Raw genomic sequence first — 69,390 nt, 5'->3', positions numbered from 1 at the left:
AATTTCTCAGCCTAATATATTCTGCAACCCCAACAATTACCAACGATTTTATGAAATCTCTGCAAATAGACAATTTTGTTGAAAATCCTCCCAAATGGTCGTAGTTAAATAAACCGATTTCTGAAGTACCTTCACAAATAGTGGTAGTTATAAACAAAATCATCGAAAATGTTTATCGACAGTAATTTTTCCTGCGGTTTTGTCAACTGCAAAAAAATTATTTATCAGGAGTTAAAATTACCAGAAATATAGAAAAAAAAATTCTAATAAAATCATTTATTTTTTGTAGTCATAGTTATACGGTTTTTATGACAATTATTTTAAAAGTCAACCTAGTAAACATGATATTTTATGATTGAATAAACTATAATGAAAGAAAAATCACATTGTTAAAATTCATACAGTTGAAATCTAATGATTAAACGAGAGTTTAAGGCTAAAAGAGAATAGAGTAAAAGAGACCCACTTTGTCTCCACTGGACATATCCAGCTGGTTGCACTCTAACTTCACATGCAAATGCAACATAGTTTCCATGATATGGTGGTACCCATCTCTTTTAATATATATTATGTTCGTTGCCCTTTAAATTGTACACTTTAGTTTTTTTAATTACTTTTTATAACATGTTTTAATGACTTTTATGCAAAAACCTTTTATATTTACACTCTATAATCATATATATGTAGTTAAAGTTGAATAGTTTTCACTTGAAGGAGGTCAATTCATTTCTCGAAATTTTACTATATTTAAGTTAATTTCACAAGTTTGTAGCAATATATTTATCATCTCTATTTTGGGAGATAGTTTTTAACCACATTTGGACAATTAGAGCTATCTGTTTGTTTAATATCTCACCTCGAATACTAGTAATAGGGTTTTCATGAAATTAAATTAGGATGTGAATTTTATTTTACAACTTATTTTACATGGATTAGTGATAAGTGACGAGCAAATATTACTTTACATACCGTGAAAAATATCAATATACTTGTTCATGCAAGTTATGGGAAAATTTCTGAATTGAATGATTTAAGTGAATTGTCCAAATTAACTTTTTTTTTTGGTTTTAAATTGTGAAATTCAAAAATACACTTTGGATGATTTAATCTGAAATATTTTTTTAACTGTGCAGCCCATAAATACATTATTCAATATTGTATAATTTTAAATTATGTTTTTTTTTTCAAATTAATCGATCTAAAACTAACTTTTTTATTTCCTTTTTAAATTATTAAATTTGGAAATCTATTTTTTTTTTGGGTAATGATGAAGGGTGAAAAAAAAATGAATGTATGCTATATTTGTTAACAAGTTAACATCTTTAATACCTCTACCACCACTTCACCATACATAGGAAAAATGAGAATTAAAACAAAAATTAGGGTGTGTAAGAGAAAAATATGGAATTGCATGATAGATAATATGATTTTTGGTTTTAGAAAAACATAATAGAAACCCTTTCAGGAAATAAAAGAAATAAGAACTTATATTCAACTCATAATTTGCCAAAACATGTGTTTTGAGGAAGAGAAATAAAAACTCGGATATGTTTGAAAAACTTTTTTATAACCATTTTTTTAGAGAGGAAAATAAGAAAAAAAAGGTTTTTTATAGGAATTTGAAAAACTTTGTATATTTATAGGAATTATTTCATTTATTTTATTTTTTATTGTACATAAAATAATTTTTAGTTTATATAAACTTTAGTTTATGTTCTTTTTTAGAATTTTTTATGAACAGGTTCAAACAAAATTACAAAATCTAAATACTGTTATGTAATGGGACAGTATAATGTAAATATGTGGGGTTCTTTTTTATCTTTCTTTATCTTGTTCATTAAATGAAGTTGAAAAGTTAAAAAATAGTTTTGTTTTGTACGATAAAATAACTTTATCATATTTTCTAAATTTTCCATTTGAGTATCATTATTAATTTGTTTTCAAAAAGGATTTTGAAAAATATTATAGAAAAGATAATCAACCTTGTGCATACTAGTATCCAATAATTTAGTGTGATATAATAATATTTGTTTTATGCATACATAAAACATGATTTCAAATTCCAATTTATGAGATCATGTTTTTCTTGTTATTATATGGCATTTAAGATGCTTTCATTTGGTATATTGAGTAATTTTATTATTATTTTATGCTTAAAACAATAATAAAAGAAACAAATATTTATAATATACGTGAAAATGTCAACGTTTTTAATTTAGAAATGCATACGTCAACCTTATACAACTATCCTAATAATTAGTATAAGTAGGAATATAATCTTATTTAGTGTAACTACTTCAACGTTCTTCCAAGTAACAATATATTTCACTATCTTATATAGTTAAGTGTTCAAGAAAATCAAAACTAAAAAAAAAGTTTGATATTAAATATATAAGACACTTTTAAAATTTTTTACTGGAGATCATGTTGATTAGTGATAAGATTTATGGGTGTATTTCATTTTACAAATCGATTTTATAGAGTTGAATTAATCTTAAAATTTATTTCTCAATATGATATTACAATCGAGAGTAAAAACCTATCATAACCAAATTTATTGTTGATTAGACTTATTATTATTTCATTTGCTATCACAAAATTTGTAGTTTATTAGATTATCTATTAACGTTTAGTCTTACGTTTAAAATATACATACGTAAAGATGTGTTGGAGATAAATTTGGATTTTCTCCTCAAAGTTTTTGTAGGTTGTTCCACTGTTTTGCTTCAAAATACACTGATAGCACTAATTTTGATTTTGATGTTTCAAAATATATTAGAAAATATTTTTTTAAAGTACCAACATTAGTAACATGAGTGTATATGTAGTGTTCAATAGAGTACAATACCAAAAAACTGAGTCGAGATTTTCTATTGGTTTTTTTAATACTGTCATCTACTAAACATTAAAATACACTGATATTGGTACTTTAAAAGTATTTTTAATATATTTTAATACATTAAAATCAGTATTAATAAGTGTAGCTTGAAGGCACAAAAAAAATGAATAGAAAAACTCTAAAAAAATCCAAATTCCAAAAAATCCAACAAAGAATCTGGGCACGATGGAGATCTTATTTAACTCAATAACATTAATAAAATCCAAAACACAAAATTTCGTAATCTTTACACACCTAATGCTATGTCAACCTCGTCATGCAATAACACCAAGGACTTGGTACTCAGGATACGAATTTCGAAGTTATTATTAACAAGAAATAACATTTTTAAGTACAAACAAGTATTTGGTAATTTTTCATAAATATTATTTTTATCAAGGTACAAATTCTAAAGTAAAATTTGTGTATTTTAAGAAAATAAAATATCAAAATCAATTTTATGGGTGAGGGGATATTCTAATTTCGAACAATTATTCTAATACTGGATTCCCGATGAGAGGAGATAATACAAAGGACTCTATCGATCAAATTTAGAAAGATTATAAAGATAGTAATAAATATGGTTTGAAATTCTATATTAAATATATTTATAATCCTAAAACTTCAAATTAAAATTTTTTATTATTTCAAACGTCTATATATTTCATTTCAAAACTTAAAAAAAAATTATTTCATATATTAAACGATATTCAGACTGATATTTAAGTTGTAAAGTATAAACTTAATAAATAATTTAAATATTAATATGAAATGTTATTCAAAATATTAATATGAAATATTATTCAATATGCTAAAAAATTAACGAAGTTAAATTAGGAGAACAATATATATTATAAAATAAGTTTATAACATCTTTCAATGTTAGTTCAGAAAAGAGTTAACATTAAAAATAACTAATGATTTTTTTGTAAATTAAATGAAGGGTTTGATGTAAGACACGAAGGAGGGTTAACCTCGAATCACATTTACACGTTTGTTTGGATAGATGCCAAAGTCATATGACTTTTAAACATTTACAAAAATCAGCTGGATGTGAATGTTCTCAAAGAGTTTCACGTTTTAGACATTAGATTATTGGAGAGTTTATGTCTAATGATGTTTAAAACATTAAAAAAAACTATTTAACCATATATATATATATATATATATATATATATATATATATATATATAATTAAATTTTGTGTTTTATAAACATATTTAAATATAAAAGTATTTAATTAATATCTTTAACTAAATAAATATATTTTTACATATTCTATAACTAAAATTATTAATAAAATTCTAAATAATTATATTACTATATATTTGTCTATTTCAAATTTCACAATAAAATGATTTTAATTTTACTATTTTACATTTATAATATGTTCATGTAAAAGGGTGAGCGTATGAGCTACATAAGAAAATTTCGATAGATTGAAAATACTACCTCGACGTGTTAAAATAATGATGAAGATTCACCCAATTTGATATTATGATCTGAAAATATTGTATAATGATGTGATAACGTAATATATATTTTTTAATTAATTATAATATTTACCTTGTTTTCTTAAATATCTTATTTATCTTTTAATATTTGAAAAAAAAGTGAATTATTTTTTCATTAACATTAGTTAAGGTTTTTTATATCAAATGCTATTATTATTTTTTATTGACATTGGTTTGAGTATATGATAAAAGCTAGGATTCTTTTGGTATACATAAATTATATTAATTCATATGGTATATTTCTTTTTAATGTTTCTAGCAATTATTTTTTTATAATATTATTTTGTGTTCGTAGTTTATTAGTTTTGTTTTTATTTTAATTGAAAAATCTTTTGTCTAATATTAACTAAGATTGTTATTTTATCAAATTAACTTTAATCGATGTCAATTTAAATACATATAGTCAATATCAACTGAAAATAATTTTAATCACTAATTAAAAAAGATTTTTTTTAACAAATAACACAATTTGAAATTAAACTATTTTAAATTAAAATGTATTTAAATGACTTGTAAAATTTAAAATTCTTTATCTAAAAATTAGGTAAATTTAAACCTTCATCTATATTAAATATATTAAATGTTTCTGTTTTATCATTAATGCTTTTGTAATTTCTGTTCATAAAACAATAATCTAGTTTTAGGGTTCTTGTTTTAGGAGTTTTTAGTTTTCTGTTAAGATTTCTTCTTGTGTAATAAATACTCACCGGAACCCTATATAATAGGGATTCCAGTGCTTCTTTTCAATAATGAAACACACAGAACAATCACTATTTTTTACTCAATAAAGCAGAATAATCCGATTATCTCTTACCTCTGTTATCACGCTTCACCATCTTGGCATCTATCTTGCCTTTTCTTCATTCCAGCGCCACCACCGTAAGCTTTGCCGGAGCACCATAAAGATCGCCCTTTTTCCTTTCTCTCTCGCACGAAGACTAGCGCGTCTCACCTAACTTCTAACTTACAGAAGCTTCGAGTGAGGACTTTGTCTCACGCTGCTGGGCCACAAAATTTGGGCCTCGGTCTTTCCGACACTGGGCCTATGTTTTTCATTATGGTACCAGAGTAGGTCCTGGACCTGTTCTAACTCTATTTTCCGCTGCACATACTTCTTCTTCTTGCCCTTATCTTGGTGTTAATCTTTTCTTTAATCCTTTCTTGTTGCCATGGAGAATATGGATCAATCCAACAATCCTTCCACTCCTTTGTATCTTCACCCAGGAGAAAACCTAGGCACCTCTCTTATTTCTCAGGTTCTCAATGAATTTAACTACACTTCTTGGAGCAGAAATATTAGGAGAACCCTTCTTTCCAAGAACAAATTAAATTCATAGATGGAGGGATCAAGAAGCCTCAGAGAGATGATCCCCTTTTCGATTCTTGGGAAAGAAGCAATATGTGGTGTTGTCTTGGAATATCAAGACTCTTTCACCCCAAATAGCAAAAAGTGTGATATATGTGGAGGATGCTTAAGAATTGTGGGAAGAATTGAAAGAAATGTTTTTCAAAGGAGACTACTTTAAATTTTCAGACTTACTCCAAGAAATTCATTCTATTAAGCAGGGAGAAAGAAGCATAAACCAATATTTTACTGATCTGAAGATCCTATGGGAGGAATTGGAGTTTCTCATACCCATTCCATGCTGCAGCTGCAAAGTTCCTTGCAGTTGTGATTTATCCAGAGTTTCTCATAAATACAGGGAGATGGAGCATGTTATTTGCTTTCTAAAGGGGTTGAACGAATGTTATAACACTGTTAAGACACAGATATTGCTTATGGAACCTTTACCCAACATTAATCGTGTATTTTCTTTCATTATACAGCAAGAAAGACTGGAGAAACATGATTCTGGCCTCACCAATCAAAATGACATTAAAGTTCTTGCCAACACCACTGAAAAAAAGAATCAGTGGAAGAGTGACCATAGTTGAAGGACTCATGGACGTGGAAATCCCTCTAGGAGTCAAGGAAGAGGGAGAGGAAGAAATCCCAATTATGGGAAACAATGTTCCTACTGCCATAAAATGAACCACACCGTGGATGAGTGTTATTCTAAACATGGATATCCACCATGGTACAAGAAGAACGACAATAATGCTCAAAATGATATGGGACAGAATGAATGGGGTTCAGCCAACACTTGTTCTACTTCTACTACATCACAGGCCAACCAACAGAGTGTTGTTTAGAACTCTTTCACTCATGAACAGATGTAGAAAATATTACAAATGCTGGAAAAGACTGATAGCTCTTCTCACAGCATCAATCAAATACAGAAAGACAATGCAGAGGACACACAAGGTATGTTCTCATGGATTGTAGATACAGGGGTCACTGATCATGTGACCCATGACAAGAATCAATTCACAACTTTCAATAAAATCAAGCCTATATCTGTTAAACTACCTAACAATTATGTTGTTACTGCCCACTATGCAGGGACCATACAGTTTTCTCAAGATTTTATAATTTTTAATGTCTTATACATACCTGAATTTACCTTTAACCTCATATCTGTTCAGAGTTTAACTAGAGATATAAATTGTACTCTAACCTTTTCCTCTAAGATGTGTGAAATTCAGGACAGCTCTACATTGAAGATGATTGGATATGCTAGTGTATGGAAAGGGCTTTACTACCTACAACCTTTTGGAAGGAATTTGGCTCCTAGTTTTGGTTTTCTCTTATGAACATAACAATGTAAATCTGTGGCACTGTAGGTTAGGCCATCCTGGACATAAAATTGTTGAAAAAATATATAAAATTTTTCCTTATGTTCAAACTACTTATGATAATGCTTGTGGCATTTTCCTAAGCAACACAAATTACCTTTTCCTAAGAGTAATTCTTTATCTGCTAAGCAACACAAATTACCTTTTCCTAAGAGTAATTCTTTATCTGCTAATTGTTTTGATATAATTCATTGTGATATTTGGGGTCCTATCTCCACCCATCCGTACATGGGCATAAATATTTTCTCACTGTTGTTGATGATTGCAGTAGACATACTTGGGCTTTTCTCATGTATAATAAGGGTCAGACTAGGGAACTCCTACAAGCTTTTATCATGAGAATTAAGACTCAATTCAATAAGATTGTCAATATTATTAGGACAGACAATGGTCATGAGTTTAATTGTTCTAACATTTATGATTCTTACGGGATTGAACATCAAAGGAGTTGTGTTGAAACCCCACAACAAAATTCAATTGTGGAGCGTAAGCATCAACGCATATTGAATGTTACTCGTAGTTTAATCTTTCAATCTAATATTCCTCATGCCTATTGGTCCTATGCCCTATCCCATGCTATATATTTGATTAATAGGTTGCCTCCTCCTGTCATTAAAGATAAAACCCCTTTTGATATTCTGCATAATAATCTGCCCACCTATCTGGATCTTAAAGTTTTTGGTTGTTTGTGTTTTGCCTTTACTTTGGAAAGCAACAGAAATAAGCTTGATCCTAGAGCTATAAAGGGTATATTTTTAGGATATAAAAATGGGGTAAAATGATATATTGTGCTCGACATTAATAATAGAGAAATATTCATTAGTAGAAATGTCATTTTCTATGAGGACATCTTTCCATACAAGAACAAACAGGGAAGTAGAGTAATTATGATAACAGTAAGGACAACATATTCTTTCTTGATGATGTTCCCTGTAGTTATAAGAATGACTCTGTTGAGGATAGAAGAGGAAGTCAGGGTCCTGCTGAGAGCATTAATACTGGTACTGAAGACACAAATCTGGAACAGGGAAATAATCAAAGGAAATCTAACAGAGTTAGAAGAACTCCTGAATACTTGAAGGACTATACATACAACAAAGTGATCAGTCTCCATCTGCCTATTTGTGTGCCAAGAATGGTTTGAAAACTCCTTATCCTATAACAAATACTTTATCTTATAAATCTTTGTCTGACAAACATTTAAGGTACACTCTAGCTATAACTGCTAGCAAGGAACCCAACTCCTATGATGAGGCTAAGAACAGCCCTGAATGGGCCGAAGCTATGCAAAAGGAAATTCGGGCTCTACAAGACAATGGGACCTGGATTTTGACTCAACTTCCTCCTGGAAAAAGATCCATTGGGTGCAGGTGGCTCTACAAAGTAAAACACAAGGCTGATGGCACTATTGAAAGATATAAGGCTCGGTTGGTAGCCAAAGGCTACACCCAACAAGAGGGAATAGATTTTTTAGATACTTTTTCCCCTGTTGCTAAGCTGACTTTTGTTAGGTTATTACTTGCCCTTGCTGCCTCAAAGAATTGGTTCCTACATCAATTTGATGTAGACAATGCTTTCCTACATGGAGACTTAAATGAAGAAGTTTACATGGATCCTCCTCCTGGTTTAAATACTAACATCAAGGGACATGTTTGTAAGCTCACTAAATCCCTATATGGCTTGAAACAAGACAGCAGACAATGGTTTGACAAACTCTCAACCTTTCTTATTTCCTCTGATTGTGTTCAATCCAAATCTGATCACTCCCTTTTTGTTAAGAAAACTCCTACAGATTTTACAGCTTTACTTGTGTATGTTGATGATATTGTTTTAGCAGGGAATTCCATGGATGAGATCAGACACATAAAGACCCTTTTGCATAACCAGTTCCAGATTAAAGATTTAGGAGAACTCAAGTATTTTCTAGGATTTGAGCTTGCTAGATCTAAGAAAAGGATACATCTTTGTCAAAGGAAGTATGCCCTTGATATTCTTGAAGAAACAGGAATGTTAGGAAGCAAACCCTGTCCTACTCCTCTTCTAAGTAACACCAACTCCTTATACAAGACAGAAAATTATATGGACAATCCTAGTGATTATCAAAGATTAATAGGGAAGCTCTTTTATCTTACTAATACTAGACCTGATTTATGTTTTACAGTTAATCTTTTAAGTCAATTCATACAGGAACCTACCAACTATCATTATCAAGCCTTGCAGCATGTTCTTAGATATGTCAAATCCAGTCCTTCTGAAGGACTCTTCTTTGCTGCTGATTCTGATGTACAAATAAAAGGGTTTAGTGATTCAGATTGGGCCACTGTCCTAATACGAGAAGGTCTACTACTGATTATTGTGTTTTCTAGGCAATTCTCTTGTTTCATGGAGGTCAAAGAAACAAAGCATGGTCTAAAGATCCTCTATAGAAGCAGAGTATCGTGCTCTTGCTGCTACTGTTTGTGAGATGCAATGGCTACACTACCTTCTCCAAGATCTCCAAATTCAACCCGTCGCCACTACTGTCCTCTACTTTGACAACAACTCTGTCAGGCACATTGCTCATAACCAAAGTTTTCATGAGCGAACCAAGCACATAGAGTTGGATTGTCACATTTTACATGAGAAGATACAAGCTAAATTTTTGCATCTTCTTCCCATTTGATCAGAAGAGCAGCTTGAAAATGTCTTCACCAAATTTCATCACCGCACTCGTTTCAGATCCATCATTCCCAAGCTTGGATTGGTGAATATCCACCATCCAGCTTGAAGGGAGGCTATTAAATGTTTCTGTTTTATCATTAATGCTTTCTGTTTAGTAATTACTGTTCATAAGAACAGTAATCTAGTTTTAGGGTTCTTGTTTTAGGGGATTTAGTTTTATGTTAAGATTTCTTCTTGTGTAATAAATACTCACCGGAACCCTATATAATAGGGATTCCAGTGCTTCTTTTCAATAATGAAACACACAGAACAATCACTATTTTTTACTCAATAAAGCAGAATAATTCGATTATCTCTTACCTTTGTTATCACGCTTCATCATCTTGGCATCTATCTTGCCTTTTCTTCATTCCAGCGCCACCACCGTAAGCTTTGCTGGAGCACCATAAAGATCGCCCTTTTTTCTTTCTCTCTGGCACAAAGACTCACGCGTCTCACCTAACTTCTGACTTACAGAAGCTTCGAGTGAGGACTTTGTCTCACGCTACTGGGCCACAAAATTTGGGCCTCAGTCTTTCCGACACTAGACCTATGTTTTTCATTAAATCCATGAGTTTTTCTGCAACAACTTGTGTAAATATTCGTAAACCCTTGAAATCATGAATGAGAAAGCAAATAATCTCAATCCCTTATCTTATCTTATCTTGACAAGAGATTTTGTTATTCTCAACATGTCAGCTTCTCGACCTATTTTTTAAAACTAAAATAAAATAATAATTTAAAGATTGAAATTTTTATACTATATTTTCAAAACAATACAAATATGAAGTAATACTATAATTTTAATATTTATATAATTACCATTTATAAATTAAATTTAAGTTATTGAATGAAATTTAAGTTATTCAACATATATAAATAACAATAATCTAAATTTATCCCATTAAATAGCAATAAATATAATTTTACAAGTGAATGAGAATGAATAAATTTAAAATTATTTTTTAGTACCACGCATATAAATTCAACTGTTCAGACCTAATAGATCAAAGTGCATCTTATATGATTTCGGAAACTTTACTGTTTCTTCCACTAAGGTAGTTTTTGTTGTGTATGTTGGTTGCATTAAACTAAGTTCCAATGAAAACAATTTATTTTGTTGGTTGATACAAATGGTCCCTCTGAAAGTACAGAGTTATGGGAAATAAAATCATGTACTCAGCATTCATATGAAAAAGGCAACCTCAGTGTTAGTATTTAATGTATAGTACATTGGATTACACATCGACATACATGTACCAACAATCACACATCTATCAAGAAACTTGATTTCGGATGTGTCGTAATAGAAATTTCACAGAGGACGACTTCAACGAATTTGAGAGGATGAATTTTAGATGTCTTTTTAAAAAATTTAAAGATACAACTTTTGAGAATAAAATCATATTTAAAAAGGTTCTTTTTCCTTAAAAACATATTATTATCTTGTTAATCAAAATAATAAAATTTATTTTTGGAAATAAAAAAATATAACTAAAGTGATTTTCGTGTTTCCTATAACAAATGTAAAATAACTAGTGTAAGAATATTTAGGGCTGGTTTGATGATATACACGGGATTGACATAAAAATAAAACAACAACATATAGTGGCACGATATAATATAAAATAGGTTTAAATGAATTTTCGACAATTACATATAATGTCTGAAAGTTAAATTTTAATTAATATTTTTTTACAAATTATGAAAAAATGAATTTTAACTAAGTTATGAAAAATATATTATATTTATATAAATACTTTTGATATAAAATAATTATATAATATTTTAAAATTAGATTTATTATTTAAGTTTAATATCTAAATAAATAAAGTTGAATAAATTTATGTGTCACGATAATTGTAAATACAAATACACATAATACAATATGCTAAGTAAAAAATGTTAATATGAAATATTATATAAATTAATACTAAAAACTTATATTTTGTTTATATAATTAATTATATTACAAAGATATTATATAATTTTTGTAAATTTAGTATTCAAGTATTTTTTTTTTAAATATTTGAATAATGAAAATTTGATTAAATTAAATAAAAAGACTAACATTATATATGCAAATATTTTATCTTAATTGAATTTAACTCAGCTTCTTACTATTATTAAAACGAATTAAATACACAAGAAGATATAATAAAGGGTTAAATATGTTTTTAGTCCCTAAACTATTGGTCGTTTCTGGTTTTCGTCCCTCTTTCAAAGTAAGGTACAATTTTGGTCCTCATTCTTTTCGAAACGTTCGTTTTAGTCAGCAACAAATGAAGACTAAAACCAAAATTCTGAGGACTAAAACGAACGTTTCGAAAAGAATGAGGACCAAATTGTACCTTACTTTGAAATATGGACGAAAACCAGAAACGACAAATAGTTAAGGGACTAAAAACATATTTAACCCATAATAAATGACGAAATAATTAACATCATATCATCTTCACATTGACAATATACTATATGGTGATTATTTTGTCCATGGAGGAACTTTAAAATCTCATTATGTACTAATTAAGAACACTTTAGTTTTAATTTGAAATAATTATTATTATAAATTTAATTTTCTTTTATATTTTACATTGACAAATTATATGTTTCCTTTTGTTTCATTAACTTTTTCTTATGTATGATAGTGTTAACTACTCAAAATTTTAAATTTATAATATCTCTACCATTAAGATTTGTCACATTCAAAGTATATACATACATACATACATATATATATATATATATATATATATATATATATATATATATAAAATTTCAAAATATTATATATAGTACTCAACAATCACATTATAATTTCACCATATGCAACTATATATAGTACTGTTCGTTACTTTTAATGATGTATAATTTCACTCTCATGATCATGGGTATCTACTTTTTTTCAAAGTCAAATACTTACTTTCAATTATCATTTTTATTGAAGAGTGAACTGTTAATTTGGAAAATATGAACAGAAAAAGAAAGGGAAAAATATAAGTGTTATAGATATCTTTATTTTCTAATTGTTCATTGGTTGGCTTGATTTGATTATGGAAAAGAGAATACTATTCAATTTATGTTCTTTGATGGAAATACATGATAAAAAAAAAAGGTTATTATATAAATTACCGATAAAAAAATGCTTTAAATAACTACAAAATATTGTTTTTTTTTCCAACATTTGTACTCTTTCATTTCTATTGTGCAAATAAAATTATACATATATTCACGTCCTTCTCCATTTTTTTTCTAATATTTCTTTAGACCTACGCATTCTTGTTTTGAGTTTTTTTTTTGTATCACTATTAGTATAAAAAAAAATTTACATGCTTTCTTTCTGCCGACTGCACGTGTCTAGAGAGAATGTAAAATGTGAAAAACAATTTTCCTCAGCAATTCCTGCAATGAATTTTCATTTTCATCCTCATCTTTTCATCTTTTATTCAGAATCTACTTTATTGTTCATTAATATAATAAACAATCTTATAACATAAAACATTTTACTTTGCGAAAGAAAAAATAAATTTAAAATTCACTACATTATACCTAATGTTTATAATTGGTTTGGTGACTATTAGAAGTGTATATTAATAAAAGACAAAACTATTTAAAGAATACAAGTGGAGATAAATTATAAATGCAGATATTCTTTTTTACTGAATCTTTTGTATTGGTATTGTGTTGTATATTTTGATATATTAAACTTAATATATGTTAAAATATCAAGAACAATACTTAGAGTTTGCAAAAATCTAAATTCATAAAATTTACTCTATAATTGAATTTTGTAGGAATGTATCAGGTTTAAATTTATTTTATAGACTTAATAGCATCTTTTTGTACTATATCTATAGAAATAATTTAATGTTTTTCTTTCATTTATTTTTACTTAACGTGACTTATATATATATATATATATATATATATATATATATATATATATATATATATATATATATATATATATATATATATATATATATATATATATATATATATATATTTCAAAAGATCCTCGTTAACGTCGTTTTAGAGAATAATGAATTTATATATACTAATATAATCACACATTCTTTCTATATAGCTATGGTTTATCCTTGAAACAAAATCGAAGTAATGATGTTAATACAGAAAAAAAATACACTAGTTTTTAAAAAATAAAAGATTTCATGTTGAGTAATAAATATAAAAGACTAAATTAATTTTATAAAAATAGAGATATTGAAAATCTACCAAAAGATAAGTTGAATTCAGAATATATAAGTTAATGTAAATTTTGTTTTACAATATGATTTTATAAAATTGAATTAAACTTAAAATTTAATAATTAGTGCTATTTTATAACATGATAAACTGTATAAGTTGTAATATTATTTTAGAAATAAATTAAAATATAAATTAAAGTCCATTATATTTTGATCCAGAAAAGGCCAAGACGAAAATCTGCATATTTCCTAGGCTGTCTCCATAAAAGAAGAGTGAAGATATCTAAATGTGCATTATTATTGAGATTGGAGCTATGGAGGCAGTGGAGTTAAGAGGTTCTGGAAAACCGTTCGAAGTAGTTGCAGAGGGGCCACCATATGGGAAGATAGTGGTGACTTGTGACTGCAATTTGATGGAATGTGTTGACAACTACACACTCTAAAATCTCAGTGTTCAAGGTCCAAAACTCCATGTGCTACCTATCAGAGTCATCAACCTATAGCTATACTCTCTCATATCTATACACTCACGTATTTACCAAACCATGAACATACATCACTGCTATTTCTCTGCTTGCTTGCATTTCAATGAAAAAAAACAAATTCTAGCTTGGTAATGATTACCAACATTTTTCTATTATTTTCCTGTTACGTTCAAAATAGAAAACGACCCATCCTCTCTCTTTGGCTTTCTTTCATCTTTTTTTTTATTACATGTGGTGAACCCTAAGTAAAGCAAAGTTGCAGTAAAAACCATTTCTTTTTCTGCACACACTGTTGTAAAGTTTTTGCTCCATAGAGTAAAAAACTCTTACATTTTTTTAGAGTTTAGACATGAGAAATAAATCGTAATTATTGCATCATAAATCCTTAAAAACCAGACTTTTCTTAGTGTTTTTAGTGATATTTCTACTTGACATTACTTGTCTATGGTCCTCCTTTAGTGAGAAGGAAGAAGAGATAAGTGTAGAAAATGGTGGGTACACTATACAAGAACCTAACCTCCTCAGCTTTTCTTTTCGAACCTAACTTCTCATTCATTGGATTTTTTGTCACTCCAACGTTAGTTAGCTCAGATGCAAACAAAGCAACCACAAAGTGGACCCTACACATATCTCAAAGGGCTTATCTCTCAACTTTCTCAGCCAACATGTTAACGGATTGTGATGTATGGTTAACAGATAATCTTATTCTTTAAATATGTGATCATCAGAACTTCAATTATTGATCCACGTTATTATTATATCAAAAGTTCTAGTTTTCTAAAAAACTAAAAAGAAAACGTCATTGTTTTGTTTTGTTAAGCACCAAAGACATTAAGCAGTTAACATCATATCGTATGAAGTTTATTATAATACTATTATAAGAATTACTATATAAATACTTAAACATTATATAAATAAGTATAAAACTTTATAATTTTATTGTTTTAAAATTTTAAATTAAAAATAATATTGATTTATTTAAGTTTATATTTCATTAATATTTTATATTTTCAACAATTTTGAATAATTGTATTCATCTAAACCTAATCTGAGTCTGATATTATTTGTTGAATCTATTAAGAAAGAAGTTTATTGGAAAGATATGACATCAATGACACTTAAATTCAATCACGTAAGAAATTGGTATTTTTTTCTATCTAAACTCTTAACACAAATGAATTAATACATTTTCTCATTTTTATCTAATATAAAATTTATACTCACATTTTAATTCTCGTAAGTTTAAGAATTGAAAAATCACCTTCATCCAACAAATATTTTACCCTGATCAACCTAACCAAACAGCAAACCAAATGACACTCTCACGCCTCGTGGCTTTGTGGGGGAAGTGAGTTTAGTTATGTACCATCTTGATGGGTGTTTGAGGTTGTATTGTGACATGTCATTATTAATGACAACCTTTTCACTGTTTCCTCATACTTAACCATTTTTATATTATTAATAAGGGTGTCTGTCTATGTTAGTTTAGATCAACTCATCACTCCAACTAAATATCATGAAGTTGGTATCGTTACAAAACCATCACACACACACACACACACACACATATATATATATATATATATATATATATATATATATATATATATATACAACTTTCCTTTTATGAATAATCTTCTTTTTGAGAATTTCTCTAACTACTTTTTTACAAAATTAAGGACTACATAAATGACGAACCGATCGCAATAATACAGGGAAAATTGCTTCCCGAAATTTCTTCCGAAGAGAAGAAAGTGAATAGAGCAATAGCACAACGCCACGTTCAGTTGCACACTTTTGGAATTAAACCTTGGTATTGATTTCTTTGGGAACAAGGTTAGCTTTTCTTTTATGGTTCCAGTGATGCTGTTACCTCTGCACCATTGCTTTCTTTTATTCTGGACCAACCTTTGTTACCCTACCTTTTTTTCTTCTGCTTCTTTTCTACCCATGTGGACCTCTATCACATGCTCCCACACCTCCTTTCCATCACTAACATCATTCCTAATTCAGATCAATCTCTCATCTTTCTGCCTCCTTTAACCCTATCATTCTCTCACTTGCCACCCCTTTTGCTTTATTAACCAAAATCATCATTAAATAATACTAATCATTTAACCAGAACTAGTTTCTTTATGTACCATATCATAAATCTCACTTCTCCAATGCTTCATTTCAATTACACTGATCTCTATAAAAAGTTATCATTTCATGCATAAGTTATGATTTCCCATAACATAATCATCAAATGTGGCCCAACCTCCTTTTATCAACACCCTAATAAAAAGTTACATGATTTTGTGCTGTGCTTTCTTCAATATATCCTGTTTTTTGATAACATGCTACATATCTACTAGCTCTTGCTTTAAACGTTTTATCATTTTGGTTTGGAAATTTAGACATTTTATCTTAAAGCATGGAGTTGGAGACAACAGCATGTGCATCATTGTAAGCTTTCATCATTAGTGTGCGTCAATATGTTGTTGAAGGCATACCTAGATAAGTACCTATATAGATGACACTTAGGACAATAACTAGTGCCACATGATTGAATATTTGATGAGTTTTTGAAATGTTTATATATTAATTAAAAATAAAATTAATTTACAAATGTAAACATTATTTTTAAATTAATTTTATAAAAATGAATTTCTTAAAGTTCACTTAATATATTATTTTTATTATGAAAACTCTCTTCTTTTGCATACAAACAAATACCAACTGGTCTTTGACGAGATAAACTATCAATATGCATTGGGAATCACAAGGTTGACAAAAATGTCAAATGAACATTATCTACAATGTTTCTAACCATATTTTTTCGTAAAAGATCAATGCGTGTTCAGAGATACAAGAATACTTATGTGCATTACAACTCATATACAGTACAAGTCTTTGGGTCTAAGTCTAAGCAAATATGCCCCCATTTAAATATTTAATTTTGACCAACACTCTTTTAATGCAATCTTATAAATAAGCAGTGATAGAAAATTGTACCAATGGTTTCTTTATTTTTTGTTTTTTAATTTTTGAGTAATGTAATTTTATTGACAAATACTGAAATCTCACACTGTATTTTCTGTTTTCCAGAATTTGTGAAAACTACAGAGACATGATTGTGTTTAGTTTGAAAACTATAGTGTTTTCAAAAGTAAAATGTTAGGTGAAAATAATATAATATTTTATAAATACTATTAAAACGTAGTATTAGTTAAAATTATAAATATAAAAATAAGCTACGATAATAAGGAAAGAATTAGTTAGTTTTTTCTCGGAGAACAAGGGAATTAATTGAGGAGGGAACAAAGCCCAAACATCATGGGCAGTTTCCGTCTGCACCTCTATAAATTTCTCCCTACACCCTTATATAATAAATTTTCGGTTTTGCTGCTTTCAGATTTTGTAATCCGAAAATGAAAAATGACTTATGAATTATATAACTTGAAAGCAAATAATGATTTCCAAATTATACAATTTAAAATTAAAAATGATAAAAAATAGTTTTCAGATTGCATAATCAAGTCATTTGAGTTCTAAATTATCCAATCCAAAATTTATTTTTTATTTTTCAATTGTGCAATTCTTCTTAAGTATACAATTGGGAAGTTATATGAGTGTAAAAGGAAATTTATAGAGCTGCGGAAAGAAATTGTCCCTAAGAAAATAGCGATTGGCCCATGTGTCTCGTTTGACGAGTATTAACAATTCGGCCCAGTATTCCATATTAATACTTTGGAATTATGTATAAGGCAATTGCTTCGTGCACTCCCATATCTTCATGTTACACCCCGTAATCTTTAAAATACCAAATGTATTTCTATGAGTAAATTGGTTTACATTTTAACATTTAAGTTCTTGACAATTACATCTTTCGAAATAATATGGAACAAAAAAATATTATTCTAAGTCGAGACAGGTCAGATAAGATCGAAAGTCGAGATAAACTGATCGGGATCAAAGTTTGAGACGAACTAGGTTGGTCTAAAGGTTGAGAAGGATCGAGTTGGGCTAAATGTTGAGATGAGATGGATGTAGCAAAATGTCAAGAAGGGCCTAGGCGAAAACTCGGCCGACTTTGTCCAGGAATTCTATGACTGAAACTCATTTGAATCGGCTCCAACTGAAATTCAATTGAATTCAGCCTTGATCAAATTCGGCTAGAACAACCACAACCTAAAATCACTTGAATTTGGTTGCGGCCGCCATGACTAAAACACAGTCAAGTCGATTTTGACCAATATTTGACCAAATTAGAATAGTTAACCTCGAAAAATTGGTCAAATTCAGTTGAGCTGGTCACTATCAAAATTCAATTAAATTTATTCGGATCAAAATTTAGCCGAGTTGGTTTTGACCGAAAATCGCCCAAATCCAATCGATTCGACCCTTATCAATGTTTAGTTGAGTCGACAACAACCAAGTTGAACTGTAATTTATAAACTTTTAAAGAATTGAAAAATATAAAACAGATTAGTTTTCAATAAACGAGTAGTTAACTAAATTATAACTTTAGAAATTTAACTCTTAAAAATAAATTATATATTTTATAATAATATAGTTCAGTTTTTAATCTAAAATCTTTATTATAATATAATACATTAATTGATAATTTATTGCCGTTAAATTAATTTTGTCAAATATTTAATCACATCTCTCACCAAGGTGAATACAAAAAGTTTTAAAATGTAACTATATATATGTTATATAATTTAAATATTAAATTTTAAATATTTTACATTCCTAAATTGAAATCATTATTTTTATTTAGTTGAAAATATATATAATTATTACATGTTTAATGAGTACCATAATATTGTCATTTTATAACAATGTTTTTTTTATTAGTATTTCTCCTTACATAATAGAATCTCAACCATATAAAAAGAAAAGAAAAATTAAGAAAATAAAATACTTATTAATTAAATCTATAACAATTTCGTAAATAATTTCACACTTTTTTATCTCTGTCAAATCAAATATTTCTTTTGACAACATGTTTTTTCTTTTGACAGGTCTAAACTAGACATTTGAAAACCCAAATGACAAAAGAAAGGATAATGATGCTTTGACAACATTTTTTTTGACAATATTTTAACATTGTCTACGTGTGATTCTGTGATTGGTCTATATTGGTGTTTATGATTATTATTATTGATTGTGGAATAATTTTGGAGCAATCACAAAATGACACATACACAATGCTAAAATGTTGTCAAAAAAATGTTGTCAAAGTATCATTGTCCCAAAAGAAAACATACTTCATAGCAAAATTCTATGCATTGATTAATCTTAATTAGAATAACCCAACCAAAATGGTATTAAGAAGCCAAAATTAGTTCTTTGTAAGTGATTTAAACAATGTAATTTGGAATTAATAATGGGAAAGTGCAGCAAGTATCATGAATGGATGTTAAATAAATGATTTGGGTTTACCTTTATGTTTTTCACAACTTAACAAAGTATATATGCTAACCCAAAAATTTACTAGACTTAAAGCTTGATCAGTCTGACTTGAATCCAATTTCCTTCATTAATTTAGAATCTTCTTGGCAACACACGAAATCATATTTTTATATATATATAGTTTGACTTATAGAAATCTACGTAACACAAATTTTAAATTCATAATATTTTATGGTAAGGTGACTACTTTTCTTTAACGGAAATTAAAAGCATCCAATTATAATTTTCATCAATGTCATACTAAATAAAAGTAATAACTTTGAAAAGAACACGTATTTCAAATAAACCCCACATCGTATCTATATATTTGCCAAGTCATAGATAAAACTAAGAGCACAAATAAAAGTCACATATATTAAAATAAATAAATTTAGAATTAGTTGTTCACGTCTTTAGTATTTTTCTTACAGGGTCGTTAATACTGTTTTGTTTAGAAATTTGAATTCAAGATGATAAATCTCGTATTAATGCACACGTTTATAATTATAAAATATCTAATAATAATAATAATACATATTTATTTATTTATTTTGAAATTAGATTTGTCGACCACATTTAATTTTGTTATCACCTTCCACATGAATGCAGACAGAGCTTTAAAAGAAGCCAAAATAGAAAAGGCGAATTCCGCGCTGAAAAAGAAAATAGAAAGCGAAGGAAGGAAAAGACGAAATGACGAATAGACGAGGAAGGAGGGTGGAGAGAAGAAAAGTTCGCATGCGTCATGACAACCGTTAAGTTACGGGTAACCTGCTTATGACGTGGCTTCGTCCTAGCCCTCCGATCGTTCCCCATCCAAACACAGTCAAATTTCCCCACTTCCCCATTCTTCTCCCTTCTTCTTTCCTCTCCCTCTCACTTGCATCTCATTCTGAATCTCGCGCCGTTTCTCTCTCTTCGCTTCCTCGCTGTGACGGATCCGAACGCTTGCATTTCCAGCTCAACCGATTCGTCCGTACGACGCGTCGTCGTTCGTGACTTCCACATTCGTGTTCGATTCCTGTGTTGCTGTCATTTGATTTGATTTCATTTGATTCCAGAGTGTTCCGTAAGTTTCGAGTAGTGCGCATGCTCGTTCATGCATGAGTGCTTCTGAACGGTTCCTTGCGAATTCGATGGATACTCGGATGGCCTCTGCCGTCGTCAATTTCGTGAACTCGACGTTGGATTGGGTGATGTTCGCGTTGGATGCTCCTTCTGCGCGAGCTGTGGTTTTCGGAGTCCATATCGGTGGTAGTTTTTCATTTTCTGGAGTTAGATTTATCTTTATTTTCTGTTTGAATTGATGATTATGAATGTAATTAGTTAGTTAGTTAGTTAATTCTTTGATTGATTTCCTCCATTTGAACCGTGTCTTTGAAGGACATTTATTCATCGAAGTTTTACTGCTGGTGGTCATACTTTTCTTGCTTTCGCAGAAAAGTTACAAGCCTCCTAAAAGGCCATTAACAAACAAGGTTAGTTCAACATTACTTTTTATCTCTGTGTGAGAGTGATAATGTGCATTTTTTGATTTATTTTTTTACATATTTAAGGCTTTAGTTATTTGTTGAATAATGTGAAGTAGCGCTGGGACACGGTTGTGTAAACTTTTATGTGAAAATGACATTGACATTTGGTTTGTTGTCATCCTTTTCCTGATACAATTACTTTTATTTTTCCTATTTCATCAAAGATTAGCGCTTCACCTTTAGATTGCATGCATTGTTGTTATTAGTATATATTATGCAGCTAAAAAGTGGTGTCTGTTAGTGTTTAGAATTTAAAAGCTATTCAATGTAAGGAGAAAATTAGACATTCAGTTATTGTCGTTTTTAGTTGTTCTAGGGACCTGACATGGGGGCATCTCTTATTATTCTTTATGAGAATTTCAAAATTTCAAGATAGATTAATCGTTGGAGTTCCTACAGATGGAAAATATGCTCTTCAAACATGCAATTCAGTTATGTCTTTTTTCATCCCTGGTGCTTACTTGTAACTACACTGACATTTATTTTCCATTTTTTTTACTTCGAGTAGTTTTCAGAGAATCAACTCCTGATAGATTTCAGTTTGTGAAGCATGATAGTATAAGAACAGCTTGCTTTATGATAGATTAGAACTTGCTTTTTGGATGATTATTTATGCTGTTAACATTTTTGGTAGCATATCTCAGAGTGGACGCAGACAAAATTGTATGGAACAATTTTCATGTCTAAGCTGAAACTATATCATTGGAGGTTTATGTTTTTTCTATCTGATTATTGTGTCGAATATCTGAAGTTACTGTTATTTTCTAAAGAACATAATTACCATGTTCTTCTGAAGAAATACTTATGATTGAAATCTGTTTTAGAGTGTACGTATAGTCATTTAGGCTACTGATATAAGTGTAATCAGTTACCTCTGACTATCTGACAGATTTAGTTTGTTACTGTCATTGACCTTTGTTCCCAGCTCTATAAATAGTGCCGTTCTGTAATCTTCGAAGTATCAATAAAATACTTTCTCAGTTTCCTCTCTCTCTCTCATATCTATATATGTTTCCAACAATATGTTAGCATATTATTCCATGCTAACTTGTACAATGCAATCTGAGATTCATCAGTTGTATTATGCAATTTTAATTTTTTTATGCTTGTGATATGCAGGAAATTGACGAGTTATGTGACGAATGGGTTCCAGAACCCCTTATTCCTTCTCTTAATAAAGAGTTGCTGTATGAACCACCAGTGTTGGAGAGGTGTTTTTTTTTCTTTGGTCGTAGCAAACTTTTTTTCTAGCTTTAATGTCTTGAACATTTTAAGATGAAATCCTGAAATTATGTTTTATGCTTGTCAATTTCACTGCTATGGTTACATTTTCTTGACATAGATTCATGAAATTTTTGAGGAAGATTTCTAGGCCTTTGAAAAAAAGGGAGTGTATATTAACAAGTTCTCCCTTATGATGTAATGATATTTCCAATGTGTCCCTTCTACTTTTCAAAGTCTGATAAAATAGTGTTGTTTTTTATGCAGTGCTGCTGGTCCACATACCATAATCAAAGGCAAAGAAGTTGTGAATTTTGCTTCAGCAAACTATCTTGGGTTTATAGGTCATCCAAAGCTACTTGTAAGGAAATGGTCTCCATATCCATAATAATTCCTTTTTTTGGGGCGCTGGGTTGACATAGTTAAATTATATTTACCTTTTCTTGTAGGACTCATGTTCTTCTTCTTTAGCAAAATATGGTGTTGGTTCTTGTGGTCCCCGTGGGTTTTATGGGACAATTGGTAAGGCTCAATCTCAATGTTTTTTTTCTTTGATGAAATGCTTCTGTTCTTATGATAATTTTTCTTTGCCTAGATGTCCACCTTGATTGTGAAGCAAGAATAGCAAAGTTTTTAGGAACCCCTGATTCAATTCTCTACTCTTACGGACTCTCCACAATGTTCAGTGCAATTCCTGCTTTCTCTAAAAAAGGAGATATAATTGTAGCGTAAGTGCTAAAGTTTGTCTTTGAAAAGATTCTGTGCTGTAATATTTCTGTTTTTCATCTGTTTTTTGGACTCATAACATTTATTTATACTTGTAGTGGGAATTGACATCACATAGAATTGTTTTCTTTGGCTTTCTCTCATTGCTTTTGTTTGTGTATTAGAATGGTATAAAGAAAAAACTAAAACACTTGTCTATTCAGTTGCTCACTTGGTATGGCTGATTGATGGAGGCTGTGTTACTGTAAATTATGTTTTGTAAGTTTGTGTGTTTTACAGGGATGAGGGAGTTCACTGGGGAATACAGAATGGCCTTCATCTTTCTCGAAGCACAGTAGTGTATTTTAAGCACAATGACATGGACTCTTTAAGAGAAACACTAGAGAACATTACTGTCAAATATAAGCGGACAAAGAATTTGAGGCGATATATTGTTGTTGAAGCTGTCTACCAGGTAGATCTTGTTGATCATCTGTTCAGTAGATTAGTTTTACACTTTTACATCGTGTTTCCAATGAATGAAGTTCCCACTCACAAGATTCACAACCTTTAGCTTTAAAACAAATAGCCGTTTGAAACTTTGAATTGCTTGCTGCTTCTTGCAACTGATGATATTGATAACTTTTTCTGTATGAACTGCCAGTTCTGCTGAGATAGTAATCAACAAACGCAAATTGAAGATAAGTATGAAGGATTGAAATTTGAAAAAAGGCTTCCAGCCTTAGAGTGGCAGTCTGATGGGAATTGATAGTTAAGGGTAGTTATGGAAGTTATTACATGTGTAGAACTAACTGCTTTAGATAAAAGTTATGGATTGGAAACCCTAGGATGACAGTTAAGTGTAGAAAGAACTGTTGGCAGTGGTGTAGGTTTTGTGTGTAGAAAATAACTTGGTGCCTGGCTGTTATGTATTTGGAGTATATATTTGATAGTAGGTTGTGTAGTTAGGAGGAGTGTGAAGTTATTTGTAGTTAGTGGACAGAGAATACTATGCAGGACACTTTTGTCTTTGGGACAAGACAAGAGTAATGTTGTATTGTATGAGCTATGAGACTTTCGTCTGTGGGACAATGAATGTAGTGGTGTTTGATTTCATTGTTCAATAGTATATTTTATTTCTTTTACCAATTGATTTTTTGTATGTTTGGTTCAATCCAACATATTATTAAAAGGAGAAAATTTGTGTGACCTGTTAAGAAGACTGGGATGTGTGACCGAGAGGATAGATGAATTGAAATAAGAGAAACTAGAAGCTGAAAGCCAGTATTGAGGCGCAGGTTAGATGTGAGTTTGGGCAAAAAAATTGGCAAATTCTTTTAGAAGGTTTTGTTGGAGATGGGAGAATTATGGGAAAGTCTGGAGAAGAGGAGGAAGGCAGGTCATTGGACAGGGAAGAGAATAAGGAAGTATCAGACTCAAGTGCTCAACCAATCATGATATAGGTGAGCACTTTTGAGAGTTAAGGTGGAATTGATATCTTTCAGTGGAGGTGACCATATTGGGTGAATTGCTGGGGCCGAAACTTGTTTTGAAGTTCAGAATATTAGTGAAGACGTGAAGATTAAATTAACATAGTTAAGCATGCATAGTTCTACTATTCATTGGTTTAATCTATCATCACATCTCTCTAGCCCGCAGGGGACAGATAACCAAAGGCTAGTGAACTGTTTACCCAAAAACAAAAGTTGGATTATTCTTTGGGTGGGTTGCAACCTGAAATCAAGCATAGGGAGTGATCATTTCAACAAAAAACAAAAACTCTAACAGTGCAATATGCACAAAGTATAGGAGCAGAGATTTTAGATTTGCTTGCACTTGTGGGTAGTTAGTTACTGGTAGGGGGAATGGTGATAGCAATTTCAGCAGTACAAAGAGGAAGAGAAATTCAAGTAACATAACTCTTTCAAGTTTAGTGTCTTTTTAACCAAATAAAGGGTGGAGATGGGCATAATTGTGGCGTGAAAAGCATGAGGCCTGCCATGTGGCATACCAAAAATTGATGGAAAGAAGGACAAGTAAGGGCTTATGCTTTGGGCGAGGAGCAAAATTCCACCCTTGCATTGATATTTAGTGAAACAAGATTGAATGTTGGGAGATAATGTAGCCCTAATTGAAGATGGAGAAGTAATTGCTAGCCAAGTGGTTAAAGATAATCAGTCTTGGGGATAGGGTTGATTTCAGCTGGTAGTAATGATGGGAACTAATAGTTAGGGGTTGTTCTGACAATCATGTATATGGAATTACGCTGGTAGTTAGTTCTAGAGCAAACTGAACACAGATAGATTGTTATTTTTGTTAGAGAAAAAGTGATCTCATGAAAAATCACCACCAACTTTGTTGCTCTATTGACTAATTGGCATATATCTTCAAGGGTCCTTGTGTAGATTGTATTTCTAACGAACTCCGTACATACTACTAATTCTATAGGTGGCACTACTAATGATTATATATGGAGAATCATGTGTGGTTGTTAGGTTCCTAATTTGGGAACCTAATCAAGAACTCTTCTCACACAAGCAACAGAGAAACACAGAAGAGAAAAAGAATAGTATCGTATATTATTCACAAAGAATTGAATACGCAACAATGATACAAGAGGCTTAACCCTCCTCCACAGGACTTAACCTGTTAACCAACTAACTGTCAAAAATTCCCCCTCTGCCAACTAACCAACTCCTATTTATACTAACACCTCCTCAACTCCCTTAACTGTACGAATTATTAAGTACCCACAACTAACCCCTCTAACTCGCCCTCCTATTTCTCCTCTCATATACAATCCACCCCTGTTTATCCTTAGGTATATCAGTGGTCCAGTAGTTGGAATTCCTTATATTTAATTCTATAGAAAGTGTTAAGATGTGGACTTTAAGTCTAACTCAACTCCACAAAACTAGTTTATAAGGTGAGATTTGCACCACTTATATATTGTGAATTAGCTTTATCTCTAGTCGATATAAGACTTCTAACACACCCTTCCTTATGTTGAGACATATACATATCGAGCATGAGACTAGATATTAATGTGTGATCTGATGACGGGTGGAATAACGGACCCAACAAACGACAAACTTAGACTCTAAATCATGGCTCTGATACCATGATAAGAAGTGAACTCAACCCCACAAAACCAGTTTGTAAGGTGAGGTTTGCACCTACTTTGATGTAGGGGGTGGACTTATCTCTATTCGATGTAGAACTTCTAATAGAAGGCATGGTGTATTCTTAAATACTTAAGTTGTTCATGTGAAGGGCAATGGTTGATTAATATCTATAATAAATAAATTTGTAGTTGTGGCTAATCAATCTTTCTGCAGTTTTTTTTTTTTTCATTTCTTTTCTTGACTTTTGGTTGTTCAGATTGTTTCTATAAGAGCTAATTGTACTAGTGCTTGTAAAGCTTAGGGATTTTTCACTTTTCAAATCAGGTGAATGGGATTGAGTTAGGTCTTAAGTCCAATGTCAAAGAGTTACTTTTTCTGTATTAACATCTGTCTATACAAATAGGCATTTGTGTAAACAAGAAATTGCTCAACTGATATCTGCTACTATCCTTTTTATTGCAATGCTTTTCAGAATTCTGGCCAAATAGCACCCTTGGACGAGATCGTTAAATTGAAGGAAAAATATCTATTTCGTGTTCTGCTGGATGAAAGCAACTCATTGGGTGTGCTTGGAAGTTCAGGAAGAGGTCTAACTGAATACTGTGGAGTTCCGGTATGTTTTGAATTTCTCTGTTTTGGGAGGTGGGTGCATGTGCTCACCCTAGATGCAAGTATGCATTTATTCAAAAATGTATTGTTGTTTGTGATTTGTGGTTACATGCTCCAGGTTGAGAAGATAGACATTATAACTGCTGCTATGGGACATGCATTGGCCACAGAAGGAGGATTCTGCACTGGAAGTGCAAGAGTTATCGATCACCAAGTATGGAAGTGTCATGTGATATATAGCCATTAACCATCTACAAGTAATGTGTTAGGTTTCTTAGTATACCAAGCGAAAACAAAGAATTGTAAATGTGGAAATTTAAGAATTTATTCTCAAGGATTTTTTTTTTGGTTTACATTTCATCATTTATTCCTGAATTTATAGGTGTAAACTGTAAAAGTTTCAAAATGGAGAGGCATGCTATCACTATTTATTGTTTGTTGATGACAATTGTTTCTTATCTGCATTGCTTGCTCTAATATGCCTGTTTTCTACCCTGGCAGCGATTGAGTAGCTCTGGTTACGTCTTCTCTGCTTCTTTACCTCCTTATCTTGCAAGCGCTGCAATTACAGCTATTGATATCCTGGAGGAAAATCCCAATCTAATAACAAAGCTGAAGAGCAATATTTCTTTGTTTAGGAAAGGTGGGGTTTTATTTCACTGAGTGTAGTGTGTAATGTAGTGCCTATTTGGCTAGTGCAGGATACCTGACAGATTGAATTGCTTTTTATTTTTATGCATTTGTTTTCACCCATGAAAAAAAAAAGGATTTTATGTTAAGCACTGATGATTTTACGTAAACTGACTGGCCAATGCAGAATTGTCAAAAATATCGGGCATCACACTTGCAAGCAATCCAGAGTCACCTATTGTTTATTTGAGATTAGAGCAATCAACAGGTTCCGTGAAAGATGACCTGCGTCTGCTTGAAACTATCGCAGAACGGGTGAGGAATGATGCTTGGTGATGTTAAATTTATTGGTTTCGATTTTAGTTGTCCTTAATGTTGTGCATTCGCAGGTTTTGAGGGAAGAATCTGTATTTGTGGTGGTTTCCAAAAGATCAACACTGGATAAGTGCCGTTTGCCTGTAGGAATTAGATTGTTTGTTTCTGCGGGGCATTCAGAGTCTGATGTGCTCAAGGCATCCGAATCATTAAAGAGGGTTACAGAATCAGTGCTGGGTGGTTATAATTGAACACTCTACAACTTTCTTCTGCATCTTATGTACCAAAACATAAGTTCTATTCCCAAGATTAGGTGAGCAATTTTGAAATCCAGGCGATAGAAGTCGTCCTGTAGTTCGTAATTTGTGTAGTATTTTCTGTGATTTAATTCAGGGTAACAGTCTTTTGCGGCTGTTCTCATTGTTTGTCTAAAGTGGTAGAATAAGGATTTAATATTTCAATATTACCATGAGCTTGGAATATGATTTTCATTCCGATATCAAAAGGATCAGTATTACAAATTTCAACTAGTTAATTGTTCAACAGTAAAACTGGCGCAGGTTCTTATCATTGCATACGAAGTCAAAAAAATTTTCCTTTTATAATAGTTAAACTTTTGTTCTATTAGTAATGTCTTAACAACAATTCAATCTGCTTATATTTCTTATTGCGCTTAACCAATTTAAACATTTATTATTAAGATTGAGGCTATAATAACTACTATACAAGATTTAAAACCCTAGTATACTGTTAAATGTTGAAAATGAGTACATTGGAAATTCTATCTAGAGGGGCATGGTAACGAATTCGAAGCTATAACAACCTAATAAACTGAAGTTAACAACCCAAAAAATGGGAAGAATATGGTATTGAAAGTTCTACCAATTCGAGTGAAGGATACTTTCGAGCTGAATGTTTGGGAGTAACGATATGCTAATGCAGCATCAGCCACATCTTTACACAAGATTGCACTGTTCTGCCATTTTTTTATTCCAACTAACTGAACAAGCATAAGAGTTTTGGATCTGACCAATAAGTTCAGAACTGTAATTCAGGGATTATGCTTTCATCAAAGTTATTCGCAGGAAAATCTAACAAATAAGCCGCTTAAGCTACACAAGGTATGATATCACCATATACTAGTATTCTGTTGGGATAGATATTGGTTTTGAGCATTTTGCAGTTACAACAAGTGGAGCAACAATGATCTCCATTGTTTGAGCTCGACATCTATAGTAAGGTTGGCGGAAAAACAAAAAATAAACTGAAATGAAAAATGCCAAGCAAGGAGAATAAAAGAAAAAATAACACGACATTTTCGCAAGAATTGTTCTCATGCTGCGACAATTTAAAGAGGCATCGAGACTAGATAATGACATATCCTGATTCAGATCATATATAGTTTGTTCAAGGAAAGGTTTTCTGATTAGGTTATGTCAACGCAAACACCCAATCAAGAAAAATGTAGGCGATTGGTTTTTCTATTAGTTCTTGATTTCATCAAAGGACATTACTATTCGTGAAGTAAAAGTTCTTTGAAGTGTGTCACGCTTGCTCAAATAATTATTTTGCGTTAGTTCCTAAAACAGTAAATACTGGGTTAAAGTAAAATCCCTAATATGCGACCGGGATACTAAGAATAAATAAATAAATTTATATTTACTTATATATATTATAATTTTAATTTAATTTTATAGAAATAAATTGTAAATATTATTTTATATTTAATTAATATAAAATTTCCACGTCATCAGTGCAAAGACTAATTTCCTGGATTTTATGGTATACAAACGTTCTGGATTGTAAATTTTCACGTTTCAGATATATGATTTTTATTTCTTGAAGATTATACTTACAGTTTTTAATTTCAAACATAATCCCTTATTCTCAATGCTTAACATGTGAGGACTCTCACAACATACATTTTGTTTTCTCAACTATTTCTTAATTACGTTCACTGCTGGGACGTGGTTCCTAGAAGGTCATACATAGTGGAGATCATGATCTTTGATTTAATTAAATGCACCACACAACAACCTTTTCACTCCTTTCTGTAATATAATGAAAACAATTGTAAAATACTTCTTATATTAAAATTTCAAGAAGGCTTATTTTTAACATATTAATTTTGACTTATAAGTTTTTTAAAACATTTATGAAAAAAAATGATCTAAAACTGATTTTAGTATAAATTATACAGGTCATCTCCAGAATTCAGAAGAAAATGTTGAATATAAAAGAAGTGTCCTTAAAGATGAAGAGTAAAAAGAAATTATGCAGAGAATGGTATAAAGAATGATTTTGGGGAGTTAGCGTGGCACACACACCCATACATGTTGACCTAAAAGGTTGGATGACATGTGGCCATGAACTATGCAAGGATTGACACGCAATTACATTTTGATAATATTGTTTTTTATCAGCTGTCAAATGCCACATACTTACCAAACTAAATGCAATTATTGGTTCTACATTTTCAAAGTTTCCTTCTTACAACCAAACCTTGTCAACAACAACAAAAGAAATACTTATCTCTTAGAAAAAGGAGGCTTCATGAATGCTAAATCATCTGTAACTGGAAACACTTTTGGTTTTTATAACCTTTTTCATCATGGTGGTGCCTCTCTGCATTAAGCTTTGACATGACTAGCACATAAAATGTTTGCAGAAAGTTTGATGAGAAAGGCAGAAAGCATAATATAATATAATGGGAACATTGGCCAGAAAGTATAATCACTAATTCAGTATTTACAGAGGGAGGAAAATGCTGTATTCCAAATAGCAAAACTTAGTGTTTGTTTGGTGACCAAAGAAGAAAAACACGTTTGGGAGGGTAAAAGAAGAGACAAAAGGCTGTTATATGACTAGCTATGGTTGAAGGGGAAAGATCAAATCAAAGGGTATGTGCAGAAGGAGAAATGAAGTTAATCACCTGAGACATGATAACCACATTCAATTATGCCTGCTATACAGTGGTGAGCTATGAAATAATGTTTTCAAACTTTCATGAACCATCCAAGACTATTTCAAATAGATCAGCCTCAGAGTCATCAAAATCTAAGACTTGACTAATATTCCCATTGGGTTGATTGGCTTTGTTTGCAGATCTGTTATGCCACTGAGAATCAATCCTTCCCATGGAGAAGAGCTCCTTGCTGTCATCATAACCGAGGGTAGCACCAGGAGAATTTACAAGTGGGGCTATGAAGCATGGATTTGGTGTTCTTTGTGCATTTGCAGGTGCATATTTGAATGCACTTTGTCCAAAATTAACCAAAACCTGAATGTCTATGTTTGCAGCCAAAGTTGGACAGAGTGGAGTGCCGAATTCTTCTGACTGACAGTGGATGACATGCACCAATTCTGAGTCCAATGTGAAGAAAACCTTCTTCTGCCTTGGATCATACCCGCATCCAATTACCCTTTCACTTCCTATCCATTGTGCCTTCTCAGACTCCATCACAAGTTTCATTCCTGTAACCAAGTTTCACACTCAGATCTCTTCAAAAGAACATAAGTAAATCAGCATAAGTTGAAATTGTAACTATAGAAATTGGTGATTCTTGTTGTGAATAATTCAAGTATGAGTCTAAGTCACACCTCTAATGACAAAACTATACACCATATAAGATCATATATTAAATAAAAGATCCATAAACTCAATACATCGAAATTTTAGATTAAAAATATGTCAATTTCTTATTTAGGTTGAACTAAAATCATGTATATGTAATCTCTTCGATAGTGAACTCCTTATATAAAATAATTCTGTCAATTCTTGCATAAAACCCAAGAACTATGAAGACACTGCAGAAGTTATTTGAATGTTAACTTGACTTTTTGATCCTACTAATATCATAAATAACGTTTTATAGAAAACAGGTATTTTAGACAGCATTTGAAAGAGAAACAAATAGTACAATTTTTTTTTAAGAAACTTAATAGATACTTCAGTTGGGTTAAGACATATTTTACATTGAAATATATCTAACAGAGTGCCACCTTATTTACCATAACTATGTCTGTTCCATTCTACTCTAAAGTACGGCATTGAAGTTGTTATAGTGAGGAATGTGAAGTGTAAACATTTCATGTGGGCCTCTCATGTTTAATGTTTAGGTGAGAATTAGAAATGAGTCTTAAATTGGGTCAAGCTGTTCTCTTTCTAAAACAATAGCACAAAGCCAAAACTTTGTGCCTAATGAATCTTGAATCTGTACTGAATAATGACCCTATACTTTTGTCCACAAATTTTGAACTATAGAAAATGAATGGCCATGGAACCTTTCTTTCCTCAAATGGTGTAAAATAGAAAGAAGATGGCAAGCAATAAGAGAAGGATAAGTAAATTTGGTTACCTTCAAGAAAGACAGAACCATTGGAATTGAATCCAATGCTCCTAGGATAGCTACCTGGAACTCTTAAAGGAACACCTCCTCCTGCTGTTAACCCCAATGAGAACATCACAGATCCACTCTTTCCACCACCCTCTTTCTGCCCAAGTTTCACTTCTTCAACCATATTCAAATCACATACACCATTGGAACCATCTTCAATGAGGAGTTTTGTCTTCTCCCCTTCTCTCTTTCCAACAACCGAATCATGATTACCAACACCAGAACACAGTATGGTGATTTCAAAATAGGCTTCTTGTGGGAAGGCATAGTTTCCCAAAGGAGGGCCAGGAAGAGGTAGAGAAGTCCTAATGACAGAAGCAACACTCATATTGGAAGAGTTGTTTGAGTGAAGAACCTTTTTCAACTCAGGATTGAGTCTAACCTTCTGCATATATTCAGCTGATCCATTACACACTTCCCAACTTATCTCAGCCTCACTTTCTCTTCCATTCTCGGCAGCAGCAGCAACACATGCTCCCAAAAGACTTGATCTTTTTGAAGGAGATGGCATGTTGCTCTTGTAGTTGGAAAAACCAAATCCAGACCACCCATTTTCCACAGCATCAACCACAAGATAGGGATGATCATCCCAGTTGAACAAATGCCCCCTTCTAGATACCCCATTGTGAAAAACATAAAAGTTGCCTTTGTTTTTGATTTTGTTATTGCTCTTGTTCTTGTTCTTCTCGTCAAATTGGTGATATACTGCAGGCTGCTGTTGATGAAGTCTTGCAATTCCTGCTTGGAGACTCTCCATTCTGGTCAAGCTATTGGCTTCTACGAAGTTTCTGTGGTCTTTCTTGTGATGACACCAACGCCACATGAAAACCAGCAAAAGGGTCGAAACACATCCCAAGGAGGCTGCCACCACTGCAACATGTATCAGTTGACCCATCTATGATCTTCTTCTCTGAACTCTTCCTTTTTTTTTCTCGTTTCTCTTCCTTCCACTTTATTATTCTGCATAGAATATTGTGACTTGGAATGAGTAATTGTAAAGGAAAAAAAGGAATGAAGGAAGAGAAAATGATAAGGGGGCAATGAGGTATGGTGAGCATGGACTGAGACTCGTTCAATCAAAAACATGCAGTCAGAGGTGTTAGAATTTGGATTCTCTCTACCTTTAACATACATTCAAAAGTATATATATATATATATAAAAACAATCTGGACTGAAGATGTTATGTTTATGTAATTTCGTTAGGTTTAATTGCTTCCTTTGTCCCCAGTTTGGTTGAATTGTGTCAAATTCATCCTCATTTTTTAAAAAGTTTCATTGTCATCCTCACGTGGTGTAAAAGTTTCATTGTCGTCCTCACGTGGTGTAAAAGTTTCAATTGAATCCAAACATAGAAAAAATTTGTGTCAAAGTAGTCATTTTTCCTATATATCTGTGTCTTCCTTTCATACAATCAAGTACAGATATTCATTTTACCTTATCCAATTTAAGACTTTTCATAGCTCCAGAGAAGTGACATATGAAAGGAAGACACAGAGATATAGGACACAGAGATATAGGAAAAATGACTACTTTGACACAAATTTTTTCTATGTTTGGATTCAATTGACACTTTTATACCACGTGAGGACGACAATGAAACTTTTTTAAAAATGAGGATGAATTTGACACAATTCAACCAAACTGGGGACAAAGGAAGCAATTAAACCATTTCGTTATGAGATGAAAGGGTGAAGTGTGACATAAGGTTGATTTTTCCTTCTAGTACGAATTCTGTCAGTATGTTTTATTTAATTTTATGGGGAACCGACAAACACTTGCCATTTGTGAAGAAACGCGTTTGCTGATTTATTTTTGTTTTGTGTAGTTTTCAAGAGAGTGAGAAAAGAAAAAAAGAAGTAAGATGAGTTGTTGTGCTTTCCATTTCAATCATATAATAAACAAAAATTAATACTATATCTGATGCTTTGTAGATAATCTTCTTCTTCCCATTAATCTTGCAGTTTCTGAATCAGAGCAAACTTCCAATAACTCTGATTCCTTTGGGTTCTCTCTTTATCAGCATCCCAAAAAGTAATTAAAAACAATAAAGGTTGTCAAAGTTCCCAGGTGGCTATAGCACTTCCAAATAAAAAATAAATATTGATGGATACTGATAAAAGAAGAAAAAAGTAATCACTAAATACTTTAAATAAACTGAAGTTTTTGTCTTTGGAAAGTAGCAGTACACCTTTTTTTTATCAATTATGAATTCCAATTGTATTCAGTTTAGGATAATTTTGAAATCGATATTGCAAAAATATAAATTTAGTCGTTTATGACTAGATAGTACTATAAAATAGTGTTTGTTTCTATTTAATAAGTTTTTTTTTTTGTCTTTGAAGAATTTATTTAATGTGACTTTTAATTTTTGTTCAATCAAGTTTTTATTTTATCTAAAAGGGTTTGATTCAATTTCTTCTTTTAAATTAGTGTTGATATTCTTTGTAAGACAATTTGATTTGAGGTTTCTTCACTTCTTCACTTTCTTTCTGTACTTTCATAATGGAGAGAGTAAAAAATATGTTATGATTACAAACAAAAATGTTAAAGGTTAGAGAAAAGTCACTGCAGTCGTATCAATGTCAATACTAATTTAACTAAAAGAATTACATTAAATTCTTTTAAATAAAATAAAAATAGAATTACAAAAATATATTATGTTAGAAAACCTATTAATTTTTTATCTTGTTATAATAACAAAATAAAGTAATATATATTACAAGTTCCCACCCATTGACACTTTAAAATGTACATGCACCATTCCTATATTTTTCTAAAAAATGTTATGTTAATCAATATTATAAAAAATGTTTGTATAATTACTAAAAAAACATTACATATTCAATAAAAAAGAATATATACTTAAAAAGATCCATGTAAATGCTATTGCAGTTATTAAAAAAATATTACTATAACATATTATATATATATATATATATATATATATATATATATATATATATATATTCTATGATATTAATAATATTATTATATCAAAATTAAGAGTCTAATGGAGTCTTTCAAAACCGTTCAAAAACAAAAGAACATCATTCTACTCTATACTTTAGTTTTATTATTATCTAATATTTGCTTAACACAAACATCTTCATCGATTTACATTATTAAGGTGATCATTAAAAAAGAATATATATAAAAGAGTAAGTTATTTTACCAATAAGCAATCATATTGTAATTTATATAGAAGTAAACACATATATAGATTTACATCAACAAAATATTTAGAAAATAAATCATACATACTAGACTTGACCATCCGAATATGTGTCATTGAGTCAAACTAGTGAAGTCATGCACTTGTGGTGCCAAAAACTATTATACTAACACCTACAAGGTTAGTCTCTATCACATTCATAAGAATCCTAGGGCCATCTTTATGAGAGGACCTCCTATCACTCTCACCACCTAATCATTCTCCTCCTCGTAAGTATGAATGTTTAGTAAAGTTCAAGATAGCTGCACAAATGAAACAGTCATTACCTCAAGGCACACACTAACATATACCATTATAGAGTCTCTCCACCATATTCATAGAATCACTCTAAACATACACAATATTTATATCCATCAACAAACTCACCATCATCATTAGAGTCATGCTTATAACCACAATATAAATCAATAAAACATCACAAACTCATAATAAACATGCTAATAATCCATAACAACCCATTGAAACCAACAAAATCTAGAAAATCACAAAACAACACACTAGCGCTCAAACTGACACTCAGCGCAAAAAGCTCTAGCAAAAGAGAGCCCCAATGCCATAGCTCTCGCACTTTTGTTCGATCAGCAAGCTCTACTTGTCGCTCAGCGAAAAAGAGTGAAAATAGCCCCACACCTATAGTGGTAACTTGCGTTCAGTGATGCCTTATTACTACTCATTCTCATACCATTCGCATTTAGGTCGCTCAACAATGAAAACTAAAGCTAAGCGTCATACCAGAAACCTAAAATTCCACAACTTTGATATGATGAACTAGAGTTCTATTAAAATGATCAATATGGTATTCGTGACTCAATACTTAATCCAAAAACATATTTCAATGTTAGATTAAGTACCAATGTGCTCAAATGACCATAGACTTAGTTTATCAATTCAAACAACACACCATTATATTGCACAAACATATTTCGACACCTAATTTAATCAATTCTAGACAACAATTTTGTTAATTCCATAAACCAAAACGAGTTATACTCAACAAGTCATCAAAATAGAATTCTCATATCAGACTACAATTTAGATCAAATTCAACATGCATTACAGACTAGAAACTTATCAATTACTTTAAAATGTAGTAGTTAACTTTCCTTACCTTTTTTAAAGAACCAAATTTCTCAAAGATGTTGAAACTTATCAACTTTTTGATCAATTTTTATTATTTTAATTTTTATTATTCTAATTCAAAATATAATATGTAAAATTATTCAATTCCATAAAAAAATGTTATTAGTATTTAAAATAGTGAAAAAAAATATCCATGTGTCTCATGGACACAAATACTAGGTTGGTCCATTGCTCATACATATATTTCAAACCTATTTTTTACAATTATTGAATTTAAGAAATTCAAAACTACATCATCATATTCTTTTATGATAATGTTAACTAAGAAAACCAATTCAATAACTCAAAGATTAGTTAAAGATATTCAAAATCACTACCATCACACAATTCAAGTATTAAATTTTAATACAAATTACTCACACTTAATTATACTTATTAATATTTATTAATATATTCATCATATATTACAATTTATCTTTATTTAAATATATTTATTATAATAATTAAAATTAAAATTTAAGTAACCTATAGAGGTATACTAAAAGACATAATAAGGAATATACTAATATATATTTAAAAAAAAAATAAAAACTCTCCAAAAATTTTGTACCATTTGCTGTAAAAAGTTGATTGAAATATATATATATACTCTGAATTTGGCAGTGGATTACCAAGATTCTATTGTCGGAAAATAATTTGAAGTTTAGTGTCTCTCCAACTGAGTGCAGCCTCTTAAATTAAACATGATAATTCAACATTGTATGTTTGTAGTGTTGACTGAAAAAACATTTCCACATGTAAACTTTGTCTCATTCCAGATGGCAAACTCATTGTTGAGTTGAGTGAGACAGTTGAATATGGCCACAGTGGAGCCAAACAAATTACCAAATCATATTAAAAGAAAAACAGCAACATGAACAAAAGCAAATAATGCATGTTAACATGTTGGATATATCAAATGCAATGTATCACTTAGGTAAAATAGAATTCAAAAAGATGAAACCGACACATTATTTGATGCAAATTACCTCAGATACCAACATATTTTTACATTAGTTGCATTTTTCAGATTAATTTATGAATTTTTATTTATACTTTATTGAAAATTATGACTGGAAAGTAATGAAAGATGTATGAAAATACTTACCTTTGTTTGGGAGTAGAAGAAAATGAAAGAAAGAGAACAAAAAGAGTGAAAATTGAAGTTCTTTGGATTTATAAATAAATAAAATTGTAAGTTAATATAATTAATTTAAATGAGTAAAAATGAGTTGGTAGTTGTTTTATTTTCCAATTACACTAATGCTTTTTTTTAAGATACTATTGAAAAGAGTAGGAATACAAGTTTTTCTTTCTTTTTTTTCTTATTTCATCATATATCTCATAGGTATGTATGAGATCCAAAGTTTAAATTTGCTAAAACAAATATAATTGTTTTTTTTAAACACTATTAAAAAATCAAACCCGTGTTAATATATTTAAAAGGTTAAAATATGTATTGAATATAATTCTAATGCATTAAAATTTTCACACCAAAACTCATGGTTGAATATGAAAATTCTTCTTTTTCAATTCATCTAAAAACATAACAAAAGCATCAAGTTATAAAGCAAACAAATCTTCACCTACAATAATCTTAATCACCTTTAATAAAATTGTGACGGGAAATAATTTTGTTAGTATTTTTACTTATTTTCTGACACTTAATTACTAGACCGGCCTATATTAAATACACATGTAATAAAATTAAAGTTAGAAAAAAGAAATCGATACATAAAAAACATAAAATTTTAAGTGTAATTCTAGATACCATAAGTGTTAAAAATCTAAAGTGCAAGAAAAGTATTAGAGTTCAAAATCTAAAGTGTAAGAATAATATTAAATTTAAGTATGAATTTAAATATACAATAATAAAATTCATAAATTTATTATTTTAAAATTTTTGTGATAAAGTAGAATTAATGTAGATTATGCGAATATCTGATTTGGTGTTAAAAGTAAAATTAGTATAAAAGAGTTTTATATTTTTTTAGTGTAGTTCATTCAAAATATATGTCATAAAGTACCTGTCAAGGGATTAATTAATAATCATCCTCTGACCAATTAATCCGATGATTAAACATGATTGAGTTGTTTTTTTTTAAATGGATACAACAGATAAAAGTGAACATTATTGCTTAAATTATAACTAATTGATGGTTTTATACTGTTAATAGATTTGGTAAGATGCTATTAATTGAATGATAAGTTAAAGATAAGTACTTTTTTTCTTAATGAGTTGTTAAATTAGCATGTGATATGAGCTTCATAATTGTAAATTGCAATGTAAGATAATGTCTCCTTGCTTTCAACTATAATAATAAACTACCAACAACATCTTACATTATTCTAAACACTCAACTTATCACAAACTTTGATAATATTGCTAAATAACTTCCCACAAACTTCATTAATAACTTATATTCATAATTGGCATGTGAATAAAATATTACAATATGGTTTCATCACTAAACTTCATTATGTTTAATCCTGCATGTCTCACTCATATAAATAAATTCAAAACATACACCCACCTTTTCTTTCTATATTTTTTATTAAGAACTAAAGTTTTTTATTTATAATAGGATTTTAATAACCTATATTTATAATAGAATTTTCAGAATAACACAAATGTTAGAATAAGCTGTGAAACATATATAATGTCTTTGAGAACAATTTTCTAGAATATATATATAATATTTTCTGAAATGAGTTTTTTTTTAAAGTAAATTTTTAGAATACATAAAATGTGATTTGAAAAAAATGATTTTTTCTTTCTTATGCAGTGTTCTACCTCTCATACATATTTCCTGTATAAGTGACAATGTTGCGGTGCAGTGAAACAGTGAAAGGGTATTTTAATCTTTTTAGAGTTAGTATGGAGTGCATTTAGCAAGGATGGGGTGCATGAAGTATTTTTAAAAAATCATGAGGCAGCCCACAAAGAACCAAACAAAAATATATGTGTTCTGAAAGAAGAAGAGCGAAGATGAAGAGAAAGAAGGAAAAGAGTGTTCTTTTTTTTTTCTGTCATCTAAACTGAACAGAGTGTCTCTTATCCACAGCATCAACCATGAACAATTCGCTTTTTCTCCACAACGCAAACGCAATCCACTTCACTTTCCACTCTGCATTTTCACAAACACAACGCGGGCACGTTGCTTCCAACAAGCACTTATCTCAGCGTTACCCACGCATCCAATGCTGCTGCGTCGAAATCGACATGGTGAAGAACTCCCAAGGAATTTACGCCCCCAAAAGCGACAAGGTCGTTGTTCTCTGGGACCTCGACAACAAACCCCCTCGTGGGCCTCCATACAACGCCGCCGTTTCGCTCAAAACCCTCGCTTCCCGCTTCGGCGAGGTGACTGACTTCTCCGCCTACGCCAACCGCCACGCCTTCGTCCACCTCCCCCAGTGGGTCCTACACGAGCGCCGGGAACGCAGGAGCCTCGACATCCTCGAACGGAAGGGTGTGGTCACACCCTCGGAGCCCTACACGTGCGGGGTGTGTGGGCGCAAGTGTAAGACCCACATGGACCTGAAGAAGCACTTCAAGCAGCTGCACCAGCGCGAGCGTGAGAAGAAGCTGAACCGGTTGAAGTCGCTGAAGGGGAAGAAGAAACGGGACCGTTTCAAGGAACGGTTTTTGCGCGGGAATCATAAGTATAATGAGGCGGCGAGGACGCTGCTGGTTCCGAAGGTGGGGTACGGGCTGGCGGCGGAGCTGCGGCGGGCGGGGGTGTTTGTTAAGACGGTGGAGGATAAACCGCAGGCGGCGGATTGGGCCCTTAAGAGGCAGATGGTTCATTCCATGAGTAGAGGGATTGATTGGCTATTTTTGGTTTCGGATGATTCGGATTTTTCGGATATGTTGAGGAGGGCGAGGGAGGCGGATTTGGGGACTGTGGTGGTGGGTGATTGGGATAGGGCTTTGGGGAGGCATGCGGATTTGTGGGTGCCATGGAGTGGGGTTGAGAATGGGGAAGTGGAGTTGGTGCCCGAGATGAAGAAGAGAAGAGAACATGGTTTTCTGAATGATGACGATGATGATGATCACCATGATCGTGGTGATTGGGGAGGTTTGAATGAGGATGAGGAATTGGGGCAAGACTTTATGTTGCTGCATAGTGAGGATGAGGATGAAGATGAGGGAAACTATTATTACGATGATGAAGAAGAAGAAGAGGAAGACGGGTTGTATATATTATGATTCTTTTTTGGATGGGAAACAATTTGCCACCGCAATTTCGGCTGCAATGTCAAGGATTTTTTGGTGTTTGAGGCTGCAATTGTGACTGCACCTATCTTATTTGTTTGTAATTTCTTGCAATGTGAAGAACTGCAACGCCAAGGTGTTTGTTATGTCTGGGGCTGCTGCTGTTTTTGTTTGTCAGATTTTGTAATATCAAGAAAATGCAACAAAACTGTGACAGGAACTAGAATTTGAAAGCTTGGCCAAGACTGTTTCGTTATACCCAATAGAGGTTGAATTGAGGACATGATGTGGGTATTTATGTCTGTATGTTATGTTATATGTAGCATCCTTTTGATCTCTATTGGATTATAGAGGGTTGCATCAATTGATTGCTCCCAGGGTAGAATAAAGTCTGTTTTTCCAACTGGTGCTCCTGATTCAAGTTTCTTTACATCCCTGCTAAAGCTAATGCAAGTTTGAGAAAAGTGTTATTTTCCACAGCTAATGTATTTATTAGTACTCTAAGTTAAATGATCTAGGCTGGCTGAATATAGCTTTGTTAATATGCAGGATCTGAACAAACGAGACATAAATCAACTAAATTTTCATACTGAAGATGGATAATAGAAGGAAAACAATTAACTGAAATTTTTCTGTGAAGTACAGTATATATATATATATTACAATTTTCATTATCTTACCATTTACAATTTCATACAAATAGACTACTTACCTACCTTACCTATTTATACCAAAAGGTAAATTTTAAACTGACTTTGAATTTTACAATAATGAATCATACAACTTTGCCTCATGGCTACAAATTATATTCAACATTTCTTTTTTATTCTTTTTATGAATTCTAGTGAAACATATAAACAAAATGTAATTTGATAAGAACTTGAAGAAACCCTTTAAAACATACCCAATGTAATTATTCCAATAATTTATTTGTTACTCACTCGTTCAATACTAAAACCTTATTAAGTTATTCAATTGTTTTATTTTCATTTTTCTAAAATAAATATTCACTATGTTACTTTAGTTATAGGGATAAATTGCACTTATTGTTTTTTTTTAAGTTATGTTAAATGACATAAGTATCTTTTCTAATTTTAAAATAGATATTCCTTATGTTTTTAATAAGATGATATTCACACTCCTTCCTTCTAACTTTTGAATATACATCCATCAATTTTATATTTTAAACAAATGAAAGACATTTAGTATTTTTAGTAAAAATGCATTTATTAGCATTATTTATTTAAAATTATTATATCAACTTAAATTTAAATAAAAAATTAAAATACAAACTAAAGATTTTTTATAAATAAAATTATAACATTTTATATTTAATAAATAAAATAAGAGATGTAACTGTCACTTCATTAAAATCATAAGAAAACAAATATCATTTTATTTGAAAGATAAACAAAGTAAACATCTATGAAAAAATTATAAAAAATATAATATCATTTATTAAGAAAAGCTAATCTCTATTCTAAAAGTATAAGGAATCTGAGTATAATTTTCTTTCTCATTTATTATAGTTTTCACTATTTATTTCTAATTTACAGTTTTTACACAAAACACTGTAATGATTTATACAATCATTAATAATTTAATAGTTTCTACAACTACAGTAATAAACTACTTCACAAGCCAAAGGTTTGAATATCAAATGTAAAATATATTTCATGAAAGTTCAAAGGGAATACAGTCCCAAAATTGTCTGAAACAATATTTTCTCAATGCCTCGTCATGCATGATGCCCATCAAAAGCAAAGATTAATATAAATGTCGTCATACATTCTTTTGTTGAACTCAACGACCGAAAAGAGTGATTACTAATACCAAATATACCAGTATGTTTTTTCAGGCAAAAAAAAATGCTACCTCAGCAGAAGTTATCCTATGTTGTTAGGAGGTATCCGGAGGCAAACTGAATTGTAGGTATTAGACTGAATCAGTTCCTAAAGTAACTCAATGCTACTTGACCTAAGGATCTTGAGCAAAATACATGAGACAAATCAGCTTCACCCACAAGAATTATGAATACAGGCAGAGCTATTAAGGAAAATTTTAAAAATATTTTAAGATGATGGAGAAGCTTTCTTCCTTTTTGGGCAGCCTGAAGCTAAAGGAAAAACAATTGAGCCAAAAATATATATAAATTACAGAATAAAGAAGGGAAACTGGTAGCAGCTCTATATCTTATGCCTTAAGTTCATCACAGCTGCTAGGAACTGCAACTCAAGATGACAAAAAACTGGAATGAATACTGAAAACAAACCAAGAAGATGAAGATATGCCTCCCTCATGTGCAATCAGTCAGACTTGGAGGAGGATGTCCATACACTATGCAATGAAATTGTTTTTGGATCTTGCGGCACACAACCATTTCCTTGGGATCTCAGGATCATCACTAGTTATAGTTGGCACGTGCCAGCTACCATTGGCCGATTCCTGCAGTTACATTACTTTTAGCATGAATAAGAAAACTGGAAAGCTCAGTTTTCTTTGTCAATCATTTTCCCCTTTCAATAAAAGGGCTACAAAAATACATACAAGTGGAAGTATACAACCCTCGGCCCCTCAGAATTGAACAAAATCAGCCCGATTCATTCAATACACAGGTATGAATTATATCTTGATGCAGAGCAAGAAAAATTATATAGCCAGTGAAAAAGCAGTGGGAATGTCATCTCACCTGAATAACTATAGAATAACATGGAGGCATGATTAGGGAGCCTCCAGAAGTTGAGGTTGATGCTCGAACCTGTAAACCAAAAAACACATCATCAATCCTTTCACTATTTGAGTAAAAAACTTGACTAAAAGTCATGATCAACAGACAAATGCACAGTAGTAATTCAGCACCAAGAAAGGATAAAACTCTTGAGGAACTGATTCTAATATAGAAACATAAACTCTAGCAAACTTAAGAGAACGAAAATCATATCCCATTGGGCGAGGTCAACTACATGGATCTCACGATGCTACTAAGGCCAAATTCTCAACAATATTATTTATCAGGAGACCCCTCTTCAAATTTTCTCCAATGTCCTTCACCATCAACCTCTCCCCCTTTTTGCAAGGCTAAATACCATGCAATCTACTATCCAACTGATGCTTCCTACTACTTTATTTACACATGTCCAAACCATTGTAACCAATTTTCATGAAAAATACTAGGAATACTCATTCTTACACACTCTTTCAAACACTCTCTTTATTAGTATAATTTATTGGAAAATCACAAAATTTTACAGGATTCTCGTCCTCTAGCTTCTAATAAATTTCAACCACTAGAAGAGAGTTCGTTAGAAAGAATATATTAGAGTGTGTTCTTAGCACTTCTCTTTTCCTTAATTGGTATCACCAAACACAAAAATACGTGTTATATTTCTTAATATAATATACTGGTCATAATAAAAAATGCAGTAAAAATTGTAGTAAAAAATGTCAGTCTAATAATCACCCCGTGCACTTAGGGAACCCCCTCAAAAGTTAGCTACTAAGGGAGGATGATCAAACACTTAAATATTCTACTAAGCATCTTATAATACTCTACCTGACTAAAACACTCAATTAGTACCCAAGTCCCTATCACAGCACCATCCCTAAGAATAGCGGTTTTTACTCTATAGCACTTATTAGCAACACTTCACTTCACCTCCTCATTGTCAAAACCCATTATCAGTAGCCCCTTTTGAGGCATTGACAATTAGCTATTATATCAACTGTAAAAACTAAAACTTTGGGAATCCACCCTCGAAAACTAGTTACTAAGGGAGAAGAATCTCATACTATTCGATATGGAACTTAAGCTCCCATAATACCCAAGTTCTTATCACAATCTATAATATGAGCAATACCCTCGCAAAATCATATATGACTATTTCACAAAATTTAAAACTTTTTTAATCCATCATCAAGCACTACACCAATATATCATAGAAAATCACGTCTTGTCTTATTCTTTCTGGTATATTTGCTGCAATTTCTTGTTGTTGTCTCTTTAAAATCCAACATTCACTACCATGGTATAGCAGGTACGAAAATATTGCATCCCACTTATAGGCTTTATTTTAACTATATTCTAGCTAGTATGAGATCTCCAATATCTTTTCACTCTGAGGATTGGACATCTCTAGTGTGTAGAACTAGAAATTTGTGAGTGGCATGGTACACCCAACAAAAATCATTAAGATAGATTATGATACCATATTATAAGATGAGGTTTACATACACATCTATTTTATCCATACTGCTACTCGATGAAGGATACCCAACATCTAGAAATGTTGTTTGGTTTGGTAGGTATTTTTGTCACAAGTAATCCTTAATGTTTTTCTTCATTTTAACCGTCTAGTTTACATCTTTTGTGTGATATTTCATTGATTTGACCACTATTTTGTAATATTGATTCCAACAATTTAAACTTCAAAACCTACAGTATGGTATCTTTTTCCCAATTTTACTTCCATGTTCCAAATCATTTTCTTCTCATTTCTTGATCAAATTACTATACATATACTTTGTTTTACTCCTACTCACAAGAAAACCCACTGGTTCCAAACTTTGAATCCAAAACTCAAGTTTAGAGCAAACTTCTTTCCTCCGTATCTCAATCAAAACTATATCGTCCATAAAAAATGCAGTTTTTTGAATTAGAAGCACAACGAACTATCCTATATATGCAAGTTCTTTCCAAGATCTAGTAGCAGGATTCATCAGTTTGTTCTAGACAAAGCCTCCTAGTACCATATTAGATTGTCATGTATTACAGCAAGCAATGGACCATTCAATAAATTCTTTTTTTCCCAAGTGGGTGCTTTTATGATGTTTGCTGCTGGCCTTGCGTAGTCAATAGTCATGGATACAAAAGTCAAGCAGAACTCAGAATAGTGTTATAAAGAATGCGTCTGGAATGTGGCAGGGCTATACTATATAATGGTATAAGGAACTTTGGATAGTTAGAAATACCTGATGCTTTTCCTTCCATCTCGGGAAAAAACTAGAACCAAGTAGCTGGAACAAGTGGTCCCTCATCTCATCATCTGTTAACAGTAAGCATTTACAACTAACAGCAGCATATAACCAGTACCTGTGTTAAGTAAAATAACACCATTGTATCACAACTGCATTGTAAGACCATAGAGACATATGTACACTTTTGAACTTCTATTCATGGCAATGTTGTAAATGCGTGATACAACAAATTAACAACATGCAACCCTAATCCAACTAGATGGAGTCAGCTACATGGGTCAATCAACACCATCAGATTCTTTGGAAATGTAAAATAGGAAAAAAAAGAAAGTAAATTAGGCAACCTCATCTAACTTTAATATTGTGGAAGCACTACATTACCAGTCATCATTTGAACCTTGAGGTGTAGCATAAAGAGCACCATTTTTTTTCCAATTTTCTATAAGTCTCCTGTTTTTTGGATTTTGAGCAGGACCACCATATACTCGGCTTGCATGCAAAATTACAAGGGGGAATCTCTTGGAAGGGCTTATTTGACGTAATTGTTCAACAACAGTATTAAGCTACAACCAAGGGCAAATAACCATTATTAAGTAGTTACTTTTGCAATGGGCTGAATAAATTCTATAATGTCAAGCTCACCCTCGAAAAACTGAAATTATGCCCATTGGAAAGGCCTACATTTGCACCATCTACAACAGCATCAAATGGGCCATGCCGCTCAAGCCACTTCTGCAGAAGTCGAACTTCTATATCAATCAGTATTTTATTGCTAATTTTTTATATTGAAGACAGAATTGAAAATAAAGACACTACAACATACAATATTTGTCAAAGGTAGCCTACAGGAAAAAAAGGATGGCCCTTCGCCAAATTCAGCTTTTAAGTACCCAAACAATTTTTAAACAAAACAGTAAATCTTGTTCTACCTGAAAATGAACAAAGTTTTCCTTGGCTTCTTTTTGGCAAGCTAATTTAGATAATGAGACAGCAAAGGTTTCGGTCTCTTTTGGATCAATATCAATGCTCACAAGCTTCTCACCACACGAGAGACACACACCATCCTCGTTCACCTGAGTCTCCACCATTTTCCATCGCCCACTCCCAAGCCACCCTTGACCATGCCATCCTCCACCTCCCTGAATAATCCCTTCCCTCACTTTATTCACATCCCACTTCTCCTTTCCAATTTTTGCAGCATATTCTGAGTTGAACCAGTCTTGAACTATCCGTGAAGTTGTTTCAGACACCTGTCTCACAGTAGCGCGCAAACGGTGCAAAATCTCATATACCCTGTCTTCCTTCTTTGTTTTGACACTGACTTCCAAAAGAGCAGAAAGCTCAGGCTCTTCAGCCACAATACCAGACTCAATCATGTCAGCATCAACTAGATAAGCTTTCTCAGCATCACCCCTCTTGCAAAATCCAAACAAAGCTGGTTCATACGATCTTAGCTTGGGAACAATAGCAACATTCTTCATCTGCTTTAGCAATTCAAAAGCCATATCAGGATCTTCCTTGGCAGCAGCAAGCCTGGCAGCATTGGTAAAGGTGGCTTCATTGGGCTGAACTCGGTCATTCAACATCTGCTGAAATATCTCAAACCCCCTTTTGAGACCCATTTGGGCAACATCAGCATTTTCAATAGAACATAAGTATAACAATTTGTTATAGTGATCAAGGTTGAGTACAACCCCCAATTTTCTGGCCTCATCATAGTGGCAAAGGGCTTGAACAACATCTCCCTCCCTTGAGCACTGGTTTAGCTTACGCAATAAGACCCCTTCAGGAGATTCATAGAAAGCTTTTCTTCTCGCTTTGGTTGAAAGCTTAACTGTGGTTGTTCCTCCCTCTTGTGATTGATCCCTTCGAGCTAATGTAGTGAGGGAGGAGAAGTTAGTACTAGCAGTTAGGGTACGTTTGAAGTAGTGGCAACACAGAAGTGGGCGCCAGTAATGGGATTGTGTGAAGATACTGAGAGGGTGAGCGAATCTCGCCATCGCTGTTTGTTGAACCAACAACGGAAAGGTGAAACAACAATCAACCTGGAAGTCATAAAATCCAAGTTGAATACCAGTTCGTTCAGAGAAAATTAACACAGACCTTCAATTGGCCTTAGTAGCTATTGGTCTCTAGATAGAAATCATTCTGTTTTTCTATTTTTCTTCTTGCTCTGGTCTTGAAGGCACATTTTCTTCTTCCTAAACTCTACCTCGCATCGTAAAATTGCAGCTTAAACAATGATAAGTTCTATGTCCCAGTTGCAAAAGTGAATAACTAAGCTGGTAAAGAGTTCAAAACTCTTACACAGCCCATGGGAAATTTGATACAATTACAAAGAATGTATTCCACATTTTGAACTAGCAATGATACTACAATTTCAGTAGGAATAATTGGTAAAGAAAAGGAGTGAATAAAAAACAGTGATTAGAAAAGGATGAAATTCAAAAGGTGTTACCTTACCGGAGGGAGAAGCTTCTATTCATCGGCGGGGTGATTGTGTTCGCGCGGGGAACAGTGGAAAACTGGGAATTAAGGGTTTGGATCGTGTTGATGCTGTTGGGATGCTAAGAATGAAATGGATAATTTAGTGGGAAAATGAAAAATGAAAAATGTGATTGTAGAAAGAATTCAGCGGCTGGAAAAATAAGAATGAAGAACTTTTTTTTCCTGTTTTTATTTTTAATTATTTTACCCTCATTTGTTTCTTTCATTTTTTATTTTTAAAGTTAAACATATTTTTAATTCTTAAATTTTAAGAGAGAACTGAAATTTGTTGAAACAATTTGATTTTTAAATTTAATGAAAAGGCATAGTTCTTTTAATTAAAAGTTTTTAGGAATTAAGCAGCGTTTTGAGTTATCCTCTGAATTATTAGTCTTAGTCAGTCTGAATTAATTATATTGTTTTATACATTCTAAACTTAAGATGTGTTTAACACATAAAACTATTAAGTGCGTTAAAAAAGACTTTATTCATTTACATTTTAATTTTGAAAATTGAAAATTAAAATATATCAAATTTTTATTCAGAATAAATTTTAATTTCTTCTTTAAAAGTTTTAAAGTTAAATACATATTTAATTTTATTTTTTAAAATTTTATATATTAAAATTTATTTTTTTATATTTTGTTATGCTTCTGGATACACTTTCCATTATAAAATCAAACATAGAAAACGAGGTGACAGATTTATAATTTTTCAATAAAAAAGAATATAAAACACTTATATTTACGATGGATATTAAAATAATATTTTTTTAAAATTATATTTATTTACTCTAATTAACTTTTCATCTCCAATAATACTTTTAAGGGAGATAAATAGAATACAGAAATAGTTGATCAGGCATATCCCAGATCCTTTATTTCCTTCCAGATCTCTACATATTAGAAGAGAAAAAAATTCGATGAGAAATTATTTTATTCTTCTTTATTCTTCAATCATTTTCTATAAAATTTTGAAACAAATAATTAAAATTTTAAATAGTTTTACTATTAGTTTATCGTTTGTTTGTTTTTTTTTTACTTAGAAGTAATTTTATTTTATAAACCTGATTATTTATTGAAATGTTTCACGTTGATAAAAACATATATGTAATATATTGTATATATGTAAAATTTCCCAAAGATGTGTCAGTTAATTAATGCATAAGGGCTGGTGATTATGCGTTTTCTTGAAATTTAGTTATACGAACTAGTTAGTATTGTTTAATTATATCAATCTTATTTTGAACTATTTTCATTTGACAATGAGGTATAATTATTGAATACTTAGATAAAATGAAAGGTTTTATAAAATACATCATTATTATCTTCGTATGGTTTATTATATAATCTTTTTTTTTTTGTTGGTTTTAATTATATACCCATACGTATAATATATATATATATATATATATATATATATAATGTTTATTTTATTTTTATTATATTATATTATGATCATATTTTTGTATTATATTATAGGTTTAAAGGATGAATTAATTTGACATTATCGATCGAAACTGGAGACAAAATAAGATATTAAACCTATATTATAATGATAATGAACGAGTGTTTACTTTGTTTGTTAAACTTTCCAAAATTTAATTTATTTATATTCATCATATTGTTTTAATACTTTATTTGTTTCTTTACAAATTCGACCTATAACTTGTTTTTTTCTATTAAAAATTATTTAGACTCGTTGACAAAAAAAAACATTATAAAAATTTGTGAGAAAAAAAATATAATTAAAGAAATATGTAACATTTCAATTTTTATAACGTTAAACTAGGATATAATTATTTTTAATAGAACACAACCGTTGACTTAAAAAAAACAAATAAAGTGTCATTTTAATTATCCAAAATAACATAGCAAAAAATATATATATATATATATATATATATATATATATTTAAAAAACAAGTATTAAGTTTATACATCATCAAGTAATCATTATAAAAGAGAATATATATAATTCATAATGTAAATCAAACAATACAGAAATAATTTAAACTTTAACTATCTGGATACATGTATTAATGTTAGAGTCACGAGAGCCATGCCCTGTGTGGTGAAACAACTTGCCCAAAACCACACTAACATTTCATGGAACTTCCACACACCAAGGTTAATTTGACAAACATCTATGACCCAAACTAGTGACCATAGATTATAACCTCTTGCCCCTCTCTACAATATAACCACCCATATTTATTTGAGATTTTTAGACTTATTAAGAGTGTCAAAATTAGTGTTTTATTATCCATTGGAGATAAGTATATATACATAGCAATATGATCTAAATCACTATATGTATTTATGCACAATATAGTTACAGGAAATTGAATAATCTAATTACAAAATTTGATTAGCTTGATTACAAAAAATTTTCATAATAATAATTTTGATTTTATCACTATATTAATAAATTCTCGTAATCTTCCTTAAATTTGGTGAACAATGATTTTAATTTGGGTTAAATATGTTTTTAGTTTTTTAACTTGTGAAAATTTGAATTAGTCCATTTTCAAAACTTTAGACCAATTTAGTTCTCCATCTTTAAAACTACGTGAATTTACTAAATTTTATTAAATTTATTTAATGTTTTAAATGTGATTCTCAGTTAACAATGAAACATAAATGTATAGTAAATAACTCAAATATTACTATGAAAGCCAAACGTGAGATAAATATAACCAAATTTAGTTAAAAAAACTAAATTCACACGTTTATAATGTTGAAAAACAAAATTGAGTTAAAATTTTAAAGAAGAACTATTTTAATTTTTACTAAAAATTAAGAGAAGTAAAACATATTTAACCTTATATATTAATCTCTTTTAAACTTATAGTGATTTTAGTTATTTATTATATTCTTTGTAATATTATATAATATTAAAAATCTCACACCACTAAAAAAAATGTCTAAATATTCCTATGTAGATGAGTGACTTTTGTAAAATCAAAATATGTATTACTATCAATTTTGAAAAAACTAACGAGTTATTAAAATAATCTGACACTTAATTAAATGAAGTATATATAAGATAATAAAAAAGTAGATAGATTAATATTGTTTGTTTATAATATTCTCCGAAAGTTTCTTGTAAGGTTTCTTTCTCTCGTGTATAAAGTTGAATAACTTCATTATTTGGCAATTGATGAATGAATGAATGATGAAAGAGATTGAAGGGTTTTGTTTTATTGAATATGTCTTAATCTTTGTTAAAGAGTGGTACTCCAGAAACAGTATCATTGTTATTATAGTTAGAATAATAATTATAGAGTTATAGGTAGATTGTATTTTCAAACGCATGATGATGTTATGTCAACATTATTTTCCAATTCCGATTAGCTTTAGTGCTGCAATAGACTGCCGACTCAAACTCCTCCGTGTCTCTTCAAAACTCCGGTGGACCCCACCCACTCCGCCACCTCATTTTTTTTCTCACTTTCAACTATTTTTTTTAAGAATAATGATATTTTTAAAATATTTTTTACAACATTTTAATATTATTTATAATTGGTTCATCTTAGTGTTTATGATTATTATTATTAATTGTAAAGTAATTTTACAATATTAAAATGTTTGTCAAATATCATTATTTTTTTAATAAATGATATTTATACACTTTAATTACGAGTTAGACTCATTTCAACTTTTATTTAATGAATTATATAGTTTGTGTTAGATATTTAGTAATATATAATCTCTTATAAACTTAATGTTGAAACAAATAATTTACACCCACGAGACTCTCCACTTTCGATATATAAGATATTTAAGCCATTTTCATCCATAATGTTTCATTGTTGTAATCAAGATTAAGTGGGTAAACAAGTTTCCAACTGAAGTAAGTAACTATTTTGACAAAGACACATCTTTTTATCTTTTCTATTTCAATTCTGCTTCTTTAAAATATTGTCTTTGTTTTAGTTACAAATCATTCATGTCAATTATATTTCAATTCTTTGATTCAATATTCATGTCAATTATATTTCAATTCTTTAATTCAATATTCGTTGTAATAGTTAGATAACGAAATCATTATAATCAAACTTATTATACTACACACGATTAATTGTTTGAACTTAATTTGTAGTATTCAATAATAACAATAATAATAAGACAATCCATTATTTTATTAGCTAGCTAACCTATGTTTTCAATTGTATAGAAATTTTGTGAAGCTAAATATTAATTTGAATCGTTTTGTTGAAACGTATATATATAGTTAGAGTGGATTTTTATACATATATACACACACACACACACATATATATATATATGGGAAAATAAATAATTTAAAAGTGTATTTAAATTTTTTTAAAAATGTATTTATACTAAAAACAAAGAAGAATTTACTAAATTTATAATTAAGTGTATTTAAAAATTTTCAAAGTGTAGATACCCATAATACTTTAAAAAGGAAGAAAAATAAATTTGCAAAGGGTTTGTTTTAAAATGAATATTATTATTTAGTTAAAGACAAAAAAGTTTGCAAAGGCATTCACTTATTGTTTGATGATTGAAAAGAAGAGAAAATGGTGCGACTTGCGGAATCCTTATCATCATCAAGTCATGCTGATGAAGACCCAATATCCGACACTTGCAATTCGACTCATGATCCTCTTTTCGTCTTATTATTCACCTTATCTCATTAATTAATCTCCATTATTATTATTATTATTAATCTTAATATTATTATTATTATTATTATAAATTTTAATTGATATGCATGGAGGCATAATCGTTTCATGAGGTATTGGTGATTTTGGTGAGTGGTTGCCCCATCACCTCTCATTTTTTGTAGTATATGATTTATTTTATATGATAATATTGTGATTAATTATTAGTTATTATCATGAGATCTAATTCGTTCAATAGTTTAATTTTGAAAATATTTTTATTTCTTATGCATTTAATATTTCATTTCAAATAATTAAGATAAACAGAGTTTTGGCCTTATTTATATTAGATAACCTAGCTCCAAGGGGCCATGGTGTACCTTTTCTTTTTCTTTGTCTTCTAATGCAAATTTCTTTATTTATAAGGTATCGATATTTTTTATGTTTAGATATATATATTTTATTGCTAAACTTGCAAATCTATGTGTTGGTATCCAACAATCAAAACAATTCTTCTAAATTAAGCAAACCCTACATGTAATGTCACCATATGTTATAAGAAAACTTATAAACTTAAAAATATCAGTTTATATTACACGAACTTTACTTTTTGATCCTTATACTTAAAATACTTTATTTTGTGTGGTTCATGCTTATACAGATTTAATTTTTTTAGTTCTTTAATATCTGCCACCTAAATTATATTAATTAAAAATAATAAAAAAGTAGTATTTATAAAGAATAAAGTGGATGATATTTTAAAAAAATTAAGTTTTGTTCAACTGTAAGATAAAACGAAAAATTTAACCAATATTAAACAATAACTTTTTAATAGTATCTTATATATTTAGTCATCTAATTAACAAAATTACTTTATCTCACCTTTAAACGTGTTTGTAGTTTTATTTAATTTTGTCGCAAAAAAGAAAATCTATTATTAATGAAAGTTTTAGTTGATTTGCATGACATTCTAAGTTTTATTTTATTATTGTCATTATATAATAAAACTTATATGTGATTGATTATAATAATTAAAAAGATAAAAAAAATGTTAATATAATTGAAAATGGGAATATGTGTGTATTGTATTTTTAATAAATAGATAAAAAAATAAAAGTTTTAATTAAAATTTCAATAAAATATATATAACATTTAAAATAGAGTTTATTTAAAATTTAAAAATATATATATACATATGATATAATATTATTATATTATATGTTATAGTTATTTGTGAAAAAATAATATTTTTTTAATAGAGATTAAAATATTGATCATATACGTCCAAATCAACCATATCTAGATAAACGCAGTTCTTATGATATGATTACAAAATAAGGAAGTTTGATAATACATGTCGATAAAGTTTGATACCATATCTAGAATAGTATTTCTTATATGTTTGAATAAATTTTGGTCACTTGTGTGTAAATATATTAGTCCTTATAATATTCTATCATAACGATTTAGTCGAATACATGTCGATTAAAGATAACCGACAACCGAAAAATGTTCACTAAGTTGATTAATTTAAGATGGTGACTAATTAACAAAAAACTAATCAAGATAATTAGTCATATGAATGAGAACCATTGAAGTAAAAAGTTTATAATAACACATTTTATAAAATAAATTAATTATGTTTCATAATTACAACACTAATTATCTTTTGACCAATTTAATGATTTGTGTGTTGGAGTGAATTTGACAATTTGTTCAACGTGGAGATGACAAATGTCAGAGCCATTTAAAACGCACTCAGGATTTGTTTTAGTGGAGTTCACGTGTCAAGAAGGGGGCTCGACACTCATATGACGGACGCCATGTGTCAAGCGAAGAGGATCCGGAAATCAGATAGTGGAAAGCAGATGTCGGCAGATGAGCGGACGCTCGTTTTGGACGTTGGAAAGAAAACTTGATTTTCAGAAATTCACGTCACACTCTCTGCATGCACCTTCTTCCTCAAACTCTGAAAATTTTCATTTCTCCATCTTCTCTCTAAAAACCTCTCCCTTCTCTCTACCAAATCTCACCCTTTCTCTTCTCTGATCTTCGTTCAGGCACCGTAGAAGCACTTCCGGCGTCAAGAGCTTTAGTTTGAACCGATCGGTTTTGAGTTCTGAACTGGTAAGTTCTTCTTGTCCTTAACCGTTCGTTATCTGGTACATGCAAACCAAGTTCTGGTTGCATGATGTCATCTTGTCTGAGCCATTGTTGGTCTTCTGTTGTTTGGTTTAGTTTGAAGAATTGTTGAACGCGAGGGTAGAAGAAATTCTAGTCAGGCGAACCTTAATTCTGCTTCTAGGAACGTTCGTTCACGCTCAGATGTAAGAGAAGCTTATTAATTTAATTTGTATGATTATGTGTGTTGCATGAACGTTCGTTGACTTGACTGAATTAATATATGATGGTTGATATGTTTGGATTGTATGAAGTATGAAAATTGATTATGATATGAATGAATAAAGTTATGAAACTATGTGTTAAGAAATGAGTTGAATATAAATGAATCCTGAATCTGAAATTTTCCTATGATAGTGTACGTTCGTCACTAAATGGTCATTGACCGTTCGGTAATGCTAATAAACTTGGTTAGAATTGGATTCTTTCATTTGGGAAGAATCCTAGTTGAGGACGAGCGTCTTCATGTTGTAATACTATGTTTGAGCGTCCGGCCAAACATAGTTGTGTCTGGGTATTTTGGGATAAACTTAAATATATATATATATATATGTATGTATTTATATATTTTAGTTATTCTTAAACATTACTCCAATAGTATCTTATTCTATTTACTAAGCTTTCTAAATATATGTTTAGTAGTGCTCGGTCTTACACCAAGCGCTCGTACTAAGTAGTGCTCGGTCTTACACCAAGCGCTCGTATTGAGTAGTGCTCGGTCTCACATCAAGCGCTCGTACTGAGTAGTGTTTGGTCTTACACCAAGCGCTCGTACTCGTTTCTTTTATAATCTATCTTGATGAAAATAGCGTTCGTCCAACTTCAATAGAGTTTTCTCTTTACCGTGCTCGGTCATTGACTGGTATTCGGTTTTCTTGATACTAAACTCAAATAAGCTAAGTTCATAAGCGTTTGGTTTCTTCATGTGAATTCTTCTAAGTATTATTCGTTGAATGTCTTGAAGTGTCTGCATCCATTGGTTTCAGCCTAGAGTCTTAGTACTGGGCATGGTCTTTTCGGTGTTCGGTTGGAGCTCTCAAGAGTCAGTTCATTTAAATGGCTCACTTTGTAATTAACATTCGTTCCATTCGTTTCTTGCAATATCTATTGCACTCAGTTTCTTTCTCAACTAGATAGTAACCTCTCGGTCTTAATCCGTTCTGGAACTGGAGACCTTCGGTCTCATTCCAAGTGTTCGGTCTCATTAAATGTTAAAGTTTAACGTTTGGTATTTGGTACCCTTAGTGATCCTTGTACAAATGGTTTAATGGAGATGATTATTAATGAAAGATGAAGAGAATATGATATGAATGAAATGTGTTGGACTATGAACGAGCATTCCGGGGAGGAACGACTCATGAATGAATATTGAAATTGGTAAAGTATGAGTGTGGGCATGCTAAGCTGGCGGTTCATCCTGATGTTTCGTGAGTACTCGTCCTCACGTAGAGGAGGGTAGGTCATGTGTGGGAACGGCAGGAGGTCCTAGTCCTTATGGTTAATTTGGACAGATAGGACTAACCTCGGGTGACAGCTGTTGAGGGCATCCCAGTTACTACATCACCCGGGTGCACGAACGCTTGTAGCTACACATATTTCATACAGTCCGGACAATCAGTCTAGTATTAGGCTTTGTATGAACGTATGATGAAATATATCTTGTGTGTTTGATTGTGTGAAAATGTATGTTTATACATGAATTAAATTACATAAGCTTACCATGTGTCTCCTGTCTTGTCATGTTTTGTACGTTCGTCTTGTCATTGCAATGATCATCCGTGTGGATGTGAGTAGAAGGAGACGAGCTGTTGAAAGATGCGCTGGAAGAAGAGAACCTGGTCGAGGTAGAAGTGAAGACCGAACAGTAGGACGTTCGGTCAGTAGTTAGTTTATAGTAAGGTGGTTGTTCGATCACCTTTCCTTTTGTTAAGTATGATCGTTCGGTATTTTCTTTTGTAAACCGTTCGGTCAAAATTGTACTCTTGTATAACTTTGTTTTCTCGTACTGCTTTGTAAGGTCGTTCGGTCATAACCATACGCTCTTCTTAGTGTAAGACTGATCTGTATATTATTAAATGTGATTATTCTATTATATAGTTTAGACTGTATTTTTGGAATGTTACAACAAATATATTGAGTTTTAAATTAGAAATACTTAAACTTCACCTAGTATATTTAACTCTAAAATTATAACTTTTTTTTTTAATTTTCATCTTACTATTTCATCCACTTATAATGTGACCCAGAATAATCAAATCATTCTCTAAACTTAAAAAAGAATTATAAAGTATGGATTTTAAAAAATAAAATAAAAATGTTTTAACTAGTACTATTGATAAAAAATTATAATAGATAATTTTTGCTAGGATATTTAAATTTTTTTCTTATCATAGTAGTTAAAAGTTATTAAGAAATCTTACATCATGTTCTTTAATTAATATAATGCTAGCTTTATGTATTTACATGTCTTCAACTTCATCATAAATGTGTATATATTATAATTGATCATGCAAAAAAGTAATGCTGAATATTCGTGTTGATATTGTCACGAAATCTTCAACTTCTAAATTGAGGAATATGTCGCTTAATATCGACTAAAGAAAATAATGTTTTTTTTTCTTCTAATTTTAGAAAAAAAATATACATAACACTGAATTACTCTTGTCTTAGAATTATCATTATACTTCTCTTTCTTAAAAAAAACAAAAAAACAAAAAACAAACTTAGTTTTACAATTATCACAGAATGTTTTAAAAAGTGCAAAGAAAAATGTTCAAAAGCTGATAAGCATTTTTAATGTTATAGAACGTCAACTAATTTTTAAATACTATATATTTTAATACATTATGGACATTTAGAATGCATATGCATAGCTTATTAGTATTTTTTTTAATGCAAAATAAAAATCTAAAACTACCCACTTTAATATTTTTGTGATATTTTAAAAAATAAAATTGAAGAGCAATCCGCTCCAATCTCTTCTATTTACACTATAACTTATCGTATCCTAAAGATAGTTAAAAAAAACACACTATTATAATATATTTGCAAATTGGAATGACATAATATATACTATAATGTTAAGTGAATCATTCTATTAATATTGGAAAAAATAAAAATAAAATGTCCTACAAGAAGAAGCTATATATTGGATACTGGCTCTTTGATATCGTGATCATATCTCCCAAACTCTAGAATATTTCTATTTTCTTCATTTGAAAATAACAGCAATTTTAGTTATTATATAAATTTTTATTAAATTAACTTATATTTCTCATTTTTTAATAAATTATTATTATTTATTTTAAAATTAATTAATCCTTGTTATTATCTAAAGCAAAATATTTATTTAAAAAATCTGATTAATAAATTTATTTCAAATTGTTTGTAATATGAATGAATATTAAACTCAGTAAAAATAATATAGCATCAAAATAATTATTTATTAAAACATATTTTTATTGATTAAAATTTACAGACGTTACAAAATTTTATAATCCTAACATTTTATTCAATGTGTTACCAAAATAATAAAAAAATTGTATTGTATATTTGTCCGGTTAAACTTGAATTATCAATCATCAACCAAATAACTTAACTTATTACTCATTAATTTCTTGATTGATTTTTCTAAATTAATTACTCTAAGCTGATTATATTTGGTTATTTATTCTTTAACCGACTTTTTAGACATATTGTCAAATAACATGATTGATAAGTTACAAAATAAATAATTATATATTATTATGAATAATAATCATAATATCAAATGGATAAAATTAATTATTATATATATATATATATATATATATATATATATTAAAAATTTGATATTTACGTATCAACACTCTTCCATTTAACTCTCCAAAGTTTTATTTATTACGTGTATTCAAAAGCGTTGAATAATGAATATAAAAAATAGTTCGATATATTTTCATGTTCAATATGAAGAAATGTATTTTGAAGCTACATTTATGTGAAAAAAAGTTATTTATACGAAAATAAAAATACATTCAATACTAAGTTAAAACATTTGAGATGAGTGATAATTTCCAACATTATAAACATGAAAAGAATTTATTGTATAAAGTTAACAGAAACGCGGCTCATTGTTGTGGCTTGTGCGGGAAACAAAGCACTATAAATTCACACGTTGAAGGTGTATTGTAGTACTATAGTGTAGCTACACGTGGAGTCTGTTATTTTTGCGTGGACGGAAAGTCATTTTCTATTCTCATCCATCCCTCCATTCACCACCGACTTCTCACAGCCATTCGATTTCCTCCACCTGTCCATTCTCTCCCCACCCATTACCAATCGCACAACACAACACACCCATTATCATAATTATCAAACCCCATTAACTTTCTTGCCCTAAATCCCATATTTCACACCACACTTCCTTCTTTAATAAATCAACATGAATGGTTGGTTGGAGATTTCATTTTAATATATAAATGAAGTTATATTTTTTTCTATTTTAAATTAAATTTATAAAGATTGGTTAGTGTTTTGATTTAAATACTCTTAAGTAATGTACAATTATTGAGTGTCTTACAATAAAATCCTCAATCAAAGTTTAATGAGAACAATAACTCATTTTTAAAAATAATTTTTCATTTTTATTTTATTTTAATAAAGATAATATTATTAGAGTAATCACCGAGATATTAACTTGCTTTAAAATCTTTTACTCCTATCATAGTTTTATTCTTTAAAACATGTATTGAAGAATTGAAGGGGAGAAATAATTTAGATTATACCCATGATTTGGCATATTGAATGTACTAAAATAATTATCATGATACAATATTAATGATTTGGGTTTTCTTCATTTTGATGTTAAATATTCTCGATATAAAAAAATATTAAATATTTTATATCAACATGATACCTATTAATGGTAAATAAATAAAATAAACGGCATCTTATTAAAAGGTTTTAGTGAGAAGGTTTGGCACACAATTAAGGAACGTGTGTTGGCTCTTAATTAGGTTTAATTTGAAAAGTGTATTTTGTTGATGTTTGGGTTTTGAGATTCAAAGACAGAGATGGGTGAGAGGCTGTGTCGGCCACCTTGAGTATATCTTCAAGGGATCTGCCTCTCCGCGTGGCACCACTATTACACGACACATGGAAGACTCATTCTAATTTAGCCCTAATCTTAAATTCAAGATTAAATATTAACAACATTTTTCTTCCAGGATATTATATTAGAACAAAATTGTAGAATAAAATGTTATCGTTGGGTTATCTAATTATGTTCGTGATTTTTAAAGAAGATATAAAGTTTAAATTTTATAAATAAAAAACATCAAAAGGAATTTTCAATAGAAAAAAAATGTTAATATGGTTTTGAGATCTATAGTTTTTTTTTATATAATCAAAATAAACTCATTTAAGATTTTATTTTAATTAACACGTATCAGGTTAAAAATAACTTTTACAATAATTACTACAAAATAAAATAACGTAATTAACAAACACACATAGAAGATAATTGGCAAGACAAAAAGAAAATCTTGAATTTCCAATTAATATAAATAATCATAATTTTGTTTTCCGAAAGAACAGGGTCAATGGTCATTTTCCATCTTCGTATAAATAGGACAGATACCACCCCCACCACCATAGTTCTATGGGCAAGTGTTTTCTGGGTCTGAACGGAATCTCACTTCCCAACTCTTGTATATTTTCACATGCTTCTGCATCATCTTTCTTTCTATATATATTATTCATACACTTGTAAATGATTGCCAAGAAGATAAGATAGGCACAAGCTAGCATATAGTTTTGCTTTTTTATTTAATTTAATCAGCAACCCCTTAGCTAGGCTTATAGTTATAAACATATAGATACAGACATAGCTTGGTAGGTATGTTAGTCATGGAAGATAGGGATCACTGTTGTTCCAACGATTCAACCGTCACCAACAGAAGAAGAAGAAGCAGAAGCCCGACAACAGCCTTGGAGAAATCGAAGAAGCAGCGCTGCGAGAAACCGTACCGAGGAATAAGGATGAGGAAGTGGGGAAAGTGGGTGGCGGAGATCAGAGAGCCGAACAAGAGGTCAAGGATTTGGTTGGGTTCTTACACGACGCCCGTCGCCGCCGCACGCGCCTACGACACCGCCGTTTTCTACCTCCGAGGTCCTTCCGCGCGCCTCAATTTCCCCGAACTTTTGTTCCAGGACGAGGTCGACGGCGCCAACGATGACGATTCCGTGAACATGTCCGCTGATTCCATTCGCCGCAAAGCCACGCAAGTCGGCGCCAGAGTCGACGCGCTCCAAACCGCGCTTCTCCATCACGCGCCCTCGCACAACCCCACTCTAATCTCTCTCAAACCCGACTTGAACGAGTTCCCAAAACTCGAAGACCTTCAAGATTGATATTGATTAATCCATGTCAATCAACAATATTTCATTTCCCTAAGTCCTTTATATCAATATATATATAGTTTTGTTATGTAAATATTATAGTTGGGTCTTCAAACTAATTAACCTCTTCTCCTTAATTTATATAAATATAGATAGATCTTGCTTTTGAATTCGCATCTTCAATCACAAAATTACCATTATTATTTTTTAGGGTTTTCTTATACGAACACATTTTGTTTTCATATAGTAATTGGTTCCATGGTTCAATAATATTCTTGTTGTTGTTGATGATGAGAATATATCTTTTGTTCAAATGTTGGATTTGTGTTCTTGGTTTCGTGTGAAGATGATCATTCGGTGTATTAATTATTATATATGGTACGTTATCTTGATGATTCGGTGGATCAAATTAAATATGTGAAGGTGCAATTCGTGAGTGTGGGAAATTAAAGATGGACGGTGGAACATTAAAATAACCAGGCAAATACAAATGTTGTGTTTGCTGAAGTGGACAAAGTGATAAGGTTTAAGGTAGAGTAGAAGAAGCTCCAAGAGAAGAAGAAGAAGAAGTTGTTTGTGACTAGGTGGTTCCACAAGAATACAGAAAAATAAATAAAAGAACTTTCTTGCTTGTATAATTAGTATTTCTTTTCATGATAAAATTATCATTTTTATTTTTATTTTTATTTTTGTTGTATCTCATTTTTTCTCACAGAGGGAGATTGTCGTTAGTCATTGTCATGGAAAAAGTTGAGCTTCTTTATCTGAGTTTCGATATATATACACCGTTGGTATAGTGGAATTTGCTTCTTTCTTCTTTGTTGCTTATATGAGAATTTTACTTTCATCTTTCATTTCGTTTATAGAAAAACTATAATATTTGTGTGAATATGATGCTAAATTTACTGTCAAAAAGTTAATATATATATATATATATATATATTTCAGTATAAGAATATGGTCTGTGTATGATGTTACATACTTTTCACTTGAATTGAATTATCTGTGTGCGTTTATGCCTAACTAGCTTCCTACCATTGTTGAATGATTCCGAAACATCTAAATACCTTTGTAATTTTGCGTAAGCAAAATCCACTGAATATATATAATATATATATATATATATATATATATATATTTGATGGTGTATATATTGATGTTTTATTATCTTAATGCATGAAAATAACGTGTATATATTTAAAAGAATTTGAATTCTTTATTGGATATTTAGATTTTTTGTTGTATATAAACTACACTAACGATACTAAAAAAACCTAAAGTAAAAAATTTGAACACAGTGATTAATTATATCGCCTTTCATAATTTAATGGTGAGTAGAAAAATTCATTTGAGCTTCTTATAAGTATATGCATTAATTAGTAGGATTTTTCTTCGAGTCATATATTTTTTTTAAGAAAATTAAGGTTGAAAATGGGTTTTAATAAAGCTACTGGATTACATTTTTTTCTTCAGTTTTCGCCTCAGTTATTGGTACAATCTTATGAAAAAGTTAAACAAAATTTAGGAGTTAACACTAACAGTGATTCATAAACATTTTAAAAACCTAGGAAAGTGTCTTCTAAGAATTATATGTTGAACAGTAAAGTAAGATATACTTAAAAAAAATGAGATCCTAATTATATATTAGGAATATAATAGAAGAAAAAAAAACTAAATCAAACTTGTTTGATAAAAAATGTTTGATATATATCATGTAAGAATTAAAACAAATAAGAATTCATAAACATGGAACCCTGACAAAACCCTAGAAGTGTGTACGATGAGAGCATTGATTTTTATTTTGTTGTTGGAATAGGTTAGTATGTAATGATAAAGTCGAAGAGTGGTAGGGTTGAATTTTCAGTGATATGTGTGGGGAAGAAGAAAGGAATAATTTAGGATGCATGCATGGTGGTAGCTGAGGAAAAAGCCAACGGTGTATTAATTAGGAAGGTCCAAAGTGAAAATCATTTGAGGGGGATGCTGACTTTTGAAGGAATTGTGTAAATAATTATTAAATAAATATTATTTAATTGTGGGTGTTAAGATAAAAGTTAGGGGTACCCCTACAATTAAGAGTCCATTGACTTATATAGAGTTTAGCTTAAAAGGAGAGACCAAGAAAAAGGCTGGTGCCTACTTTGTACCAAGAGGGTTTTTTAGAGTCTTTCAAGTCATCTTCAACCTTCCATGTCTATATGCACATTCGTAAATGTTGACTTTTCAATCACTAACCATTAATTCATAGTAATTTTTTAATTTCAGTCACGAGACTCTTTTGTAAAGGTTGACGTCACAGACACAAAAATAATGAATAATAGTTTTCTTCTTCTTCTTCTTATTGTGATACAAATTAATGACATTATTTCGTTCTAAGACGCAAGTACACTTTAATTTTTATGTCAATATTGATTGTATTGTTATTTCAAAGTTATTACATCAAACGTTTGAGGATAACGTTGCACATGGAAGCCTGAAATAGGAAGACACAAACATGAGAAGGAGAAGAAGCAGGATGTAATTAATGAGAGAGTGGATAGAAGAGAAACAAAAGGACAAAATGAGAAAAAATAAGGAGACCTATGTTGTATATGTGATAAAGGATGTTGATGAATGACTTACACATATTTTTTCTCCTCTTCTCAAGTGATCTCTTTGAATCCATCAAAAATAATTTTCCTTCTGGCCAAGCCAAACTACAACCTTTGAAAGACCTTTTAATCTAAATCAAGTTATGTGAAGTGTGTGAATAAGATGATATGAAAAATTAATGAAGTAATTTTATCTGAGTTTGAGTTTATATTTGATAAACATTTATGTGTTTACCAACACTCGAATAGTGTTTATTCGAGAAAATAATATCTCATCTAGGAAAAAAAAATTGAATAAGTGGTACTTTGATTGAATTTTTTCTCAATAAAAAATAGGTAAAAAAACACGACTAGGTTTAGTAAATTTAAATATGAATAAATCTTAAATTTTAAAGTTCTATTTAATATTATTACTTTAAAGATATCTTTATATTTAATTTTAGTCATCGCCATTTTTAATAAGGTTCGTAAATTTTTTGAATTGTATGAGTTTAAATATACTATCTACCTTCTTAATAGAAAACCATGATTCACGTACATTTATCATAAAACTTATTGACAAAATTGTAATGTGAAGTAATGACGTAGGTATTGGTCCCTACAAGAAATAAAAAATACCTTTATTATAATTTAATCAACGGTATTTATTGTTATACATGATTCGTGTAAAAATATATTAAATTATAGTAACTTGAATGGGGAATAAATATCTCACGAGACAATCATAAAATATTGAATACTTTTGCTTTCATAAATACCTTTTAATGGAATATATATACATATATATAAAAATTGAATTATAACAATCTCATGGTAACAAAGTTTATAAGAGTTAACCGAATACTTTAAACATGAAATTAGGAGTTGGATTTATAACCATATACACAGAATTTTTTTTTATTATTATGAAAAATAAAACTCAATTTCATGGTAAAAATTAATTAATGGGTAATGACGGTGCAAATGAAAATGAGATTGAAAATGAAAATGAAAAGCATGAATATGTCACCATCTCAACCACTAAAATATAGAATCTGCCAATGGCAATATAAGTGACCCCTCCATAATTAACTTACAAGAACACTGATTAAACAACTCGCCAACCACTGTACTAATACAGTTAAGAACATTGATTAAACAAAACTACTACTTAATAATTTTTCTTTATAAACATGAAACTATTTCCTATTTAACACACTTCCTCCTTGTTCTCAAAACAATGGCTGAAAACCCTAAAAATGTGTAACACACTTTTAAAACTTTACACTGTTTCTTTATTTAATTTATTTTCAAGGCTAAAACAAAGAGAAAAAGTGTGTTATTTTTCATTGATAAATGGAATTTTGACTTTTTTAAATTGCGTGATATATTTTAGTTTTCAAAAAACCAAATAAACTATATTTTGACACGGTGGTAATTTTGAAAATTTATAGATTCTGATTGAAAATTTTGTGTGGCTTCAATCGTAGATTCATGGCAAATTCATTTTTGTCACAACGAGGGTCACGACAGAACTACAATTCAACTTTTAAAAACAAAGGTAATAAAGTCATTACCAATATTTATTTAAGATGGAATTTTACAATAATTAAAGACATATGCTAACAGCTCCAGTTTCATTGACATGGTCCTATCAGTCACTCTATATAGATATTTGATGTTGTACAATTTTTTGAGAGGGAGCCTTTCCCTCAAAGTGGTTTGATAATACATAGATAAGTGGTTTAATAAATATGTTAACTAATTAAATCGTATATCTAAAAAATATAATATTTTTAATTTGAAACATTTTTTATTGTTATAGTTATAATAATTAACATTTACATTTTTAATTTTAAAATAACTATAATCAATAATAAGAATTCAAAGAAAAACTATAGTTAGAGAATATCATATTTTGGCCAAACGATAATTCACATTTAGAGCAGATTGAAGAACCATAAGTTGTTATCTTTAATTTGTACAATGCATTTTCTTCCTTTTTTTTATCCAGCAAAGCCATCTTTTGATGAAAGTTTAACCTTTTTTTTTCCTAACGGAGAAATTATTTTAGTGAGTTTGATTAGTTAATTTCAAAAGTTGTCATTTTTGTTTTCTCCTTATAGTTGTCATGTTTGTAACGTGTTACAAAGTTGGGATTTGGGCTAGCTGGTCAACATGCTAAATGGGCCTAATGTCTGGGCTTTATATATTTAAATATCGAGAACTTCTCTCTACACCACCACACTCTTCTTCCTATACCACCACATTTCTTATTTACCCTTGCAGTTAAAAAAATTTGCTTTTCACCCAACTTTTAACCACTTGTTAAAAACAGTTCCCACTATAAATTGATATGCACCCCTTCGGAAATCACATTTGTTTTTCCTTCACTGCGCGTTGTTCGTGCTTGTTCTTCGTGTTCGTTCTTTGCTTGTGTTGGAGGTAACTGCTTCATATAAGTGGTGCTAGAAGGTGGTCCAGTGATAGTGGTGCTGGTGGAAGAATAAAGAACCCTTCAACAGATATGAACATCTGTTAACAGAAATCAACATCCGAGGATACTGAAAACGAATATCAGTATCCCTTAAAGTAAAACATTTTAGGATTTTAAGGTAAAGTTAAAAAGGAAATAATAAAAGTAAATCATATTTTTATTAAGAATACTTTTGGAAAAAAATAAATTGAGAAGGTGTTGGGAGAAGGATGTGGTAGTGTAGGGAATAGCACCCTTAAATATCTTATATAGTGTTTGTTTGGGTTTATTATTTATTGCTTACTTCTTTCTCCACTTCCATGATTTCAACATACATTACCATGTATTTCAAAATGTATAATTTTTAAATTGTATAATTCAAAATATAAAAAAAAAATATTTTGGATTTTGGATTTTCATTTTAGAAAAAAAATTAAAAATATATTTTAAATTGTACCATCTAAAGTACAAAAATTGATACGAATGTAAGTTGAAATTATGAAAGTGTAGTAAGAAGTTGTCTAGTTATTAATTACTTGTTAATAGTTATTAAATTTTTATTTATGCTATCTTGTTATGTGTAAAGATGTATATAAAACTTATCATGCAATTTTGGAAGTATTTTACTATCCATTTTGAACCTCAACTTATAATCTTTTAATTATTTCAATCTATCAACTATGTTAGAGTTTGATAATATTGCTTTGAACCATAAAACCAAAACAATGATTTTGGTGTTTTTATTTCTCTAATTTAGTCCTCTTTCTAAAGTTTTTACTGTAATAAAATTACATTTAACTCATCAGTTATCTATTCATATTATAGTAATATCCGTGTAGTTTTCAAATAGTTATTTTAGCTGTAAAAAATATTATTTTATTTTATTATCTCCCTTGCTTATTTTTCTATTTCTTTTCCTTCATCAAATTGCAATTAATGGGAACACTAAAATTCAAATTCGTGAACATAGAGAAAAGGAATTGTTTTTAAAGTGACCCAAATGATTGGAATGTATATAAAAAAAATGAAGGAAAAGTATCTCTATTTTTTAGACAGTGCACAACTTAATTAAAATTTGCTAACATATGATAATATGCTAATTAAAAGTGAATTTGAATTCACTTAACTTAATGTCTAGTGTGTTTGGGTGAATAAAACTGTTTTTTTTTAATGAAAATAAGTTTAATCCAAATTAACTTTGACATTATTTTATTTATGTTTAAATATTTCATTATAAAAATAAGTCGATAGTAGAATTCGTATATTATTTTTATCCAACACAAAAGTATCTGTCTTAATTCGGAATTTATTCTGGACTTAAACCAATTTTTCAATATAAAACTAAACACTTAAAAGTTTATTTAAAATCATGTTAACTGATAACACTACCGGTAGCTCTTGCGGTGAATCTAGTGGTAGCTATCACACAACAATGGAGGTGAAGGGTTGCGCCGCTAGCTATAGGGTTAAGCATAGAGGAAGAAGGAGAAGGAAGGATAAAATTGCCATTTACTATACCTATGCGATGCAACAAGAAAACATGGGGTGTAGGAAGCAATGGTTTTAGAACAAAAGTGATTAAAAAAACCTTTGTGTTCTAAAGGAGGGATAAAATTGTTTTTTAACGTAGGACAAAATACATAAGTTAAGCAGAAATAATAAGGTAATTTTTTTTTTTATTTACATTGATATGAATTACAATTATAAGAAATGGAGTATTTACACACACTTGATGGTACAACTTATCTTTCGATAAATTTTATTTAAAAATATTTAATAAACAATTTAATGTGATGGTACACTTACTAATATATATTAGTAATTTAGTAGTTTAACAGTCTCATATTAATTAATAATTGATATTAAAGATAATTTAAATGTTATTTTTTTAATTTTTTAAAATGACGTTGTAATCTAACCTTAATAATATTATCTCAACAAACAAATTTAATATTGAAGTCGAATCAATAATGAAAAATATAATTAAACGATTAATATATTTTAAAGCAAAATACCAATCATTTAAAAGATATCTTAAAAATGAAACATAAAATTATGTGCAATATATGAGATAAGTGGAGTTCATATACAAAAGTATATAATTAATAATATATAATGGTTATTATCAATTAATATTTTTGTTAATAAAATGGGTCAAAATTCTATTTTAGATTTTTATCATGTCGTTATAGTAAAATTCCTTTTTATAATTTATTGATAATGGATTGTTTTTTTCAAATTTATCAGTAATTGTTTTTTTTAATTCAACAATAAATTGATTGGTATTTTAATTTTTTAAAAAATCATTAATAAATTTGTTGGTAAATGTATTTGTTTTAAAATTCATTAACAAATCTATTTATAAATTTATCAATAAATTTTTCGTAAATTAAACGTTAATTTTTTCGTAAATTAAACGTTAATTTTTTCATCAAATCTAGCAAATATTTACTTTAAATCAATTAAAGATAATAAAAAAAATAAAAGAAGAACAAGCATAAACCGAAGATGGCAAACGAGGCAACAATTAAACAGTGAATGTTATTTATTTATATTTACATTTAGTTACATGTTGATCATGTTTATTTATTTATATTAATCTCTAGTTACATATTAGTTATATTAC

General features: G+C 30.2%; 5 protein-coding genes across 5 annotated transcripts; 3 read left to right on the top strand and 2 right to left on the bottom strand.

Annotated features, from left to right (window-relative positions):
* The first annotated feature begins 20,638 nt into the window (after positions 1-20,638).
* On the top strand, positions 20,639-28,627 carry LCB1 (long-chain base1). The gene is made up of 12 exons (XM_047298546.2): positions 20,639-21,217; positions 21,347-21,441; positions 22,615-22,706; positions 22,984-23,077; positions 23,166-23,238; positions 23,312-23,444; positions 23,722-23,896; positions 27,019-27,159; positions 27,274-27,369; positions 27,657-27,798; positions 27,973-28,100; positions 28,175-28,627. Exons 1-12 carry the CDS (start codon positions 21,067-21,069, stop codon positions 28,349-28,351), a joined length of 1,497 nt encoding a protein of 498 aa, XP_047154502.1. The 5' UTR covers positions 20,639-21,066; the 3' UTR covers positions 28,352-28,627.
* Positions 28,628-30,416: 1,789 nt separating this feature from the next.
* Positions 30,417-33,763, bottom strand: LOC124825845 (uncharacterized). Its single transcript, XM_047298562.2, has 2 exons — positions 32,459-33,763; positions 30,417-31,574 (listed from the first exon to the last, which is right to left on the bottom strand). Exons 1-2 carry the CDS (start codon positions 33,390-33,392, stop codon positions 31,105-31,107), a joined length of 1,404 nt encoding a protein of 467 aa, XP_047154518.1. The 5' UTR covers positions 33,393-33,763; the 3' UTR covers positions 30,417-31,104.
* A 6,066-nt stretch (positions 33,764-39,829) lies between these two features.
* Positions 39,830-41,471, top strand: LOC124825853 (C2H2-like zinc finger protein). The gene has a single exon (XM_047298575.2). The coding sequence runs from the start codon at positions 39,923-39,925 to the stop codon at positions 41,060-41,062; it is 1,140 nt and encodes a 379-aa protein (XP_047154531.2). The 5' UTR covers positions 39,830-39,922; the 3' UTR covers positions 41,063-41,471.
* A 1,245-nt stretch (positions 41,472-42,716) lies between these two features.
* LOC124825859 (proteinaceous RNase P 1, chloroplastic/mitochondrial) lies at positions 42,717-48,661 on the bottom strand. Its single transcript, XM_047298588.2, is given in 8 exon segments — positions 42,717-43,416; positions 43,418-43,513; positions 43,758-43,826; positions 46,037-46,157; positions 46,424-46,605; positions 46,685-46,774; positions 46,972-48,087; positions 48,501-48,661. Coding segments are annotated over 7 exon segments (1,671 nt in total). The 5' UTR covers positions 48,043-48,087; positions 48,501-48,661; the 3' UTR covers positions 42,717-43,374.
* Positions 48,662-60,966: 12,305 nt separating this feature from the next.
* LOC124825882 (ethylene-responsive transcription factor RAP2-1-like) lies at positions 60,967-61,982 on the top strand. Its single transcript, XM_047298614.2, has one exon. The coding sequence runs from the start codon at positions 61,218-61,220 to the stop codon at positions 61,728-61,730; it is 513 nt and encodes a 170-aa protein (XP_047154570.1). The 5' UTR covers positions 60,967-61,217; the 3' UTR covers positions 61,731-61,982.
* Positions 61,983-69,390: the final 7,408 nt, after the last annotated feature.

Source organism: Vigna umbellata, chromosome 1, assembly GCF_029865625.1.
Source record: "Vigna umbellata cultivar VRB3 chromosome 1, Vumbellata_1.0, whole genome shotgun sequence".
NCBI lineage: Eukaryota > Viridiplantae > Streptophyta > Magnoliopsida > Fabales > Fabaceae > Vigna > Vigna umbellata.
The sequence above is the reverse complement of the archived record's forward strand: the minus strand, read 5'-3'. Positions and strand labels throughout refer to the sequence as shown.

What these genes read in the sequence shown, in the direction of transcription:
- LCB1 (XM_047298546.2), top strand. Translation starts at nt 21,067, where the DNA reads ATGAGTGCTTCTGAACGGTTCCTTGCGAATTCGATGGATACTCGGATG. An exon ending in TTTCGGAGTCCATATCGGTG is followed by an intron (nt 21,218 to 21,346) that starts GTAGTTTTTCAT and finishes GTGTCTTTGAAG; the next exon opens with GACATTTATTCATCGAAGTT. An exon ending in AAAGGCCATTAACAAACAAG is followed by an intron (nt 21,442 to 22,614) that starts GTTAGTTCAACA and finishes TGTGATATGCAG; the next exon opens with GAAATTGACGAGTTATGTGA.
- LOC124825845 (XM_047298562.2), bottom strand. Translation starts at nt 33,392, where the DNA reads ATGGGTCAACTGATACATGTTGCAGTGGTGGCAGCCTCCTTGGGATGT. An exon ending in TGGTTCTGTCTTTCTTGAAG is followed by an intron (nt 31,575 to 32,458) that starts GTAACCAAATTT and finishes ACTTGGTTACAG; the next exon opens with GAATGAAACTTGTGATGGAG.
- LOC124825853 (XM_047298575.2), top strand. Translation starts at nt 39,923, where the DNA reads ATGAACAATTCGCTTTTTCTCCACAACGCAAACGCAATCCACTTCACT.
- LOC124825882 (XM_047298614.2), top strand. Translation starts at nt 61,218, where the DNA reads ATGTTAGTCATGGAAGATAGGGATCACTGTTGTTCCAACGATTCAACC.